The 72,089-nt window shown below is 38.5% G+C and overlaps 1 protein-coding gene and 1 pseudogene across 1 annotated transcript; one reads left to right on the top strand and one right to left on the bottom strand.

The window, feature by feature from the left end:
- The first annotated feature begins 5,643 nt into the window (after positions 1-5,643).
- LOC510362 (zinc finger X-linked protein ZXDB) lies at positions 5,644-42,831 on the top strand. Its single transcript, XM_059883799.1, has one exon. It carries the CDS (start codon positions 5,728-5,730, stop codon positions 8,143-8,145), a length of 2,418 nt encoding a protein of 805 aa, XP_059739782.1. The 5' UTR covers positions 5,644-5,727; the 3' UTR covers positions 8,146-42,831.
- Positions 42,832-61,479: 18,648 nt separating this feature from the next.
- LOC112445150 (cAMP-regulated phosphoprotein 19-like) lies at positions 61,480-71,859 on the bottom strand (annotated as a pseudogene).
- Between the last annotated feature and the right edge of the window lie 230 nt (positions 71,860-72,089).

Genomic DNA, 72,089 nt, shown 5'->3' on the forward strand with positions numbered 1-72,089 from the left:
TGTGCTATTCACACTCATGGTGTAAGAGGCAATCTCAGCATGCACCTAGTCTCTTCTTGCAGGTAGAATAGGCAAGCCCTGGGTAGGCCTAGAATGCAGAGGTCACAGTGTCTCTGCCCTAGCCCCATGACACCCACTTTGTGCCAGAGCCTGGGTTTTGCAGCAAAACTCATTTCAGGCCAAGCAGCCCTGGGTCCAACAAGAATTATAAGCTGTCTATTATAACTCTTTAAATGGCCAGTCCTGCTGCTTCAATCATTAATTCACCAGAGAAACAGTATGATGATAGAGTGGGTGCCTATTTTCAGTTCAGTTCAGTTGCTCGGTCGTGTCCAACTCTTTGCCTATTTTAGACAGCGTATTCAAAAGCAGAGACATCACTTTGCTGACAAAGGTCTGGACAGTTAAAGCTATGGTTTTTCAAGTAGTCATGTACGGATGTGAGAATTGGACCACCAAGAAGACTGAGTGCCAAAGATTCGATGCTTTCAAACTGTGGTGAAGGAGAAGCCTCTTGAGAGTCCCTTGGATAACAAGGAGACCAAACCAGTCAATCTTAAAGGAAATCAGCCCTGAATATTCATTGGAAGGACTGATGCTGAGGCTGAAGCTTTAATACTTTGGCCACCTGATGCAAAGAGCTGACTCACTGGAAAAGACTGATGCTGGGAAAGATTGAGGGCAGGAGGAGAAGGGGGCCACAGAGGATGAGATGGTTAGATAACATCACTGACTCAATAGACATGAATTTGTGCAAACTCCAGGAAATGGTGAAGGACAGGAAAGCCTGGTGCACTACAGTCCATGGGTTTGCAAAGTTGGACATCATTTAGTGACTGGAAAACAACAGGGTGCCTATGATTCGTGTAGCAAAGTAACAATAGAAGGGACACCCCTAAACTGATAAAGGATATGAAACCAATTATTAATGTATTGCCTCCCTGTTCTAATTTCACCCTTTAAGATAAGTTCTCTGATAATGGATGGATTACTTTAAGAATCTCTCTTTCAGAGTGATCATGATGTTCTGTTTTCTCAGGTAGAAGACACTGGATGGACACTGAAGGAGGAAGTAGCTCTCCTGTGACTTCTGTCAGAAGTGTGAGTGTAACGATAGCCTAGGTGTTCTGCTCCAAGCATGGGCCCAGAAAAACTGTCCTCATCAATTGTGCAGAACCAGTATGGCCTGGTTAGCTTTCTGTGGGCCTCTTTATAGGGATATCTTGTGCTCCAAGCCACCTACCCACTGATTCCCCCTACTTGATTGCACTCATTCCTCACCTTACCCCACCACTAGGTTTATCTCCTGCACTTATCCAAAGGCTGCGACCCTCACAACATCGAGGCCCTCCTGATCCTATGTATAGGACATTGCTAGTTCCAGGCCTCCAACTCCACCAGGTCCCTTGTTCCTACTACATGTCCACATGCTGGCCATGAGCTGTGACTTTCCCACACTGATGTTCTCCAGAGGATACCTTCCTGTTTACTCTGCCACTGTAGACCAGCTCTGGTTCCGCAGACTGGCTCTGGCACTGGTAAATTAGCAAACTTCTCTGCCATCCAGTAGGTTCTGCTACACCTTCTCCAATGAGCTGTTATCTCTAGCCTTGGGGAGGAACCCCCATTCCAAGTTTGTCTTTCTTTGGGCATGCTTCTTAAACCCAGGATACCATATAGAGTTTTCCTATATCCTATATATCCTACATGTGTCATATTTAATAATTCTTTATGTTTAAACATTATGTTTAATTTTCTCCTGTCCACTGTGTATTTTCCATCTCCTGATTGGATCCAGGTTGCTACAGAACACAACACCTACAACAAATACCATTCTTGGAATTACTAAAAGCTTTCTTTTGAGAGTTTCATCAAGTAAGAATGTCCACTATTACCCAGAAAGTATAGTAGGTGGGAAAAGAAGGAACAAAGTGCTTGGAAAGGAAGACGTGAAACTGGCACTATTTGCAGAGGATATAATTCTGTACACTAAATTCTACAGGTATTTACAGACAAATTGGTGGAATCAATAAAAGAGTTTAGGTGGCTGTTTATAGGATAAAATATTAACATTCAGAAGTCAATTTTATTCTATTTACCAGCAATACATTTACAAAATGAAAATTTCAAAGGCAGTATTTGTAAAATATGAAGTACCTAGGATAAAATGCTCTCTTATGGGAAAAATGAAATATTATTGGGACATATTAATGAAGTTTTTATTAAAAGGAAAGGCACACCATATCCATTCAATAACATTCTATATTATAGACAAGAAATTAAATCTAAAAGTGCAATGCAGTCCTAATTAGAACCCTAAATGGGGTTTTGGTTGAATTTTTTCTGATGAATTGATATTTGAAAAGGATTCAAGAGAGGCAAAAAAAAATAACCTAGACATTCTTGAAGAACAAGGTAGAATTGAGTGGCCTTATCCAAATATCAGAATTGGCTGTAGAACTGTAGGGATTAATTTGTGGTATTTTAAGTAGACAGATAAATAGAGCCATGGTACTTAATAGAGAATACACAAACTAGCCCATACATAGGTAGATGTTTGATTTATGACACATGCAGAACTGCAAATCAGTTGGAAAAGGGCAGACTTTTCAATAAGTGGTTCACTGAAACAATCAGATATCCACATTAAAAAATCCACATCACTTGTAGGTGGATTATGACCTAACTGTGAGAGGCAAAACCATAAATATTTCAGAAGACAATATAGAGAATAGTTTTATGGCCCAAGGGCAGGGACAGATTTCTTGAAACAGAAAAACACTAGCCATAAGGAAAAGAATGATAAATTTTGACTATGCTATCATTAAGTATGTTATATAATTAAGCATGTCTTAATTAAAGTCTGTTCACAAAGCACAGCACAGAAGAGAAAATACAAACAACAAAACGAAAGATTATTTTAGCCACACATATAACCACCAATGGATTGATATTTAAAACACATAAATAACTCACTGTATCAGTAAAAACAGGATGGGAAATAGAATAGAAAAATGGTGAAAGAGTTGAACACGAACAGGCTTTTCATAGGAGAGAATGTCCAAAATGTTCATAAACGTAAGAATGTGCAAAAATTTAATAGTAGAGGAAAACAAGTAAATTAAATTCTGGCAATATTTGGTGTAGATGAAGATATGCAGGCAGAGGAACTCTCTGTGTTGCTACTGGGACTGTAAGTTGGTACAACCACTACAGAAAACAATTTGGCACCATGTAGAAAAGCTGGAGATATGCATACTCTATGGGCCAGTGATTCTCTTCTTGCTTGTATACCCAAGAGACTTTTAAACATGAGTCCCATGAAAAATGCCCAAGAAGGTTCATTGCACCATTGTTCATGATTAAAAGCTAAAAACAGCCCCAGTGTTCATCCAGTGTAGAATGATACAATCATATCACAATTACTTTGCTAAAATCATGCATTGGAATGCTAGTCAATGATGGAGACAAAAGGTCTAAGTCTACTAGGCACAAGATGGACAAGTCTCTCAAATAAATATGATATAGAATGAAAGAAGCAGGCCATAAAAGGGAGCATGCAGTATTATTCCACTGACACAACTTCAAATAAACTGTATTGCTTAGGAATGCATACAAAAGTTGTAAAGTCATGTTTATAAAAAAATATTTTAGAAATGATCATCATAAAGTCAAGATAATGGCTATATCCATAGGGGAGAGTGTGGGTTGTGATTGGGAGGAATACCAGTGGCTGTATTCTGGAAGGCTGGCAATGTTCTATTTCTTGACCTTGGTCCTGATTACGTGTGTTTGTTTTTACAAGAGGCTTCCCTGGCATTATCTAAACCTGGCAGATACGTTATATGCACTTCTCTGTGCCTCAGATTTGAAAAAATAAGTGCTTTCTCCAAAAAACGTAATAGAAAAAAAAAAATGTGTGATGTAGAACTTTTGATGAGGTTTGAACTCTTATGGATGAATCTTTTAATCAAGAGAGCAGTAAGTGTCCATTATCATTAGAAGAGGCAAAAGAAGGGATTGTTTAAACTGTCATTTAGTCACTAAAAATGCCTGACTCTTTTGGGACCCCATGGATTATAGCTGGCCAGGCTCCTCTGTCCATGGGATTTCTCTGGCAAGAGTACTGGAGAGGGTTGCCATTTCCTTCTCCAGGGAATCTTCTTGACCCAGGGATGGACCCTTGTCTACTGCACTGGTAGGAGGGTTCTTTACCACTAAGCCACCAGGGAAGCCCATTTAAACTGTAGGTATCCCATAATCTAGTTAGCACTTGAAACCTTTCTCTTGCCAGATAATTCACCCTATATTTATATCAATTCCCAACTCACTGATGACTGACAAATTGGAGGATCATCATCAACATTAATAAGATCATTAGGCATCACAGGCCAAATACATTACAGTAAGACTAGGCCACCACACTTAAATGCAAGCAGGCACACCGAGGCTACTGGGCAGGCAAAAGGCATCTGTGCCTTTTTCTCAGGACAGTCCACTACAGTAACTTAGGGTTTAACCTTATCACATTTCACCAGTACTGCTGTCCAGAGACCTCCACGTACTGGAGAATCTAGAGTAAGCTGAGGAATGTCCTCATCATGCTGTGACATTGGACATGAAATTTGCCATGGTATACCCAAAGCTGGACGCAGAAGGCAATGGCACCCCACTCCAGTACTCTTGCCTGGAAAATCCTATGGACCGAGGAGCCTGGTAGGCTGTAGTCCAAGGGGTCGCTGAGGGTCAGACACGACTGAGCCACTTCACTTTCACTTTTCACTTTCATGCATTGGAGAAGGAAATGGCAACCCACTCCAGTGTTCTTGCCTGGAGAATCCCAGGGATGGGGCAGCCTGGTGGGCTGCCGTATATGGGGTCACACAGAGTCGGACATGACTGGGGTGACTTAGCAGCAGCACCCAAAGCTGGAAGATCGAAGAGTTGGTTTAGGTTGTGCACATTATAGGGAGAACCCAGGAGGAGGTTGGGTCTTCCAGATTTCAATATAAACTACTTCATCCTCCAGGCCTTGCATTTCTAGGCTCAACAGTGCTAATCTGCTTTGACCCCACCTCTTACTCATTATACTCTCTGCAATAGCAGGACGAAAAATTTAACTATGGGACAAATTTTCCTGAGGACATTGCTCAAGACAGTTCTGAATATGGAAGTCTCTAGGAAAATTTTTAAAAAGCCATCATTTTCCATAGTGTATTCTCTCAGGAATTTTCTGTCACCTATCAATCCATCCAGCCAGCCATCCAATACACAGTGTTTAACACATGATAAGTGCTAACTACCATGCTTAGCACTGGGAGGGACTGGGGTGTATGTGTTTATTTTGGTACATACTGTGAGGTTCCGGTTTATGTTGCCATTTAGTAGATAGATACCTAAGGTATTCATTTCAGCACTTTTTACTGAAGTGAACAGCCATTTCCCTTGTATCTCTGAAGACCTCCTTGATTTCCTACTAATATTAACAGGGGAACTTATTTATGTATATGAGGCTCTGCCCCTGGGCGTTTTATTCTGTTCTAGAGACCCTGTACAAGAATATTTAAATCACGGTGGCGTTAAACACGTTTTAATATCTGATAGGGCCAGTTTCTGCGCAGTGCACATTTTTTTTTCTCTTTCAGGAACGTGTTCGGGCCCGCGGCAGGGGGCGGGATCGCGCCTCCTCCGCGGCTCTGGTTCCAGTGGAGCTTCACGGACGCAGAGATGGAAATCCCGAGGCTGCTCCCGGCTCGCGGGATGCGACAAACCGGCGGGGCTGGCAGCCCCGAGGGCAGCGGCCGGATCCGCGGAGGTCCTGACCTGCGGGCCAGTCAGGCCCCGGCGCGCCGCCTCCTGCTGCTCCGGGGCCCCCAAGATGGCGGGCCCGGGAGGCGGCGTGAGGAGGCCAGCGCGGCTTCTTCTTGCCCAGGCCCAGGCCCAGGCCCGAGCCCGTTGGCGCTGAGGCCCGATCACGCTAGCAGCTGTGGCAGCGGCGGCGGGAGCGGCGGCGATGACTTCTTCCTGGTGCTGCTGGACCCGGTGGGTGGAGACGTAGATACCGCGGGCGCTGGCCAGGCCACAGGGCCCGTGTGGAGGGAGGAAGCCGGGCTGGGCCCAAGGCTCCTGGGGGGCGAAAGCGGCGCGAACCCCGAGGGCCGCCCTGCGCTGGGCCCCAGCTGCCTGTCGGCTATCCCCGCCCCAGTCCCGGCCCTGGCCCCGATCCCCGCTTCAGGCCTGGGCCCTGCCGCGGCCTTCGCAGGCACAGTCGCCATTCACAACCAAAACCTGCTGTTGCGCTTGGAGAACGGCGTCCTCACCCTAGCCACGCCCCCACCGCAGCCCGGGGGTCTGATCGTCCCGCAAGCTGGGATCCCGCACGCTGCGCAGCCTGGAGACTGTCCCGAGCTGCCGCCCGACCTCCTGCTGGCGGAGCGGGCAGAACCTGCGCCTGCTCCAGCGCCCAAGGAGGAGGCAGAGGGCCTGGCGGCTATTGAGAGCCCCCGCGGGCCGCCAGGCCCAGGCCAGGGCGTGTTGCTGTACCTGTGTCCTGAGGTGCAGTGCGGACAAACCTTTGCAAAGAAGCACCAGCTGAAGGTGCACCTGCTGACACACAGCAGCAGCCAGGGCCAGCGGCCCTTCAAGTGCCCCCTGGGTGGTTGTGGGTGGACCTTCACCACCTCCTACAAGCTCAAGAGGCATCTGCAGTCACACGACAAACTGAGGCCCTTCGGCTGCCCAGCAGAGGGCTGTGGCAAGAGCTTCACCACCGTGTATAACCTCAAAGCACACATGAAGGGCCACGAGCAGGAGAACTCATTCAAATGTGAGGTGTGTGAGGAGACCTTCCCCACACAGGCCAAACTCAGCGCCCACCAGCGCAGCCACTTCGAGCCTGAGAGGCCCTACCAGTGTGCGTTTTCCAGCTGCAAGAAGACATTTATCACAGTGAGTGCCCTGTTTTCCCATAACCGCGCCCACTTCAGGGAACAGGAACTCTTTTCCTGTTCCTTTCCTGGCTGCAGTAAACAGTATGACAAGGCTTGTAGGCTGAAAATTCACCTTCGGAGCCACACTGGTGAGAGACCGTTCCTTTGTGACTTTGAGGGCTGTGGCTGGAACTTCACTAGCATGTCCAAACTCCTAAGGCACAAACGGAAGCACGACGATGACCGGAGGTTCATGTGTCCGGTGGAAGGGTGTGGGAAATCTTTCACAAGGGCTGAACATCTGAAAGGCCACAGCATAACCCACCTGGGCACGAAGCCTTTTGTGTGCCCGGTGGAAGGTTGCTGTGCCAGGTTCTCTGCTCGCAGTAGTCTCTACATTCACTCCAAGAAACACTTGCAGGATGTGGACACTTGGAAAAGCCGATGCCCAGTCGCCACTTGTAATAAACTCTTCACATCCAAGCACAGCATGAAGACCCACATGGCCAAAAGGCACAACCTGCGCCAGGATCTCTTAGCTCAGCTGGAAGCTGCAAATTCTCTTACACCCAGCAGTGAACTTACCAGCCAGGGGCAGAGTGACCTCAGTGATGCTGAGCTTGTGTCTCTCTTCTCTGATGTGCCTGGTAATAATAGTTCTGCTGCAGTACTGGACACGGCATTGGTGAACTCTGGGATCTTGACTATTGATGTGGCTTCTGTGAACTCAACTCTGGCAGGAAACCTCCCTGCTAATAATAATAATTCCTTAGGGCAGGCAGTGGACCCTCAGGCCTTGATGGCCACCAGTGACCTTCCTCAAAGTTTGGATACCTCACTCTTCTTTGGAACGACAGCAGCAGGTTTTCAGCAGGGTCCCTTAGATATGGATGATGTCTCAAGTCTAAGTGCGGGGCCGTTGGCATCTCTGAGCTCTTTGGCTTTGAAAAACTCGAGTCAAGAGCCCCAAGCTTTGATCCCTAGCAGTAAGCTAACAGTAGACACAGATGCTCTGACTCCTTCAAGCACCCTTTGTGAAAACAGTGTCTCAGAACTACTGCCACCAACCAAAACGGAATGGAATGTACATCCTGACTCTGACTTCTTTGCACAGGAGGAAGAAACCCAGTTTGGATTCTCCAATCCAGCAGGAAACCATGGGTCTCAGAAAGAAACAGATCTTATCACAGTGACTGGCAGCTCATTTTTGGTATGAACTAAATTCTGTTCATTCCTGCCACATGGCTTACTTTTATTGATGACACTCAATTTTGAGAATATTCTGGCCTGAATGCTTAAATACAGTCATTTCTTATAGGTCTGAAGGAGAACAGAGCCCTGGGCTGCAAGTTTGGAGATTTAAATCCTGATCTTGGGTCTGGAACTTGCGGGTTGTGTGACCTTGAACAAGTCACTTATCCTATCTGAGCCTTAATTTCCTTATTTATGAGATGAGGTGGTTTGAATAGATTGTTTCTAAGGTCTTTTCAACTCTATGATTCCTTGATAATAAGCTTCTTTCCTTGAGAAAAATTAGAACATTTTTTCAGTGATGTTGCATGTGCTTTTTTCAAACATGCATAATATACACATAATATAATGAACATTCATATACATGACACCCAACTTCAGCTATTATCAATTCATGAATATTCTTTTTTTTATCTAATCTCCATTCATACCCTCTTCCAGTATTATTTTGAAATAAATACAAGGTATCACATAATTTCGACCATAAATATGCAATATATAGTTCTGAAAAGCATGGGCTCTTTTGAAAAAATCTTCAGTTCCATTGTCATACTTAAAGTTAGCAGTAATTCCTTAATACTGTCAACATTCCAGCTTATAATTGTCTCATAAATGCTATTTGTTGTTAACATTTAAACAGTTAGAATCTGAGTAAGCCTCTTAAGTGTCTTTTTAATCTGTATATTACCCTATTGTCTCTTTGCATTTAATTCATTGAAGAAAAGTTATTTCACATGTAGAGCTTACCAGTCTTAAGTCTTGGTGATTATATCCACGTGGTGTCACATTCCTCTACACTCTATTTCCTTAATTTGGTGTTTGGATCTAGAGACTTGGTCAGAATGGAGGGGCCATGAATGTTTCATGTGTTGTGTTCTTTTAGCATGTGGCACAGAATGTCTAGTTTTCTCTTGGATATTTGCAGCTTCCAGTGATAGTGCATTAATTCATAATTACCTTGCTTCTGATATCATGATTTGTTCTTGTAGAGTTACTATTAGTGGAGGAATAAATGCTGCTGAAGGCATATGTAAAAATTCATTAGAAATATATTCAATGACAAAATATTTTCTTGAAGATAGAACTAACAAGGAGAAAAGGTAACAAAAAATGTGTTGACTCTGCTCACCATTTATCTTCCTCGTCTCTTTTGATGATGAGGTTTGTTTTTATAGAAATTGCCAGCCAGGACTTTGACATGAAACAGCATGTGCATGCTTACTCATTCATGTCCGACTCTGAGATGTCATGGACTGTAGCCCACCAGTCTCCTCTGTCCATGGGATTTTCCATGGCAAGAATACTGGATTGGGTAACCATTGTCTTCTCCGGGTTATCTTCCTGACCCCGGTCTCGAACCTGGGTCTCCTATATTGCAGGCAGTTTCTTTACCATATGAACCACTAGGGAAGCCTGAGATGAAACAGACCCAGGGTCAAATTCATGTTGAATAAGTGGCCTTGAATAAATTAGTTTCACTAAGCTTCAGTTTCCTAGCTGTCAAATGATCATAGCAGTGCACATACATAGCTAACACACCTGAGACTTTTAATCCTTTCCAGTTTTTAATAGGTAAGGAAAAAATATTACATCTTTGGCTTATCTTGTTGAATTTATACAATCCTTTCACGCTCTCAATCCTCCTTACTATAAGGAAGAAATTGGGATAATTTGATCCTGTTCCTGTCTAGACAATAAGGTTTGTGAGAATTAGGGTGAAGCAGGATGGGGAAATCTCTTTATTTCCTCCACTGTATTGTTTCCTCCCTGCCAGGAATTTCTGTGGCTAATGCCAGAAGTGGAAACATTACTCACAGGTATATCTGCATCCCTATTCATTAGACCAATCTGTCACCATCTTTGATCTCTTTCAGAGTTAGACTTTGCTGTACCTCCAAAGTCACTTGTGCATGAAACTGATAATGGAGCAGAGAAAGATTCCTGCTCTCTGTGGTTTGGAGAGCTCATTGCATTTTCCCAGAGTTGAAAGGAAAGGTTGAAGCTGAATATTGTGTAAAATTTCTGTCTTACATGAGTATGGCATTTTTAATTTTGTGGAATATCTTCACAACCCTGTGTGGTGGTTTTGGCAAAGTCTGCTGTGACTCATGGCATTTTAGCAAATGCACATTCCAAATGGACTTTGGCTAGTGAATGACAGTTCTATATATAGCTTAAAACAAAGAAGATAAATTCTTTTCACCTCTCCCTTCCCACTCATCCAACTTTCATGATTTATTACTGTGTCATAACTAGCTGCCGTTTTCCACTTTAATTGGTTTCTGTTACTTTCTGTTTACTTTCTCGCCCATCCTTGTATGTGCATTCCAGCCCTTGCCATGCCTTACTTTTTATTTTTTAATGGATAGATCTCTTCTTGCCACTGTTCCTCAGATCTCCTCATAGACATTTTCTTCACTGGTAACATTTGCTGAGTATACACTGCAGTTGTGTGTATAGTAAGAAGTTATTTTCTGAGCTTAAATAATCCTGTGTGTATATATATGACTCAGATGATATAAGACATTATTTTCTATATTGTGCAGACAAGAAATGGATTTCTGTTTCATTATTTCCATTTTTAAGAAGTTTTTGCCAAGGAGTTCAGTTAAAACTCTATTTGCTGTAGTGTACTAGCCCAGTAGTGTTTGCATGTGAATGTCTATGGATGACATTTATTGTAGCGCTTTGGAAGTGCACCAAAAAATTGTCACTTTGAAATGTTTATGTACTGTGTGTAAGGGAGTATACACACACATCCACATAAATATATTTTTAAAGTGGTTTTATTCATTTAGTGATAAAAGTAGACATACTTTTGTAAATCAGAGAAGTGCTCAGAATTTCATTGTGTCTACTCAGTGTTTTCTCTTTTTGCTTTAGAAATATTTGTATTCATAAAGCACATTTAAAAATATTGTAATTCATTAAGGACTCTTAAATTGACCACTATATTGCATATTTGGCAGTTAACGTGCGTCGAGGATTGGAATGAACACACAAGTAGCAAACATCAAATAAATTACTTACACATGAAGATAATTTATACTGTGATTTCTTTTTTTGAATTCCTTAAATCAAGTTCCATCCAATAAAAAAATCATTATACTTTTTCCTACTCATTGAATTTTCAAAGGACAGATGTTAACTTTTCTCATGGGTTCACAGGATTTCATTGAACAAATTCATTCAAATAATTCCCTTTCAACTCCATTTTCTAAAAAAATGGTGGACCTTTTTATACTTTAAAGGTATGAAGTTAAATTTCTGTTGTTGATGGTTTAAAATTGCCATCACTTCTTTTAAATAATTGTACACATTTTAATTTAATCCTATTTCCTTTCTGCTTCTCCTCCATTTGGTTTATTAAAAAAATCTTGCCAATTGGAAGCATAATAATATAATGGCTTAAAACAGGTTTATTTCTGGGTACTCTGTTGATCACATTGATCCTGTTAAAAATATATTGGCATTGGCATTTTTATCAAGTAATGTAATGAATATAACAGTGCTGAATAGCAGGAGTTAATTATGAGTAAAGTATGAAATTTATTTGTCTCTTCATGTTCTTATCCAGGAGGCATATGAGAAGGCAATTTATTAACTGGAGGTACCACTGTATTTATTTCAAGTTAATAAATACTTATTAAGCATCATTGTGCAAAATACAACGTAACATATTAAAGGTTCTATAAGAAGAGTAATATTCAACTCTGCCATTTACAAAGATTACAGTTGATGGGAGACAGAAAAAGATTAAATGGAGAAGATAAACAGGAAAAGTTTAATTTGGTACCAAAATGACTGACGGGGGGGAAAAAAAAACGGTAAGAATAATGAGTTTATTCTGAACACAGATGAGAGCCAGTGAATGTGTTTAAATACTGGAGTCAGATCATGAAAATGATATCTAGAGTGTTAATATAATGGAAGTGTACAATATGGATTAGATGGTGCATGCGTGCACGCTAGGTTGCTCTAGTCGTGTCCAACTCTGTGTGACCCTATGATCTGGAGCCCACCAGGCTCCTCTGTCAATGGGATTTTCCAGGTGAGAATACTAGAGTGGGTTGCCATACCCTCCTCCAGGGGATCTTACCGACTCAGGGATCGAACCCGCATCTCTTATGCCTCCTGCATTGGCAGGTAGGTTCTTTATCACTAGTGACACCTGAGAAGCCTGAATTAGATGGTAGAGACTGGAATAGAAAACCAGTGAGAAAGCTTTTGCAGCAGCGCAGATGTTCTCTGATGAAACATGAACCCTGGACTAGATGCTGTCAGTGGGAAATGACAAGAAGGAACAGATATTAGGGAGATAGCTATCATCATAGCAAATTAGAAATAACTCAAGTTTCCTTGGGGACTGTAATAATCATTTTCACTTAACAGTGAAGTAAGTAAGAAAGTCTTTTTTGGAAATGAGTGTGTTAAGATGGTGTTTAGCTAAATGATAATTTTAAAATAATTGTTATTCCTGCATAAGCTATCCACATTGTGCTTTATCTGCTTTCTAAACAGCAACTGAGGGCCACTTCCTCTTTCTTAGTTCCCTCAGGCATTCTTAGAACTACCTATACAATTCTGATCCTTTTATTTCCCTTTCAATTATGAGAGGCCTCTTCGCCTTGTCTTGAGTGAGACACTGAACAACGTGGTTACTAGTTTACATGGCTATTGAGCACTTGAAATGGGCCTAGTGTGAATGTAAGACTGAATTTTTAATTAAATTTAATTTAAATTGAATCTGAAACAGTTGAAAATATTTTCTGTTAAACACAACTTTACTGTTTTAGTAGGATTAAATTTCACTTTAATTATTGAAACTTTAACATCCAAATTGAGATGTACTGTAAAATACAAACATAATTTTGAGGACTTAGTGCACAAAAATATTTCATAGTATTTTTTATTGATTACACATTGAATAATATTTGAATATTTTTCAGTTTTATTGAGGTATAACTGACAGTAAAATTGTAAAATATTTAAAATGTACATTGTGGTGGTTTGATATTTGTATACATTGTGAGATGTGTTAACTAACTAGATCCTATTCCTAGGGTCTAGTTAGTTAATACATCCATCAAGTTACATATTTATTCATTTTTGAGGGGTGAGAACATTATATTTTAAATATATTTGCTTAAAGTAATATAACAGTAAAATTAATCCTAATCGTTTTTTACTTTTAAAAATGTGGCTATGGAAAAATTTTAAGTTATGCATTATAACAATTAAAATGTTTTAAAAATTAAAAGCTACAGCTATTACTCTTATTAAGTTTCTATTGGAAAGCACCAATCTGGATGTAACATTACCTCTCCAGACTACTCTGCATCAAAATGAGTTATTCAGTCTCTGCTGTGCATTGAGTATGTTTTCTACTACTGTGCTTAAGGTTTAGTAGTTATTCTATATTTAGGGTAAAATGATTTAAGTATTGTCACAGACTCTGTCACAAGTTGGTGAATTGTTACTATGAATTTGAGCAATTCTTCATGAAAATTTTATTTACTGGAGTGAGTTTTACCTGCATTTGTCTCAGTTGGAGCAGGCCAGTAGTAGAATCGTCAAAATCCAACATCACTGGATCTTTGTGAGATTGGCTTGTAGCTCCTTAGCCAGAGTTACATCTGTCACTAGAGAAAATTGAGAGGCAAGTGGTGGCATAAGAACATAGTCATGAGAACCCCTATCATAGTCTTTCCATTTTATAATTGCTTTATACACTAAAAGACATAACCATAAAAAGAGTGGAAGAAAAACTGAAAAATTAAAGAAGGAGCATGAATTAGGAATTAGGCTGTATTTAATGGTAAATTTGATTTACCTACATTGTCCTAGATTGTGAACTAAATTTCATTCTTTTTAATTACTAACATTTAAAACCACATAAAACCCTTTTGTCAGTTTTTCTAAAGAAAGAAGCCTAACAGTATTTTAAAAGAAAGCATACAGTGATCTAAAAGCACCAACAGTCTCTGACCCTTAATACCATCCTTTATACATATTAAAAAGCAGAGACATTACTTTGCCAACAAAGGTCTGTCTAGTCAAGGCTTTGGTATTTCCAGTGGTCATGTATGGATGTGAGACTTGGACTGTGAAGAAGACTGAGTGCCAAAGAATTGATACTTTTGAACTGTGGTGTTGAAGACTCTTGAGAGTCCCTTGGGCTGCAAGGAGATTCAACCAGTCCATCCTAAAGGAGATCAGTCCTGGGTGTTCATTGGAAGGACTGATGCTGAAGCTGAAACTCCAATACTTTGGCCACCTCATGCAAAGAGTTGACTCATTGGAAAAGACCCTGATGCTGGGAGGGATTGGGGGCAGGAGGAGGAGGGGATGACAGAGGATGAGATGGCTGCATGGCATCACCAACTCAAGGGACATGAGTTTGAGTAGACTCCGGGAGTTGGTGATGGACAGGGAGTCTGGCGTGCTGTGATTCATGGCGTCACGAAGAGTCGGACACAACTGAACGACTGAACTGAACTGAACTGAACTGATACATATTTACCAAAGTGCATGCTAAGACACTTAAATTGTGTCTGACTCTTTGTGACCGTGTGAACTGTAGCCCGCTGGATTCCTCTATCCATGGGATTCTACAGGCAAGAATACTGGAGTGGGTTGCCATGCCCTCCTCCAGGGAATCTTCTCGACCCAGGGTCTGAACCCATGTCTCCTGCAGCTCCTGCATTGCAGGCAGATTCTTTACCACTGAGACACCAGGGAAATCCATTTACCAAGGTACCAATCAGCAGTTATGTATTGAGTATGTAATACGTGAAACACCCTGAGGTATTATACCTAAGTATGCTTCACTGCTGCTGCTGCTGCTAAGTCACTTCAGTTGTGTCTGACTCTGTGCGACCCCAGAGATGGCAGCCCACCAGGCTCCCCCATCCCTGAGATTCTCCAGGCAAGAACACTGGAGTGGGTTGCCATTTCCTTCTCCAATGCATGAAAGTGAAAAGTGAAAGTGAAGTCACTCAGTCATGTCTGACTCCTAGCGACCCCATGGACTGCAGCCTACCAGGCTCCTCCATCCATGGGATTTTCCACACAAGAGTACTGATGCTTCACTAAGCCATTAATAAATATTTTACCTCTTAAGTACCTCTTATGTGACAAGTATTGTCCTTATGTTCAAAGACATGATCTAGATGGGAAATTATTAAAATCAATAAATAACAGAATTCTAAAGAGGTACCTTATAGAGTTTACCAGAGTAAGATGTATCATTTTAAATGGATGTACTAGAAGTGATTCTAGAGAATTTATACATTTAAAAAATTTTATTTATTTTTAATTGACAGATAATTGCTTTATAATACTGTGTTGATTTCTGCCATACATCAATGTGAATCAGCCATAGATATCCATATGTCCCCTCCTTCTTGACTCTTTCCCACCTCCACCATCCCAACCCTCTAGGTTGTTACAGAGCCATGGTTTAAGTTCCCTAAGTGAAACAGAAAGTTCCCATTGGATATCTATTTTACATATGGTAGTGTATATGTTCAGAGAAGGCAATGGCACCCCACTCCAGTACTCTTGCCTGGAAAATCCTATGGATGGAGGAGCCTGGTAGGCTGCAGTCCATGGGGTCGCTGAAGGTCGGACACGACTGAGCGACTTCAGTTTCACTTTTCACTTTCATGCATTGGAGAGGGAAATGGCAACCCACTCTGGTCCCATCACTTCATGGGAAATAGATGGGGAAACAGTGGAAACAGTGCCAGACTTCATTTTTGGGAGTTCCAAAATCACTGCAGATGGTGATTGCAGCCATGAAATTAAAAGACGCTTACTCCTTGGAAGGAAAGTTATGACCAACCTAGATAGCATATTCAAAAGCAGAGACATTACTTTTCCAACAAAGGTCCGTCTAGTCAAGGCTATGGTTTTTCCTGTGGTCATGTGTGGATGTGAGAGTTGGACTGTGAAGAAAGCTTAGAGCTGAAGAATTGATGCTTTTGAACTGTGGTGTTGGAGAAGAGTCTTGAGAGTCCCTTGGACTGCAAGGAGATCCAACCAGTCCATCCTAAAGGAGATCAGTCCTGGGTGTTCATTGGAAGGAATGATGCTAAATCTGAAACTCCAGTATTTTGGCCACCTCATGTGAAGAGTTGACTCATTGGAAAAGACTCTGATGCTGGGAGGGATTGAGGGCAGGAGGAGAAGGGGACGACAGAGGATGAGATGACTGGATGGCATCACTGACTTGATGGACTTGAGTTTGACTGAACTCTGGGAGTTGGTGATGGACAGGGAGGCCTGGCATGCTGTGATTCATGGGGTTGCAAAGAGTCTGAGACAACTGAGCAACTGAACTGAACTGAATATTCCATTGTGTACATGTAATACAGCTTCTTTATCCATTCAGTTCATCTGTCAGTGGACATCTAGGTTGCTTCCATGTCCTAGTTCTTGTACATAGTACTGCAGTGAACACTGGGGTGCTGCTGCTGCTAAGTCACTTCAGTCGTGTCCGACTCTGTGTAACCCCATAGACGGCAGCCCACAAGGCTCCCCCATCCCTGGGATTCTCCAGGCAAGAACACTGGAGTGGGTTGCCATTTCCTTCTCCAGTGCATAAAAGTGAAAAGTGAAAGTGAAGTCACTCAGTCATGTCCGACTCTTCGTGACCCCATGGACTGCAGCCCACCAGGCTCCTCCATCCATGGGATTTTCTAGGCAAGAGTACTGGAGTGGGGTGCCATTGCCTTCTCCAGAACACTGGGGTATGTGTGTGTTTTTCAATTTTGGTTTCCTCAGGGTATATGCCTAGTAGTGGAATTACTGGGTCATATGGTAGTTTTATTCCTAATTATTTAAGGAATCTCCATACTGTCATCCATAGTGGCTGTATTAATTTAAATTCCCACCAACTGCATGAGGGTTCCCTTTTCTCCACATCTTCTTTTGCATTTATTTTTTGTGGATTTTTTGATGATGGTCATTCTGACCAGTATGTGGTGGTATCTAATTGTAGTTTTGATTTGCATTTCTCTAATAATAAGTGATGTTGAGCATCTTTTCATATGATTACTAGTGATCTGTATGTCTTCTTTGGAGAAATGTCTGTTTAGGTCTTTTGCCCACTTTGTGATTGGGTTGTTTTATCTGGTATTGAGTTGTATGAGCCACTTATATATTTTGGAGATTAATTCTTTGTCAGTTATTTAATTTGCTATTATTTTCTTCCATTCTGAGAGTTTTATTTTCACCTTTTTTATAGTTTCCTTTGCTTTGCAAAAACTTTTAGGTTAAATTATGTCCCACTTGTTTATTTCAGTTTTTATTTCCATTACTATAGGAGGTGGGTCATAGAGGATCTTGCTGTGATTTATGTCATACAGTGTTCTGCCTATGTTTTCCTCTAAGAGCTTTATAATTTCTGGTCTTACATTTGGATCTTTCATCCATTTGGAGTTTATCTTTGTGTATGGTATTAGGAAATATTCTAATTTCATTCTTTTACATGTAGTTGTCCAGTTATCACAGCACTACTTATTGAAGTGACTATCTTTCCCCATTGTATATTCTTGCCTCCTTTGTCAAAGATAAGGTGTCCATAGCTGTGTGTCTTTATCTCTGGGCTTTCTATCTTATTTCATTGTTCTATATTTCTGTTTTTGTGCCAATATAATACTGTCTTGATGACTGTAACTTTGTAGTATAATCTGAAGTCAGGAAGGTTGATTCCTCCAGCTCTGTTTTTCTTTCTCAATATTGCTTTGGCTATCCAGGGTCCTTTGCATTTCCATATGAATTGTAAAAGCTTTTGTTCTAGTTCTGTGAAAAATGCCATTGGCAATTTGATATGGACTTCATTAAATCTGTAGATTACATTTGGTAGTATAGTCATATTCACAGAATTGATTCTTACAATCCAGGAACATAGAATATGTCTCCATTTGTCATCTTTGATTTCTTTCATCAGTGTCTTATAGTTTTCTGTATACAGCTCTTTTGTTTTCTTAGGTAGGTTTATTCCTAGATATTTTATTCTTTTTGTTGCAATGGTAAATAAGATTGAATACTTAAGTTCTCTTTCTAATTTATCATTGTTATAGGAATGAAACTGATTTCTGTGTATTGATTTTATGTCCTGCAACTTTGCTAAATTCATTGATTAGCTCTAGTAATTTTGTGATAATATCTTCAGGGTTTTCTATGTATAGTATCATGTAGTCTCCAAACAGTGAGAGTTTTACTTCTTTTCCATTCTGGATTCCCTTTATTTCTTTTTCTTCTCTGATTGCCATAGCTATGACTTTCAAAACTATGTTGAACAATAGTGGTGAGAGTGGGCATCCTTCTTTTTTCCTGATTTTAGAAGGAATGTTTTCAGTTTTTCACCATTGAGAAAATGTTTGCTGTGGGATTATTGTATATGGCCTTTATTATGTTGAGGTAGGTTCCTTCTATGGCCATTTTCTGAAGTTTTTATTATTAATAATGAGTGCTGAATTGTATTGAAAGATTTTTCTGCATCTATTGAGATTGTTGTTGTTCAGTCACTAAGTCATGTCCGACTTTCTGTGACCCCATGAACTGCAGCACGCCAGGCTTCCTGTTCCTTCACTATCTCCCAGAGTTTGTTCTTACTCATGTCCATTTAGTCTTCATATTGTTTTTTCTCTTAATTAGTTAATGTGGTGTATCACACTGATTTATTTGTGTATATTAAAGAATCCTTGCATACCTAGAATAAATCCGACTTGATCATGGTGTATAATCTTTATAATGTGTGGTTGTATTCTTTTTACTAGAATTTTGTTGAGGATTTTCGCATTTATGTTCATCAGTGATATTGGCCTGTAATTTTCTTTTTTGTGGGATCTATGTTTGGTTTCAGTATCAGGATACTGGTCATTTCATATAATGAGTTTGGGAGTTTCCTTCCTCTGCAATTTTCTAGAAGCATTTGAGCAGGATAAGTGTTAGTTTTTCTCTAAATTTTTAGTAGAATTCGCCTGTGAAGTCATCTGGCCCTGGGCTTTTGTTTGTTGGAAGACTTTTTATTCCAGTTTCAATTTCCATACTTGTGATTCATCTGTTCATATTTTCTATTTCTTCCTGGTTCCATTTTAGAAGTTTATACTTTTCTAAAAATTTGTCCATTTCTTCCAAGTTGTCCATTTTATTGGCATATAGTTGCTCATAGTAATCTCTTATGATCCTTTGTATTTCTCCATTGTCTGCGGTAACTTCTTTTTCATTTCTAATTTTATTGATTTGTGTCTTCTCTCTTGTTTCCTTGATGAGTCTGGTTAACAGTTTGTCAATTTTGTTTATCTTCTCAAAGAACTAGCTTTTAATTTTATTGATCCTTGCTACAGTCTCCATTTCTTTCATTTATTTCTTCTCTGATCTTTATTATTTCTTTTTTTCTACTAACTGGGGGTTTTGTTGTTGTTGGTTTTTCTATTTCTAGTTTCTTTAGGTATAAGATTGGTTGTTTATTTGATATTTCTCTCTCTTTTTTTTTTTTTCAGGTAGGCTTGAATTGCTATAAACTTCCCTCTTGGCACTGCTTTTACTATATCCCATAGGTTTTGAGTTGTGTTTTCATTGTCACTTTTTTCCAGGCATATTTTGATTCCCTTTTTTATTTCTTCTGTGATCTGTTGTTATTCAGAAGTTTATTGGTTAGTCTCCATCTGTTATTCTTTTTCACTTTTTTTTTTCTTGTAATTGATATCTAGTCTTAGACTGTTGTGATCAGAAAAGATGCTTGAAATGATTTCAGTTTTTTAAACTTTACCAAGGCTTGATTTGTGGCCCAGGATGTGATCTGTCCTGGAGAATGTTCCATATGTACTTGAGAAAAAAGTGAAATCTATTATCTTAGAGTGAAGTGCAATATAGATATAAATTAGGTCCCACTGGTCCAATGTATCATTTAAAGCTTGTGTTTCCTTACTAATTTCCTTTCTGGATGATCTGTCCATTGGTGTGAGTGGGATATTAAAGTCTAACACTACTAATGTGTTACTGTCAATTTTCCCTTTGATATTCATTAAATTAAATTATCAGGGCTTCCCTGATAGCTCAGTTGGTAAAGAATCTGCCTGAAATGCAGGAGACCTTGGTTCGATTCCTAGGTCAGGAATATCCACTGGAGAAGGGAAAGGCTACCCAGTACAGTATTCTTGGGCTTCCCTTGTGGCTCAGATAGTAAAGAATCCGCCTACAATGCAGGACACCTGGGTTCGATCCCTGGGTTGGGACAATGCCCTGGAGAAAGGAAAGGCTACCCACTCGAGTATTCTGGCCTGGAGAATTCCACAGACTGTATAGTTTATAGGGTTGCAAAGAGTCAGACATGACTGAGCGACTTTCACACTTTCACATTGAGGTGCTCCTATGTTGGGTGCATATATATTTATAATTGTTTTGTCTTCTTCTAGGAATGACCCCTTGATCATTATGTAGTGTCTTTTGTCTCTCGTAATGGTCTTTAAATTCCCTTTTATCTGTTATGAGTATTGCTGTTCCCGCTTTCTTTTGATCTCCGTTTTCAGTGAGTACCTTTCTCCAACCCTTCACTTTCAGTCCATATGTGTCCCTAGGTTTGAGGTGGGTCTCTTGCAGACAACATATGTAGGTGTCTTTTTTTTTTTTTTTTTTGTATCCGTTCAGCTAATCTGTGTCTTTTGGTTAGAACATTTTTTATTGTTCTGGGTTTGTTTTATAGGTCTTTTCTGTGTTCCCTGTCTAGAGAAGTTCCTTTAGCATTTGTTGAAGAGCTGGTTTGGCCGTGCTGAATTCTCTTAGCTTTTGGTGGCCTGTAAAGCCTTTGATTTCTCCTTCAAATCCAAATGAGATCCTTGCTGGATAGAGTATTCTTCATTGTAGGTTTTTTCCTTTTATCACTTTAAGTATATCCTGCCACTGCCTTCTGGCCTGAAGTTTTATTGAAAGATAGCTGTTGGGGATCCCCTTGTATGCTTTTTTGGTGCTTTACCCTTGCTTCTTTTAATATTTGTTCTTTGTGTTGAATTTTTGTTAGTTTATTAATATATCTTTGCATGTCTCTGTATGGGACCCTCTGCTTCCTGACTTGTGTGGCTATTTCCTTCCCCATTTTAGGGAATTTTTTGTCTATAATCTCCTCAAATGTTTTCTCATGCCCCGTCCTTTTGTCTTCTGGGACTCCTATAATTCAAATGTTTGGGTGCTTAATGTTGTACCAGAAGTCTGTGAGACTGTCCTCATTTCTTTTTATTCTTTATTCCACTCTGCTTCAGTTATTTCCACCATTTTATCTTCTAGCTCATTTATCCTTTTTTTCTGCCTAATTTACTCTAATGTGGGTTCCCTCCAATGTATTTTTTATCTAAACAGTGGAAACAGTGACAAACTTTATTTTGGGAGTCTCCAAAATCACTGCAGATGGTGGCTGCAGCCATGAAATTAAAAGACATTTACTCCTTGGAAGAAAAGTTATGACCAAGCTAGACAGCATATTAAAAAGCAGAGGCATTACCTGGCCAACAACAGTCCATCTAGTCAAGGCTATGGTTTTTCCAGTAGTCATGTATGGGTGTGAGAGTTGGACTATAAAGAAAGCTGAGCGTCGAAGAATTGATGCTTTGGAACTGTGGTATTGGAGAAGACTCTTGAGAATTCCTTGGACTGCAAGGAGATCCAAGCAGTCCATCCTAAAGGAAATAAGTCTTGAATATTCATTGGAAGGACTGATGTTGAAGCTGAAACTCCAATACTTTGGCCACCTGATGTGAAGAGCTGACTCATTTGAAAAGATCCTGATGCTGGGAAAGATTGAAGGCAGGAGGAGAAGGGGACAACAGAGGATGAGATGGTTGGATGGCATCACCAGCTCAATGAGCATGAGTTTGAATAAACTCTGGGAGTTGGTGATGGACAGGGAGGCCTGGCGTGCTGCAGTCCATGGCATTGCAAACAGTCAGACATGACTGAGCAACTGAATGGAACTGACTGCATTGTTGATTGTTGATTGTTGAATTCTTTTAGGTCCTTTTTAAACATGTCTTACTATTTTCAATCCATACCTCCACTCTATTTCCCATGCCTCCATTTTGTTTTCAAGATTTTCGATCATCTTTCCTATTATTATTTTATTATTAATTCTCCTCAAGGTATACTTATTTCCTCCTCGTTTGTTGGGTTTGGGGGGGTTTTACCTTGCTCCTTCACCTGCTACATAGTTCTCTGTCTTTTCATTTCATTTAATTTACTATGTTTGGGGGTCTCCTTTCTTAGGTTTCATTCAGTTCAGTCACTCAGCCATGTCTGACTCTTTGCAACCCCATGAACTGCAGCACACCAGGCCTCCCTGTCCATCACCATCTCCTGGAGTTCACTCAGACTCACATCCATCGAGTCAGTGATGCCATCCAGCCATCTCATCCTCTGTCGTCCCCTTCTCCTGCCCCCAATCCCCCCTAGCATGAGTCTTTTCCAATGAGTCAACTCTTCGCATGAGGTGGCCAAAGTACCGGAGTTTCAGCTTTAGCATCATTCCTTCCAAAGAAATCCCAGGGCTGATCTCCTTTAGAATGGACTGGTTGGATCTCCTTGCAGTCCAAGGGACTCTCAACAGTCTTCTCCAACACCACAGTTTAAAAGAATCAATTCTTCGGCGCTCAGCTTTCTTGACAGTCCAACTCTCACATCCATACAATGACCACTGGAAAAACCATAGCCTTGACTAGATGGACCTTTGTTGGCAAAGTAATGTCTCTGCTTTTGAATATGCTATCTAGGTTGGTCATAACTTTCCTTCCGAGGAGTAAGTGTCTTTTAATTTCATGGCTGCAATCACCATCTTCAGTGATTTTGGAGCCCCAAAAAATAAAGTCTGACACTGTTTCCACTGTTTCCCCATCTATTTGCCATGAAGTGATGGGACCAGATGCCATGATCTTTGTTTTCTGAATGTTGAGCTTTAAGCCAACTTTTTCACTCTCCACTTTGACTTTTATCAAGAGGCTTTTGAGTTCCTCTTCACTTTGTGCCATAAGGGTGGTGTCATCTGCATATCTGAGGTTACTGATATTTCTCCTGGAAATCTTGATTCCAGCTTGTGCTTCCTCCAGCCCAGCGTTTCTCATGATGTACTCTGCATATAAGTGAAATAAGCAGGGTGACAATATACAGTCTTGACGTACTCCTCCTATTTGGAACCAGTCTGTTCCACGTCCAGTTCTAACTGTTGCTTCCTGACCTGCATAGAAATTTCTCAAGAGGCAGGTCAGGTGGTCTAGTATTCCCATTTCTTTCAGAATTTTCCACAGTTGATTGTGATCCACACAGTCAAAGGCTTTGGCATAGTCAATAAAGCAGAAATAGATGTTTTTCTGGAACTCTCTTGCTTTTTCCATGATCCAGCAGATGTTGGCTATTTGATCTCTGGTTCCTCTGCCTTTTCTAAAACCAGCTTGAACATCTGGAAATTCACGGTTCACGTATTGCTGAAGCCTGGCTTGGAGAATTTTGAGCATTACTTTACTAGCGTGTGAGATGAGTGCAATTGTGTGGTAGTTTGGGCATTCTTTGGCATTGCCTTTCTTTAGGATTCAGAGAAGGCAATGGCACCCCATTCCAGTACTCTTGCTTGGAAAATCCCATGGACGGAGAAGCCTGTTAGGCTGCAATCCATGGGGTCGCTAAGAGTTGGACACGACTGAGCGACTTCACTTTCACTTTTCACTTTCATGCATTGGAGAAGGAAATGGCAACCCACTCCAGCGTTCTTGCCTGGAGAATCCCAGGGACGGGGGAGCCTGGTGGGCTGCCATCTCTGGGGTCGCACAGAGTCGGACACGACTGAAGTGAGTTAGCATAACATTCTTTGGGATTGGAATGAAAACTGACCTTTTCCAGTCCTGTGGCCACTGCTGAGTTTTCCAAATTTGCTGGCATATTGAGTGCAGCACTTTCACAGCATCATCTTTCAGGATTTGAAATAGCTCAACTGGAATTCCATCACCTCCACTAGCTTTGTTTGTAGTGATGCTTTCTAAGGCCCACTTGATTTCCCATTGCAGGATGTCTGGCTCTAGGTGAGTGATCATACCATCATGATTATCTGGGTCATGAAGCTCTTTTTTGTACAGTTCTTCCGTGTATTCTTGCCACCTCTTCTTAATATCTTCTGCTTCTATTAGGTCCATACCATTTCTGTCCTTTATCGAACCCATCTTTACATGAAATGTTCCCTTGATATCTCTAATTTTCTTGAAGAGATCTCTAGTCTTTCACATTCTGTTGTTTTCCTCTGTTTCTTTGCATTGATCGCTGAAGAAGGCTTTCTTATCGCTTCTTGCTGTTCTTTGGAACTCTGCATTCAGATGCTTATATCTCTCCTTTTCTCCTTTGCTTTCGCTTCTCTTCCTTTCATAGCTATTTGTAAGGCCTCCCCAGACAGCCATTTAGCTTTTTTGAATTTCTTTTCCATGGGGATGGTCTTCCTCCCTGTCTCCTGTACAGTGTAATTCCTCTTAATTGTGGATTCTGCACCCTGTAGGTGGGGTTGGACCAGTGCATTGTGTAGTTTGCCTGACTGGGAATGTTTGCCTGTGTTCTGTTGGATGGAGCTGGATGTCATCTCTCTGAATGGCAGTGCTGTGTCCAGTAAGGTTTGGTATGGCTTTGGGCTGCCTATCTGCTTGGTTTCCTTTGTTTGCTGGCTCAAGCTATCATACTTTATTTTTGTTGGACTGTTTTGCTTTTGCCTATGTGTATATGTGTGTATTCAGTCACACTTCTTATTGTTGTCATAAGCCTCTGCCTCTACATTGGGCTTTTGCAGTTCTGTGGAGTTTTCTTTTTTCCCCTTTTTTTTCTTTCTTCTTCTGTTTTTACTTCTTTTCTCTGTTTTATGATTTTAATTTTCAATTGTTTTAAACCTATTTCTTCCTTCATCTGCCTCTCAAACTGTTCTTTTCTCCTTGCAATTAATCTTTAATGTATATAAATCTTCTTCATCCACCTCTATTTATCTTTGCATATCTATTCTTTCTTCCTTTTATTTCTTTCCTTTCCTCTCAATGTATTTGTTAGTTTTGTTTCCATTGGTTTATTCCCCACTTGGCACCTTGCTTTAGTTTTGCTTTCCAGTTTGTAATTAAATTAGTTTTTTTCTTAACTGGTAAATATAATTTTTTATTTCATTTGTTTGCCTGATCAATCTACTATACTTCACTTTTGTTGAACTGTTTTCACTTTGCTCATGGGTGTATATGTATATGTGTATATTCCATTATTTTAATTATTATTTGCCTGATTTTGTAACTGCCATTGGTTTGGGGGTCATCTCTGGTTTCTCATTTCTGGTTATTTGTTTTACTCTCCCTTAATGCCATAACAAACCACTTGTGGAATATTCATTCCTGACCGGAGATCAAACCCTGAGCATTTGGAGTGGGAGCACTGACTCCAAGACCCTACACTACCAGAGAATTAACCCTACGGAGTATCAAATAGTGAGAGCTCACACAAAGGAAACCGCTTGAATACAAGACCCAGCATCACCCAACAATCAGTAACACCCTGTGAAGGATGACTCATCTAAACAACAAGCAAAACAAAAATACAAACCCAATCACCAGCAGACAAGAGTACCACCTCACACAGAATTGCAAATAAGAGGCAAAACAAACAAACAAACAAAAACTCAGCACAAGTCTCACCCTATACTAAGCTCACACAAACCAATGAACCAAATTTAGAAGGTCAGACCAAAACGAAGAAAGAATTCAACCTTCTTCAAGGAAAGAATTCAACTTTCCTTGAAGTCTGTAAAAAGGAGACCACAAACACAATAACTTAAAAAAAAAATGAAAAGGCAGAGAAATACTGCACAAATTAAGGAGCAAACTAGAAACACAGAAGTCCATATAAATGAAGAGGAAATAGGAAAATTACCTGAAAAATAATTCAGAATAATGATAGTAAAGACGATCAAAACCTTGAAAACAAAATGGAGAAAACACAAGAATCAATTAACAAAGACCTAGAAGCATTAAAGAATAAGCACACAGAGACAAACAACACAATTACTGAAATTAAGCATACTCTAGAAGGAATCAATAGCAGAATATCTGAAGCAGAAGAACGAATCAGTGAGCGGGAAGATTAAATGGAGGAAATAACTTCTGAAGAGCAGAAAAAAGTAAAAAGAATGAGAGTTGAGGACAGTCTCAGAGACCTCTGGGACCATATCAAATGCACAAACAATCAAATTATAGGGGTCCCAGAAGAAGAAGAGTGAAAGAAGGGTATGAGGAAACTTTTGGAGAAATTATAGTTGAAAATTTCCCCAGTGTGGAAAAGGAAATAGTCAATCAATCCAAGAGGCACAAAGAGTCCCATATAGGATAAGCCCAAGGCGAAACATGCCAAGATACATATTAATCAAACTAACAAAGACTAACATTGGGGTACACTTGTCTCTTTCAATTCTGATTTACTCAGTATGTATGCCCAGCAGTGGGAATTCTGTGTCGTATGGCAGTTCTATTTCTGGCTTTTTAAGGAATCTCCACACTGTTCTCCATAGTGGCTGTACTACTTTGCATTCCCACCAACAGTGTAAGAGGGTTTCTTTTTCTCCGCACCCTATCCAGCATTTATTGTTTGTAGACATTTGGATAGCAGCCATTCTGATCGGTGTGAGATAGTACCTCATTGTGGTTTTGACTTTCAATTCTCTGATAATGAGTGATGTTGAGCATCTTTCATCTCCACAGTGAGGGACACCCAGAGAGGTTTACAGAGTTACATGAAGAGGAGAAGAGGGAGGAGGGAGATAGAGGTGACCAGGAGGAGAAGAGGGCGAATCTAAAGTGGAAAGAGCAGTCTAGCCAGTAATCAATTCCCTATTTGCTCTCCACAGTCTGGAATACTAACAGAGGTTCACGGAGTTCCATAGAGAAGAGAAGAGGGAGGAAGGAGATAGAAGTGACCAGGAGGAGAGGAATGGGAGTCAAAAGGAGAGAGACCAATCTAGCCTGTGATCAGTTCCCTAAGTTTTCTCCACAGCCCAGAACACCCAAAGAGATTCACAGAGTTAAGTGGAGAAGAGAAGGGGGAGGGAGCAGATAGAGGTGACCTGGGGGAGAAAAAGGAGAGTCAAAAGGGGAGAGAGAAATCAAGCCAGTAACCACACTCCTAAGTAAAAATGAGTACTGAAGGTTGGATTCTTAATGGTACAAAATTGGGTGATTATTTCCTTCCCCATTTTAGGGAAGTTTTCAACTATTACCTCCTCAAGTATTTTCTCATTGTCTTTCTTTTTGTCTTCTTCTTCTGGGGCTCCTATGATTCGAATGTTGGGGCGTTTATCATTGTCCCAGAGGTCTCTGAGGTTGTCCTCATTTCTTTCAATTTGTTTTTCTTTTTTTCTCTCTGATTCATTTATTTCTAGCATTCTATCTTCTACCTCACTAATCCTATCTTCTGCCTCCCTTATTCTACTATTTGTTCCCTCCAGAGTGTTTTTGATCTCATTTATTGCATTATTCATTATATATTGACTCTTTTTCATTTCTTCTAGGTCCTTGTTAAACCTTTCTTGCATCTTCTCAATCCTTGCCTCCAGGCTATTTATCTGATTCCATTTTGATTTCAAGATTTTGGATCATTTTCACTATCATTATTCAGAATTCTTTATCAGGTAGATTCCCTATCTCTTCCTCTTTTGTTTGGTTTGGTGGGCATTTATCCTGTTCCTTCACCTGCTGGGTATTCCTCTGTCTCTTCATCTTGTTTATATTGCTGAGTTTGGGGTAGCCTTTCTGTATCCTGGCAGTTTGTGGAGTTCTCTTTATTGTGGAGTTTCCTCACTGTGGGTGGGGTTATACGGGTGGCTTGTCAAGGCTTCCTGGTTAGGGAAGCTTGTGTCAGTGTTCTGGTGGGTGCAGCTGGATTTCTTCTCTCTGGAGTGCAATGAAGTGTCCAGTAATGAGTTATGAGATGTCAATGGGTTTGGAGTGACTTTGGGCAGCCTGTATATTGAAGCTCAGGCCTGTGTTCCTGCGTTGTCAGAGAATTTGCGTGGTATGTCTTGCTCTGGAACTTGTTGGCCCTTGGGTAGTGCTTGGTTTCAGTGTAGGTATAGAGGCGTTTAATGAGCTCCTGTCGATTAATGTTCCCTGGAGTCAGGAGATCTCTGGTGTTCTCAGGATTTGGACTTAAGCCTCCTGCTTCTGGTTTTCAGTCTTATTTTTACAGTAGTCTCAAGACTTCTCCATCTATACAGCACCATTGATAAAAACATCTAGGTTAAAGATGAAAAGTTTCTCCACAGTGAGGGATACCCAGAGAGGTTCACAGAGTTACATGGAGAAGAGAAGAGGGAGGAGGGAGATAGAGGTGACCAGGATGAGATGAGGTGGAATCAAAAGAGGAGAGAGCAAGCTAGTCAGTAATCACTTCCTTATGTGTGCTTCACAGTCTGGACCACTCAGAGATGTTCACAGAGTTATACAGAGAAGAGGAAGGAAGGAGACAGAGGTGGCCAGGAGGATAAAGCAGGAAATCAAAAGGAGAGAGACTGATCCAGCCAGTAATCAATTCCCTAAGTGTTCCCCACTGTCTTGAACACACAAAGAGATTCACAGAGTTGGGTAGAGAAGAGAAGGGGGAGGGAGGAGATAGAAGCGACCTGGTGGAGAAAAAGTGGGAGCGAGCAGTCCAGCCAGTGATCTCACTCCCAAGTAAAAATGGGTACTGAAGATTGGGTTCTTAAAGGTACAAAATTGATAACAAATACCAAAAAGCAAAGATTAGAAGTCTAGAGTAGAAGTTGGGTGTTCAAAAATACAATATTAATGGAAAAAAAAGGTCACAAAATTATTATATATATATATATATATATATGAAGTTTGCTTAAAAAATAGGATCTCTTTTTTTTTTTTTTGCAAAGTAATAGTAGATTGTAAAAATCAAAATTAAAGGAGTAACAGAGGTCTTAAAAATAAAAAAATTAAATTAAAGAATGATAGCAAAAATAATAAAAATATATCTAGGACTTTCTCTGGTGTTGTTGTGGGCAGTGTGGGGTCACTTCATTTTTGGATAATTCCTTGATCCAGCTTATATTTCTCAAGATCTATAGGCCCCTTCCTATGTAGTTGGTGCTAACTGCAGGGTTTTAATCTATTGCACCTGTCACTTCCAAGGAGGTTCCCTCTGTTTTAGTTTCTTCTGTTTGCTGGTCTCTTCAGTGTCTAATTTCTGCCCTGACACAAGGGGGCGGTGGTGGACACTTTAGTCTCACTTGTTCAGTTGTGCTGTGGGGAGGGAGGGACGCAGGAAACAAAAAACACTGGTATGTGCTCGCAGTGTCTCAACCACACTGGGTTTCCCCTGTTCACGGCATGTGTGCTTTCCCTGTCTACACTGCTTAGGCTCTAGGTTGCTCTGCCGGGAACTGTCTGAGGCCAGCCCTGGTTGTATGCACTTCCCAGGTCTAACCCACTCAGGTTCAGGTACTCGGGTAGTCCTCAGAGGCGCAGACTCGGTTGGGCCTGCGTTTTGTGCCCTTCCCAGATCTGAGGAGCTCAGGTGACCAGGTGTTTGGCGAGCTTGGTTGCTGTGACTTATCCCCTCCCCGGACCCCGCTGCTTGGTTTTCTGGGTGTACAACCGGTGCACCTTCTCAGGCAGATGTTGACCATCCAGAATCCCAAGAAGTCTTGGTTAGCAATGAAGCCTGCTTGCAGTTTGGTAGATAAAGCCTCTCTGGGGCCGTGATTGCCCCCTTCCAGCTAAGGCTGCCTTCGCATGCCTGTCACCATAGAGGGTGTATGGGCCGGTCTGTAGCTGGCTTGCTTTGCTCTTTCCTTTGTTCTGTGAGCGGGCCCGGTGGTGTCCTAGGTTAGGGTTTTTCACATGGTAGCTATCCCACAGTCTGGTTTGCTATCCCAAGTTAGTTCCCTCAGATTGCCCTCGGGGCCTTCAGGCCCAGTCCTTACTCTAAGCAATGCAGCCCATGCCTCCCTGCCCAGCCCCTGCTTGCTAGTGGCGGGTGCAGGTGTCTGTGCTGCTTCTCCGCTGGGGGAGTTACCGTTGGGCACATAATCTGTGGGTTTTAATTATTTATTTATTTTTCCTCCCTTTTATGTTGCCCTCTGTGGTTCCAAGGCTCGCCACAGACTCGGCAGTGAGAATATTTCCTGGTGTTTGGAAACTTCTCTCTTTTTTAAGACTCCTTTCCTGGGATGGAGCTCTGTCCCTACCTCTTTTTATATTTTTTCCTACCTCCTTTTGAAGACAGTGGGCTGCTTTTCTGGGTGCCTGATGTCCTCTACCAGCATTCAGAAGTTGTTTTGTGGCGTTTACTCAGCGTTCAAATGTTCTTTTGAAGAATTTGTGGGGGAGAAAGTGGTCTCCCCATCCTATTCCTCTGCCATCTTGATGGTACAAAATTGATAACAAATACAAAAATCTAGAGTAGAGGTTAGACTCTCAAAAATACAGTATTAAAAAACCACAAAATAGCAGACGTTATCTAAACAATATGAAATTTGCTTTAAAAATAGGGTCTTTTTTTTTTTTCAAGGTAATAGGTTTTAAAAAAAATTAAAGGGGTAATAAAGAACTGAAAATTTTTTAAAAATTTAAAAATGATAATAGTAAAACATATATAGGATTTCTCTGGAACTCTTGAAGGCAGTGTGTGGTCAGTTCAGTTTCAGATAGTTCCTTATTCCACCTTATACTTCCTCTCAAGGTCTATAGGTCCCTTCCAATGTAGCCAGTGCTAACTATAGGGTTTTAATCTGTTGCACGTATCACTTCCAAAGTTTCTCCCTCTTCTTTGTTTATTTTGGCTTCCTCTGTTTGCAAGTCTCATCAGTATCTAACGTCTGCCCTGACACGAGGGCGCAAAGGTGGTCATTTATTTAGGCTCACTTGTTCAATTGTGCTGCGAGGAGGGAGGAACACTGCAAACACATATCGCTGGCATGTGTGGGGAGTGCTCGCAATGTCTGAGCCACACTGGGTTTGCCCCTGCTCATGGCATGTGTGCTTTCTCAGTCTACACTGCTCGGGCTCCAGGTTACTCTGCCATGGAACTGTCTAAGGAAGGCCCTGGGTTGAGTGCACTTCCCAGATCTATGCTGCTCAGGTTCTCAGGTACTCCACAAAGGCACAGACTCGGTTGGGCCTGTGTTTTGTGCCCTTCTAAGTCCAAGCAGCTCAGGCGACCAGGTGCTTGGCAAGCACACTCTCCCCAGGTACAGTGCGTCTTATCACCTCCCCAGTCCCAGCCGCTCAGTTTCCTGGGTGTGAAGCAGGAGCGCCTTGTCAGGTGTGCCATGCATCTCCTCTGGAGAGCTGATCTCTGGCTGTGACCCTCCTGGCGGTTGTCAATCATGCAGGATGCCAGGAAGACTTGGTTAGCAACTGGAAGCCTGCTCACAGTTCGGTAGGATATGCCATTTCTGGGGCCAAGTTTGCCCCTTTCCTTCCAGCTCTGGCTGGTGCCCGCCTGCCTCCCTGCCTCCGGCGGGGGATGGGCTGGTCCGCAGCCGGCTAACTCTCCTCTGGTATTTGCTCAGTCCTTTGTTCTGTGAGCAGGTCCGGCAGTGCCTTAGGTTAGAGATTTTCATAGGAAAGTTCTCTCTCTCTCTTTCCTGTTTTTTATTTTTTTATTTTTTCCCCTCTCTGGCTATCCCAACGTTTGGGTTGCTATCTCATGTTAGCTCCCTCAGATTGCCCTCAGGGCATTCAGACCTGATCTTTACCCTAAGCAGTGCAGCCCATACCTCCCTGTTCAGCCCCTGCTTGCTGGTGGCAGACACGAGCCTCTGATATACTTCTCCACTGGGAGTTGCCATTAGACACATAATCTGTGGCTTTTGTTTATTTTTTCCTCTCAGTTATGTTGCCCTCTGACATTCCAAAACTCCCCACAAACCTGCCGGTGTTTGGAAATTTCTCTTTTAAGACTCCCTTTGCAGGATGGGTATCTGTGCCTAACTCTTTTGTCCCTCTTTTTATCTTTGATATTTAGTCCTACCTCCTTTTGAAGACAATGGGCTGCCTTTCTGGGTGCCTGGTGTCCTCTGCCAGCATTCAGAAGTTGTTTTGTGATATTTGTTCAGCGTGCAAATGATCTTTTGATGAATTTGTGGGAGAGAAAGTGGTCTCCCCATCTTATTCCTCTGCCATCTTAGTGACACCCCTTTGCAATTTTTTGAAAGAGTTTTAGAAGGATAGGCATGATCTCTTCTCTAAATGTTTAATAGAATACTCCTTTGAAGCCATTTGGTCCTGGGCTTTTGTGTTTTGGAAGATTTTTGATCACAGCTTCAATTTCATAGCTTATAACTGGGTTGTTCATAATTTCTATTTCTTCCTGATTCAGTCTTGGAAGATTAAACTTTTCTAAGAACTTGTCCATTTCTTCCAGGTTATCTACTTTATTGCCATATAGTTGTTCATAATAGTCTCTCACAATCCTTTGTATTTCTGCATTGTCTCTTGTAACTTCTACTTTTTCATTTCTAATTTTGTTGATTTGATTCTTCTTTTTTTTCTTGTTGAGTCTTGCTAAGTGTTTGTCTATTTTGTTTATCTTCTCAAAGAACCAGATTTTAGTTTTATTAGTCTTTACTATTGCTTCTTTCATTTCTTTTTCATGTATTTCTGCTCCCATGTTTATTTCTGTCCTTTTACTAATATTCTTTTTTTTCCTTCTTATTTTTGCAGTTGCTTTAAGTGTAAAGTTAGGTTCTCCACTTGATGTTTTTCTTGTTTCTTGAGGTAGGCTTGTATTGCTATAAGCTTCACTCTTAGAACTGCTTTTGCTGCATCCCATAGGTTTTGAGTTGTCATGTTTTCATTGCCATTTGTTTCTAGAAACTTTTTTATTTCCCTTTTGATTTCTTCAGTAATCTGTTGGTTATTTAGAAACCTGTTGTTTAGTCTCCATGTGTTTGTGTTTCTTACAGTTTTTTTCTTGTAATTAATATCTAGTCTCATAGCATAGTGGCCAGAGAAGATGCTTGATATGATTTCAATTTTCTTAAATTTACTGAGGTTTGATTTGTGACCCAACATATGGTGTATTCTGGACAATGTTCCTTGTACACTAGAAAAGGTGTATTCTTCTGCATTTGGCTGCAATGTCCTTAAGATGTCAATGAGATCCATCTCATCTAATGTATCATTTAAGACTTGTGTTTCCATATTAAGTTTTTGTTTTGATGATCTGTCCATTGGTGTGAGTGGGGTGTTAAAGTCCCCTACTATGATTGTGTTGCTGTCAATTTTTCCTTTTATGTCTGTTAGTGCTTGTCTTATGTATTGAGGTGCTCCTATGTTGGGTGCATAGATATTACAATTGTTATGTCTTCCTCTTGGATTGATCCCTTGATCATTATGTAGTGTCCTTCCTTATCTCTTGTAATCTTTATTTTAAGGTCTATTTTGTCTGATATGAGGATTGCTACTCCAGCTTTCCTTTGCTTCCCATTTTTATGGAATATATTTTTCCATCTCCTCACTTTCAGTCTATGTGTGTCTTGAGGTCTGAAGTGGGTTTCTTGCAGAGAGCATATATATGGGTCTTGTTTTTATTTCCATTTAGCCAGTCTGTGTCTTTTGGTTGGAGGATTTAATCCATTTACATTTAAAGTAATTATTGATATATATGTTCCTATTGCCATTTTCTAATTGTTTTGGGTTGATTTTGTAGATCTTTTTTCTTCTGTTGTATTTCATGACTATAGAAGTCAATTTGACATTCATTGTAAAGCTGGTTTGGTGGTACTGAATTCTCTTAACTTTTGCTTATCTGAAAAGCTTTTTATTTCTCCATCAATTTTGAATGAGATCCTTGCTGGGCAAAGTAATATTGGTTGTATATTTTTCCCTTTCAGTACTTAAATATATCCTCCCATTCCCTTCTGGCCTACAGAGTTTCTGCTGAAAGATCAGCTTTTAAGCGTATGAAGTTTCCCTTGTCTGTTACTTGTTGATTCTCCCTTGCTGCTTTTAATACTATTTCTTTGTGTTTAGTCTTTGTTAGTTTGATTAGTATGTGTCTTGGCATGTTTCTCCTTGGGATTATTCTATATGGGACTCTTTGTGCCCCTTGGACTTGATTGGTTATTTCCTTTTCCATGTTGGGGAAGTTTTCAACTATAATCTCTTCAAAAACTTTCTCATACCTTTATTTCTCTCTTCTTCTTCTAGGAGCCCTATAATTCGAATTTTGGTGCATTTTATGTGGTCCCAGAGGTCTCTGAGACTGTCCTCAGCTCTTTTCATTCTTTTTACTTTTTTTCTGCTCTTCAGAAATTATTTCCACCATTTTATCTTCCAGCTCACTGATTCATTCTTCTACTTGAGATATTATGCTATTGATTCCTTCTACAGTATTTTTAATTTCAGTAATTGTGTGGTTTGTCTCTGTATGCTTATTCTTTAATATTTCTAGGTCTTTGTTAATTGATTCTTGCATTTTATGCATTTTGTTTTCAAGGTTTTTGATCATCTTCACTATCATTATTGTGAATTCTTTTTTCACATAATTTTCCTTTTCCCTCTTCATTTATTTGGACTTCTGTGTTTCTAGTTTGCTCCTTCATTTGTGCAGTATTTCTCTGCCTTTTCATTTTTTCAAGTATTGTGTGTGAGGTCTCCTTTTCCCAGGTTTCAAGGAAAGATGAATTCTTTCCTTGAAGAAGGTTGAATTTTTTCTTACTTTTGGTTTCTGACCTCTAAAAGTTGGTCCAGTGATTTGTGTGAGCTTTGTATAGGATGAGATTTGTGCTGAGTTTTTGTTTGTTTGTTTGTTTTTTTCCTCTGATGGGCAAGGCTGAATGAGGTGGTACTCTTGTCTGCTGATGATTGGGTTTGTATCTTTGTTTTGTTTGTTGTTTAGATGAAACGTCCTGCACAGGGTGCTATGGGTAGTTGGGTAATGCTGGGTCTTATATTCAAGTGGTTTTCTTTGTGTGAGTTCTCAGTATTTGGTACTCCCTTGGGTTAGTTCTCTGGTAGTCTAGGTGCTTGGAGTCCCCTTCCCAAAGGCTCGAGGTTTGATCTCTGGTCAGGAACAAATATTCCACAAGTGGTTTTTTATGGCATTAAGGGAGAGTATAACAAATCTCCAGAAACGAGAAACCAAAGATGAACCCCAGACCAATGGCAGTTACAAAGTCAGGCACATAATAATTAAAATAATGGAATATACACATATACATATACACCCATGAGCAAAGTGAAAACAGTCTAACAAAAATAAAATATTGGCAACCCACTCCAGTGTTCTTGCCTGGAGAATCCCAGGGATGGGGGAGCCTGGTGAGCTGCCATCTATAGAGTCACACAGTTGGACATGACTGAAGTGATTTAGCAGCAGCAGATTGATCTGGTGAACAAAGGAAATCAAAAATTATATTTACCAATTAAGAACAAAACTAACTTAAGCACAAACTGGAAATCAAAACTAAAGCAAGTTGCCAACTGGGGGATAAAGCAATGAAAACAAAACTAACAAATATGTTGAGAGGAAAACAAAGAAAGAATAGATATGCAAAGTTAAATAGAGGTAGATGAATAATATTTATATGCTTTAAAGATTAACTGCAAGGGGAAAAGAACAGTAGGAAAGTCAAACAAAGGAATAAATGTAGAAAAATATAATAGGTTTTTAAAAATTAAAATTATAAAAAAAGAGAGAAGATGAAAAAATGGAAGAAGTAAAGAAAAAAGGGGAAAAAAAGAAAACTCCACAGAATTGCAAAAGCCCAATGTAGAGGCAGAGGTTTATAACAACAATAGAAGTGTGACTTAATATACACATATACATATACACACATAAGCAAAATCAAAACAGTCCAATAAAAATTAAGTACAATAGATTGACCCAGCAAACAAAGGAAACCAAAAATTATATCTACCAGAACAAAATTAATTAAAGCACAAAATGGAAAACAAAACTAAAGCAAGGTGCCAATTGGGGAATAAAGCAAGGAAAATAAAGCTAACAAATATGTTTTGAGGAAAGGAGAGAAAGAAAAGAAAGAAAGAATATATATGCAAAGTTAAATAGAGGTAGATAAAGAATATTTATACACATTAAAGATTAAATGCAAGGGGAAAAGAACATTAGGAAAAACAAACAAAGGAATAAATGTAGAAAAATAATAATAGATTTTAAAAATTATAATTAAAATAAGAGAAAAGTAAAAAAAGTGGAAAACTCCACAGAACTGCAAAATCCCAACAGAGAGGCAGAGGTTTATAACAACTATAAAAAAATGTGACAGAGGAAAAAGGAAAAAAAAAAAGCCCAAAGGCTTAATTGAATTTCTTAGTGCCAGTAAAATTGACAACTACAACAGATGTGTGAAAAAAGGGAAAAAAAGAAAGAAAGTACACAAAAGAATCTACAGAACAACTCAAAAAATAAGAATAATAAATGTTTTTCTTGGGTCTCTGCTGTCAGAGTCCTTTCCCTCCCTGGAAATCACAGTCCACTTTACCTCCCTGGGATGCCCTCCAACACTGTACTGCTCTCTGGACCTGCTTTGGGGGCTGCTCTTATTCTAATCTGGTCCTACTCCTGTGTGTTCTTGCCTCCAATGTCCACAGCTGTCAGAGCTAGTGCATTTTCTTTTGTGGGAGCTCTCAGTGGCCTTTTATATATTCCAGACACAGAGTCTGCTTAGTTGATCGTGTGGATTTAATCTGCCACTTACAGCTGGTGGGAATGTTTTGGGTCTTCTTCCTTAGCCACACTGCCCCTGGGTTTCAGTTGTGGTTTTATTTCCACCTCTGCATGTGGTTTGTCCACTGGGGTTTAGCTCCCGAGGCTGCCCTGGAGGGCTTGTGTTTGCCCCTGTGAGGGCCAGGTGTGGAAGTGGTGCATCTGCTTGGGTCACAGGGGTTCTGACAAAGCCATGTACTCTGAGGGGTTGGCGTCTAGGGCAGCAGGACATATAATGCTCTAGAAGGCTATGGCAACCTGTATTGGCCAATACACTCCAGTATTCTTGCCTGGAGAACCCCCTCTCTAACAGAGAAGTCTGACAGGTCGCAAAGAGCTGGACAGGACCGAAGTGACCCTGCCTACATAAACACAAGACTTTTTTTTTTTTGCCTGTGGCAGCTCTGCCCCAGTGAGAGTTGACCGTGAAGGTGATGCAACTGCTTGGCTTGCAGGGACACTGGCAGCACTGAGTGTTCAGGGACACAAACTGCCTCCATGGCAGGAGTTATGGCCCTATCAGAGTCTTTTTTTGAGCCTCTTGTAGCTGGTGATCAGAAGGCTTCTTTGGCCAGTCTTTCTCCATAGCTCTGCCCATTCAGGCACTTAAAGGGATCCCTTGACTGGGGTCCTTCTCTGTTTTTTGGCAAGTCAGACACATAGAGAGGCCCCCATGACTGGGGTCCTACTCTATAGATTGGCACATGAGGCACCACCCCTGGGTGGGGTCCTACTCTTTAGTGCAGTGTGCTTCTATGTTGGCATGTGGGGAGAGAGGGGCTATGGTAATGGGTCCACCCCTTATGTGTGACTCAGCAGTATTGCCTTGCTTTCATGACTGCCTGGCTTTCCCCCACAGGCACTTCCCACCACGATCTCCTCCTTCACATCCCTTTGATCCGTCTCTCTGCTGTCAACAGCAGCCCTCGCACTGGGATTGCTTCACAATCCCCTAAGTCCAGCTCCCAGCCACTGCCCCTTCCAGGAGACCCACGTTCCTGCCCAGCGTATGTATGGCTGTGGCAAGGACTGTCTGATTCTCATTCCAGTTAGGCTGCCGCAGATCAGCTGTTTCACTCTCAGCCTTAAATATTTCTCCTCTGACTCAGACAATTTCCCCACTGTGGGGATCGAAACCCTGCTTCAGTTCCCCCACCCACCAAGGGTAGGTCCAGTCCTATTAATACTCTTGTTTTTCCCCACTGTTCCTTCCTCTTACAGAGTTTTGTGTGGTTCTATATATTCTTTTCTACAAGTCAGGTCCTCCTTTATGCTCTCAGCTGGTGTTCTGCATGCACTTTTGTGTCTGTATGTGTATTCTTGATGTATCCATAGAGAGAGATGTACTCCACAGCCACCTACTCCTCCACCATCTTTTTCTCTATATATGTTTTGTTCTTTATATATGTGAGTCTGTTTCTGCTTCACTGCATAAATTCACAAGTTTTATATTTTAGACTTTACAAGTGATAATATAGAGTATTTATTTTACTATCTAGGTCCATCCACATTATTCCAAATGGCAGAATTTCATTCTTTTGTATGGTTGAGTAATATCCCATTGTATACATATGCCACATCTTTATTTATTCATCACTTGATGGACATTTAAGTTGCTTCCATATCTTGGTTGTTGTAAATATTACTGCTGTGAACATTGGGCTGCATGTATCTTTTCACCAATTAGTCCTTTTTTCAGATATATATACCTAGGAATTACTAGATGATATGGTAATTTTATTTTTACTTTTTTAAGAAATCTCATTACTCTTTCCATAATGTTATGCCAATTTACATTCCAACCAAAAATGTACAACTGTTCCCTTTTGTTTACATTCTTATTAACATTTGTTATATTTGTGGAGTATTTGATGCCAGCCATCTGGAGATTTGTGAAGTGATATATCATTGTGAATTTAAGAAGGACTTTGTATAATGTCAAATTTACCACAAAGACATACCAACTTTAAGCTCATATGCCTCAAACATCACAGATCCTAAATATGTGAAGCAAACATTGACAGAATTATAAGGAGGGAAGGCATGTCAGATAAAGAGTAAAATTCTATTTTCAATATTGAATAGACCAACCAGACAAGAAATAAGTAAAAAAGAAAGAAAGAAAGAAAAATAACAAACATGAAGAATACTATAAAACAATGGACCTGAGATGATGTATAGAGAAAATTCTATCCAATAATGGCAAAATTCATATTTATCTCAAATTCACACAGAACAATCTCCAGGATAGATCACCTGTTAGTCAAAAAAAATAAGTCTTGTAAATTTAAGACTATCAAAATCATATTGTGTTTCCAACAATGTAATAAAACTAGAAATTAGTGGTGGAGGGAAAAGAGAAAATCTAGAAATTAAAAATACAGATACAATGCTAATTAAACAATCAATGGTCAAAGAAGAAATCATAATGATCAAAGATAGATTAGAAAGTATCCTGAGACTACTGATTATAACAACATATCAAAACCTATGAGATGCTAAGAGAAATTTTTAACTGTAAATACTTACATTACAAAAATAATGACTCCCTCAAAAAAAAAAAAAAATCCATGACTGCACACATTAAGAAAAATAGAAAAGAAAAAATAAACAAACCCACAGCTAAATGCAGGAAGGAAATAATAAATATTAGAGTAGAGATAAACAAAATAAAGAAGTCTTTAAAAGAAAAGAGAACATCAATGAAATCAAGCATTGGATTATTGAAAAGATCAATGACCTTGACAAACCTTTAATAGATTCAGATAAAAGAAAGAAGACACAAAAAACCTAAAAATATAAATAAGAGATATAACAAAATATCTTAAAGAAATAAAGGTATTATAATAAAATACTATTAACAGTTGGATCTTCTAGATAAAATGGACAGATTTTTAGAAACTCACAGCCTTTCAAGCTGAATCATGAAGAAACAGATCATCTGAAAATACCTAAAACTACTAAGGGAATTAAATCAGTAATCAAAAACCTCCCAGAAAGAAAAGTCCAGGACCAGATGTCTTCACTGGTGAATTCTAACAAACATGTAAGGAAGAATTAACATCAATTATCCTCAAAATCTTTCAAAATATTTAAAATGGAACATGTCCAAATGTATTACCCTAGTACCAAAGTGAAACAAAACCACGACAAGTTATCTATGGAACAATATCCCTGATGAATATTGATATAATACTACCAAACAGAATTCAAAAGCAGGATATAAGACCATGTAAGATTTATTCATGGAAAGCAAGAATAGTTCAATATGTAAACACCAATCAATATAATATGGCTCATTAGAAAAATGAAAGGAAAAAAACAAAATCATCCCAATTGATGCATAAAAAGAATTGGAATTTTACAAAATCCAACACACATTTTGTAACAAAAAATTAAAAAAAAAACTAAGAATAGGACAAAATCTTAATATAATAAAGGTCATGTAGTAAAATCTCACATCTATTATACTAAATATTGAAAGGCTTAAAACTTTACCTCTGAGATTAGGTACAAAACAAAGATGCTTGATTTTGCCACTTTTATTCAACATAGTGTAGGAAATTCTAAACAGAGCAGTCATGCAATAAAAAGAAACAAAAGATAAACAAATGGGAAAGAAAGAAGTAAAACTTTCTGTTCACAGATAACATAATTTTATATGTACAATATTCTGAATATAAAAAAAACTATTGAAACTAATAAATGAATATAACAAAGTAGCAGGACACTAAATCAACATGAAAAAATCAGTTGTGCTTCTATACAATAAAATAAACAGTCTAAAAAGGAAATTTAGAAATTACTTCCTCTTCCAATAATATATTTGGGAACAATCTTAAAAGGAAGTAATAGGCTTGTACAATAAAAATTACAATACATTGCTGAAATAAAGAATACCTAAATAAAGACACTTTCTGTTCTTATAGTGGAAGAAAATATTATTAATATAATATATATATTAATACCACCCAAGGAAATCTATTGCTTTGATGCAATCCTTATCAAAATTCCAGTGGTGATGAAATGAAATGAAACACAAATGAAAAGTACATTATAATATCTATATGGAATCTTAAGGAATAGAAAATAGGCAAAATATTCTTGCAAAAGAAAAAAGTTGAAACTTTTATACTTAATGATTTCAAGATCTATTGGCAAACTTCTGTCATCAAAGCAATGTGGTACTGGCATAAACATAGATATATAGAACATAGAATGAAATACAGAGCCCAGGGGGAAAAAAAATCTTTATGTATATAGGCAAAATATTTTGACAATGACATAAAGATAATACAGTGGGTAAAAACAGTCTTGTCAGTAAATACTGTTGGAAGAACAAGATATCCACATACAAAAGAATGGAGAATGATTCTTAATTTACACCATGCAAAAAATTAACTCAAAAGGGATCAAAACCTAAGGCAATGGCTACAGCTATAAAAACCTTAGTCAAAAACATAAGGAAAAAATTCGACAGAAGATTTCAAAATGTTTTCTTTAGTATAATATGCTACACACAGGCAACAAAAGAGAAAACAAATAGTGTGGGCAAGCTGGGGACATGATGGTGGAGTAGAAGGACATGAGTTAATCTATTCTGATGAAAACACAAAATCACAACTAACTGTTGATCAACCATTGACAAAAAATTAAAAAAAAAAAAACTGGAGCCTATCAAAAAAGATATCCTACATACAAAGACAAAGAAGAAATCACAAGGAGATGGTGAAAGTGAAAGTCACTCAGGGGTGTCTGATTCTTTGTGACTTCATGGACTATACAGTCTGTGGAATTCTCCAGTCCAGAATACTGGAGTGGGTAGCCATTCCCTTCTCCAGGGGATCTTCCCAACCCAGGGATCAAACCCAGTTCTCCCACATTGCAGGCATATTCTTTACCAGCAGAGCCACCAGGGAAGCCCAAGGAGATGGTAGAAGGGGTGAAATCACAATAAAATCAAATCCCATATCCACTGGGTGAGTAAATCCCAAACTGGAAAATAATGATGTCACAGAAGTTCTCCCATAGTAGTGAAGATTGTGAGCTCAGTGCTAGGCTCTCCAAGCTGGGAATCTGGAAACAGGTGGAGGATCACCCAGAGAATATGGCTTTGAAGGCCAGTGGGATTTGGTCACAGAAATTCCACAGGACTAGGGGAAACAGAAACTCCGCTCTTGGAGGGTTACACACAAGATCGTATGTGCCCCAGGACTCAGGGGAAAAATCAGATAGAACCTGGGCCAGACCTACCTGCTAGTATTGGAGGGTCTCCTTCAGAGGCCAGGGGCAGATGTGGCTCACATCTTTGTCTTTGAAGACAAAGACAATGGCCGTGGTAGTTCTGGGGAATACTTATTGGCATGAGCTCTCCCAAAGGCTGTCATTTTCTCACCGAGACAAGGCCCCACTCAACAGCCTGTAGGCTACAGTGCTGGGATGCCTCAGTACAAACAATCAACAGGTGAGGTATCATAGCCCCATCCATTAGCAGAAAGACTGCTTAAAGTCTTCTTGAGCACACAGCTTCCCAGGGAAAGCAACTGTTCACACAGCTCTGCCACCCGAGGAACAAAACTCAGCTTCATCCACCAGGGTGCAGACAGCAGAAGCAAGAAGAATTACAAGCCTGCAGCCTTCTGAAAGGAAACTGCAATCACAGAAAGTCAGACAAAATGAATTGGCAGAGGAATATGTCCCAGATGAAAGATCAAGATAAAACCCCAAAAGTATAACTAAGTGAAGAAGAGATAGGCAATCTGGATGAAAATAATTCAAAGTAATGAAAGTAAAGATGATTCAAGAACTCAGAAAAAGAATGGAGGCACAGATTGAGAAGATACAAGAAATAATTAACAAAGACCTAGCAAACTAAAGAAAAAAAAAAGATAAACCATGCAATAACTAAAATGAAAAATGCACTAGAAAATCTCAAAAGAAGAATAACTGAGGCAGAAAAATTAATAAACTGAAAGACAGAATGGTGGGAATCACAGATACAGATCTGAATAAAGAAAAATGAAGTGAGAACAGTCTCAGAGACTGCTAGGACAAAAATAAATGCAACAACATCATATTGTAGAGCTCCCAGAGGGAGCAGAGAGAGAGAAAGGGAAGGAGAATATATTTGAAGAGATAATACCTGAAAACTTCCCTAACGTGAGAAAGGAAATAGTCACCCAGTTTGAGGAAGTACAGAATCCTATACAAGATAAACCCAAGGAGGAACACGGCAAGACACATATTAAACAAATTATCAAAAATTAAATACAAAGAAAAGATATTAAAAGCAAAAGGGAAAATCAAGAAATAACTTACAAGGGAACTCTCATAAGGTTATCATCTTATTTCTCATCAGAAACTCTGCAGGCCAGAAATGATAGCCATGATATATTTAATCATATAATTAAATATATGATTTATTTATTTTGTAGGAAAGGCAAGAACCTACACCCAAGGATAATCTACCTAACAAGGCTCTCATTAAGATTGGACAGAGAAATCAAAAGCTTTACAGACAAGCAAAAGCTAAGAAAATTCCTCACAACCGGAACAGCTTTATAATAAATACCTAATGAAAATTTCTAGGTGGAAAAGAAAATTACAAATGGAAAAGCTCTCCAGTAATGGCAAATATACAGTAAGTGTAGCAAATTATTCACACACAAATATGATATGAAAACCATAAAAAATGAGAAAAGGAGAATACAAATGAAGAATATTGAAATGGATTTGAATTTAAGAGACCAGTAACTTGAGAAAAACTTATTTGTATACAGATTGCTATATCAAAACTTTATGGTAACCACAAACCAAAAATCTACAATGTATACGCACAAAAAAGTAAAAGGAATCCAAGCACAACAGTAAAGGTAATCATCAAATCACAAGAGAAGGTAACAAAAGAGAAAGGGCTAAAAAGAACCTATGAAAATGAATCCAAAACAACAAAATAGCATTAAGAACATACATGTTGATAATTACCTTAAACATTAATGGATTAAATACTCTACTGAAGACATAGACTGTCTGAATGTATACAAAAATAAGACTCATATATATACTGTCTAAAAGAGAGCCACTTCAGATATATGGACACACACAGATGCAAAGTGAGTGGATGGAAAAAGTATTCCATGCAAATGGAAATACAAAGAAAGCTGGAATAACAATACTCATATCAGTGGAAATAAACTTTGAAACAAAGACTGTTGCATGAGACAAAGGACTCTATATAGTGATCCAGGCATCAATCCAAGAAGAAGATATAAAAATTATAAATATATATGCAGCCTATATAGGAGCACCTCAATATATAAGGAAAATACTAAAAGTCATAAAGGGAGAAATTGACAGTAATACAATAACAGTGTATTGATACTCTAATTTCATCAATGGACACATCATCCAGACAGAATATTAATAATGAAACACAGGTCTTAAATGACACATTGGACTATGTGGATTTAACTGATATGTATGGATTATCCATCCAACATCAGAAGAATGCACATTCTTTTCAAGTGCACATGGAACATTCTGAAGGATTGATCATATGCTGGACCAAAAAGAGAGCCTTGATAAATTTAATAAAACTGAAATATTATCAAGTATCTTATGACAACAAAGCTATGATATTAAAATCAACGGCATGAATAGAACTAAAAAACACAAACATGTGGAGGCTAAATAATATGCTACTGAACAACCAATGGATAATAGGAGAAATCAAAGAGTAAACCCCAAAATACCTAGAGACAAATGAAAATGAAAGCACAAGAATTCAAAATCTATGAGACAGAGCAAAAATATTTCTTAAGAGGAAGGTTTGTAGAAATACAATCTTATCTCAGGAAAGAAACATTTTAAAAAATCACAAATAAACAGTCTAACCTTACACCCAAAACAGCTACAGAAAAGGGAAAAAAAGCAAAACCCAAAGTCAGCAGAAGGAAAGAAATTATAAAGATAAGAGCAAAAATAAATGCCATAGAGACCAAGAAAAATCAATGAAACTAAAAGCTAATTATGAAAGGATAAACAAAATTGATAATTTTTTAGTGAGACTCATCAAGAAGAAAACTGATAAACTTTTAGTGAGACTCATCAATTAATAAAATTAGGAAAGAAAAAGAATGTTACAATGGACACCACAGAAATAAAATGGATCATAAGAGACTACTACAAGCAACTATATGCAATAAAATGAATGACTAAGTAATAAATGGACTAAGGTAAAATATCCCAAGACAAAGGAGGATGAAATAGAAATAGACCAATCACAATTATTAAAATTGAAACTGATGTTGAAACACCAAACAAACAAAAGTCCAGAACTATTTGGCTTCACAAGAGAATTCTATCAAACATTTAGAGAAGATTTAATAGCTATCCATCTGAAACTATTTTTGAATATTGCAGAGGAAGAAGTACTCATAAACTCATTCTATTGGGTCTCCATCACTCTGATACCAAGACCAAAAATAGATGCCTCCAAAAAAGGAAACTATAGACCAGTATCACTGATGACATAGACACAGCAATCCACTACAAGCAATGTGAATCCAACAATACACTAAAAGGATCATACACCATGATCAAGTGGGATTTATCCCAAGGATACAGGTATTTTTCAAAAACCACAAATCAATCAGTGTGACACACTACATCAGTAAATTGAAGGAAAAAATATATAGTCATCTTAATAGATGAAGGAAAAACTTTTGACAAAATTCAACACCCATTTATCATAAAAACACTCCAGAAAGTGGGCATAGAAGGAACATACCTCAACATAATAAAGGCCATATATGACAAACTAACAGCTAACAGAATACTTAGTGTTGAAAAGCATTTCCTCTAAGATCAGGAACAAGATTAAGATATCCATTCTTGCCAATTTTATCCAACATAGTTTTGGAAGTCCTAGCAAAAGGCAATCAGAGAAGAAAAGAAATAAAAGGAATCCACATTGGAAAAAAATTAAAACTGTCACTGTTTGTAGATGATATGTTCCCACACATAGAAAAGCCTAAAGATGGTATCATCAATAAATTTCCTGAGATTGAAGGATACAAAATTAATACACAGAAATATGTTGCATTTCTACACACTAAAAATGAAATATCTGAAAGAGAAATTTAAAAAACATTCCCATTTACCATCAAATCAAGAAGAATAAAATACCTATGAATAAACCTGAGGAGACAAAAGACCTGTACTCTAAAAAAGGCACTGATGAGCTAAACCAAAAGGCACTGATGAAATAAATCAAAGATTAAACAAATAGATGGAAAGATACACCATGTTCTTGGATATAAGAAATTAATATCATCAAAGTAACTATAGTCCTCATGGAATCTACAGATTCAGTGCAATTCCTATCAAATTACCAGTGGCATTTTTCAAAGAACCAGAACAAAAAACTTAAAATTTGCAAGAAAACACAAAAGGCCCAGAATAGCTAAAACAATCCTGAGAAAGAAGAAAGAAGCTGGAGGTATCAGCCACCCTATCTTCAGACTATATTACAAAGCTACAGCCATCAAAACCATATGATACTGACACAAAAACAGAAACACAGGTCAATGAAACAGGATGGAAAGCCCAGAAATAAACTCATGCACCTATGGTCAATTAATCTATGACAAAGGAGGCAAGCATATACATTTCTTGAAAGAACAGTCTCTTCAATAAATGGTACTGGAAAAACTGGACAGCTACACATAAAAATAAAACTATGACATTCTTTAACATGACACACAAAAATAAATTTAAAATGGAATAAAGACTTATATGTAAAACTAAACACTATAAAACTCTTAAAGGACAACGTTGGCAGATCATACTTTAGCATACATTGTAGAAATATTTTTGACCCATGTCTCAGAATAATGATAATAGAAATAAATAAATGGAATTTAATTAAACTTAAAAGCATTTGCCCAGCAAAGGAAACCATAAAAAATGAAAAGACAACCCACAGAGTGATAGAAAATTATTTCAAAGGATGCAACCTAAGGGATTAGTCTCCAAAGTTTTCAAACAGCTCATGCATTTCAATATCTAAAAAACAAACACCCCAATCAAAAAATGAGCTAAAGACATATATATTTCTCCAAAGAACAGATACACATGGCCAAGAGGCATATGAAATGATGCTCAACATCACTAATTACTGGAGAAATCCAAATCAAAACTGCAGTGAATTATAACCTCATACTTGTCAGAATGGCCATCATCAAAAAATCTACAAACAATGAATTATGGAGATGATGTGTAGAAAAGGGAATCTTTCTACACTATTTGTTGACATATAAATTGGTATAGCCACTATGGAGAATACAGAGGTTCCTCAAAAAACTAAAAATTGAGAGCTACTATATGATCCAGCAATCCCATTTCTTGGCATATAGCTGGAGAAAATTATAATTTAACTATATATATACACCCCAATCTTCACCTTAGCACTATTTACAGTAGCCAGACATGGAGGGAATCTAAATGTCAATCAACAGAGAAATGTATAAAGAAGATGTAGTGCATATATACAATGGGATGTTAACTGGGTCATAAAAAATAAAGTACTCTCATTGCAGCAACATGGATGGACATAAAGATTGTCATACTGAGTGAAGTAAGTCAGATAGAGAAAGACAAATGCCATGTTATCACTTATATGTGGAATCTTAAAAAGGCTACAAATGAACTTATTTACAAAACAGAAATAGAGCATCAGATGCAGGAAATCTACTTATGGGTACCAGGGTGTAAGAGGGGAGGGAAAAATTTGGAGATTAGCATTGAGATATACACACTACTATATATAAAATAGATTACTAATAACAACCTACTGTATAGCACAGGGAACTCTATTTAATAGTCAGTAATAAGCTGTATTTGACTACACAAAAGTATTTGTGTGGATCACAGCAAACTGTGGATAATTCTTAAAGAGATGGGAATACCAGACCACCTTACCTGTCTCTGGAGAAACCTGTATTCGGATCAAAAAGCAACAGCTAGAAATGATCATGGGAACAACTTAGCAACTGAACAATAACAATGAACAATAAATGAGGAAAGAATCTAAAAAAAAAAAGTTGACAAATGTATATGTGTAACATGATTCCCTTTGCTGTACAACAGAAACTAATACAACAATGTCAAAATTTTTTAAATTGAAGTTGTCACTAGAAATAAGACCTTTCATAATTATAAAGGTAGGTAGGTTTAGTCACTAAGAAGTGTCAAACTCTTGCGACCCTATGGAATGTAGCCCTCCAGGCTCCTCAGTCCATGGGATTTTCCAGGAAGAATACTGGAGTGGGTTGCCATTTCCTTCTCCAGGGGAATTTTCCCGACCCAGGTATTGAGCACAGGTCTTCTGCATTGCAAGCAGACTCTTTACTGACTAAGCCACCAGAAAATAATTATAAAACATAAATGTAAATTAAAAGAGATTTTTAGAGTAGGTCAAACCACTACACAACTGTAGTTGTCTACAAGAAACCTACCTACTTCAAATACAAAGGCACTTATAGATAAAAAGTAAATGGATTAAGAAAGCTTGCCATAACAACACTAGTCAAAATAATGTGGGATTTTGTAGTACAAATAAAGTCCTCTCCTTTATCGCCCTCTACTGGTAGAACTCACACTCTGCCCTGATTTCTGTCCTTGACACTTAGCTATGTGACATTTGTCAATCTACATATGGACTGTAGCCCTCCAGGCTCCTCTGTCCATGGGGATTCTGCAGGCAAGAATACTGGAGTGGGTTGCCATGCCCTCCTCCAAGGGATCTTCCTGACCCAGGGATCAAACCAGGGTCTCCCACATTACAGGTGGATTCTTTATCATCTGAGCCACCAGGGAAGCCCAATCCACATTGTAAATGATAGTAAAGCTTACATTCATTCCTAACTGTAGATAAATGTACAAATAAAACACCAGTACCTCCAGCAAAAAGAAAATATAGGAGTAGCTAGATTAATTTTAGAGCAGACTTCAAAGGAAGGACAGTTATAGCAGATTTAAAAGGGACATTTCATATAGAAAAAGATTCAATTCTCAAAGAGAACATAATTTTTAATATGTGTATACCTAAAAACACATCATCAAACTACATGAAGCAAAAACTGATAGCAGAAATACACAAATCCACTATTATAGTTGATGACTTTAACACCTTTCCTCAGAAATGTAAAGGCCCAGGAGGCAGAAAATCAATAAAGACATGGTTAAACTCAACACCATTTATCAACTGGTAATAATGGACATCTTTTGAATACTTCATCAAAAAACAAAATACACACATTGTTCTCAAGCTCACACAGAAAAGTCATCAATATAGAACACATTCTCATCTATAAAAATCTTAATAAATGTAAAAAATAGAAATCATACAGTGTCTGCTCTCAGTCTACCAGAGAGCAGACATAACAAGGGAGCTAAACTAGAAACAAATAACATAAAGATAGGTGGAAAATTCCAGAGTATGTGGAGATTAAGAAACACACTTCAGAAAAATGAATTAAAGAGGAAATTTCAAAGAAATCTAATCATATTGTGAACCACATGAAAACAAAAACACAACTTATCAAAATGTGTGGTATGCAGTGAAAGCAGTGCCTACAGGGAAATTTATAGCATTGAAGACATGTATGAGACAGGAAGGCAGATATAAACCAATAATTTAAGTTTCTACCTTGTATGACTAGGTAAAGAAGGATTAATTAAATCAAAGTAAACATAAGAAAAAAAATAATAGAGTAGAAATTGTTGAAATTAAAAGCAAGAAATCAATAGATATAATAATAAAAGCTTGGCCTTTGAAGGTCAATAAAGTCGATAAGTATCTGGTCAGGTCAACTAACAAAAGAAGCTAGAACACAAATTATTAGTGTTAGAAATGAAAGAAGACATAAATACAAAAGGTATAAGAATTAAAAGGATAACAAATACTATGAAAACTTTATGCCCACAAATACAATAACTTAGATGAAAGCAGATCAATACTTTAAACTATATAATTTACCAAAATTCACAAAAGAATAAGCAATCTGAATAGGCTTATATCTATATAAAATGAAATAAATAACCAATAAATTTTGAATATAGAAGGCACCTGTACCAGACAGATTCACTGGTAAATTCTACCAAACATGCAAGAAAAACATTATGCTGAGTCTCTTAAATTTCTTTCAGAGAACAGAAGTTGAGGGAATACATTTTTTTACTCATTCTATAAGGATGGCATTATCCTAACTCCAAAATCAGACAAAGATATTACAAAAAAGAAAACTAAAGCCCAATATTTTTAATGAACATGAAATCCTCAACAAAATATTATTCAGCCATATCCAAAAGAGTCTAAAAAGAATTACACACTGAGACTGAATGAGATTTGTCCCTGGTGTGCAAAGCTGGTTCAACATTCTATATAAAATCAATTAATGCTATCTAAGGACTTCACTGGTGGCTCAGTCTCTGGGTTGGGAAGATCCCCTGGAGAAGGAAATGGCAATCCATTCCAGGACTATTGCCTGGAAAATCCCATGGACAGAGGAGCCTGGTTGGCTACAGTCCATGGGGTCACAAAGAGTCGGACATGACTGAGCGACTTTACTTTCACTTTCATCACATCAACAGACTGAAGAACAATCATATGATCATATCGATGTTGTTATTCAGTCACTAAGTCCTATCTGACTGTATGCAACCCCATCGACTGCAGCATGCCAGGTTAATTTGGTGACACCACTCAACTAGCTCATTCTCTGTTGCCCTCAATCTTTCCCAGCATCAGGGTCTTTTCCAATGAGGCAGCTCTTTGCATCATGTGCCCAAAGTGTTGGAGCTTCAATATCAGTCCTTCTAATGAATATTCAGGGTTGATTTCCTTTAGAGTTCACTGGTTTGATCTCCTGCAGTCCAAGGGATTCTCAAGCATCTCCAGCACCACAGCTCAAAAGCACCAATTCTTCAGCACTCAGCCTTCTTTTATGGTACAACACTCACATCCATACATGACTACTGGAAACACCATAGCTTTGACTATATGGACTTTTGTCAGCAAAGTGATGTCTCCATTTTTTAATATGCTTTCTAGGTTTGTCATAGCTTTTCTTCCAGGCAGCAAGCCTCTTTTAATTTTATAACTGCAGTAATTATCCACAGTGATTTTGTAGCCCAAGAAAACAAAATCCGCCACAATTTCCATTTTTTCCCATCTTTTTGCCATGAAGTGTTGGGGCCAGATGCCATGATCTTAGTTTTTTGAATGCTGAGTTTTAAGAAAGCTTTTTCATTCTCCTCTTTCACCTTCATCAAGAGGCTCTTTAGTCCCTCTTCACTTTCTGCCATTAGGGTGGTATCATCTGTATCAATAGAGGAAGAAAAAACATTTTAGCAAATTCCATACCCATTTATGATAAAACTCTCAGATCTTTCACAACTAGTATTATACTTAATTGTGAGAACTGGGAGCTTTCCCACTAAAATCACATACAGAGCAAGGATGTCCCCTTACTATTTTTTAATACTATAAAGTATAACCTTAGTAATGAAATAAGGGAAGAAAAGGAAATAAACATTATACAGATTGGAAAGCAAGACAAAAATTGTCTGTGTTCACTGATGATAAGTTCATCTATAAGAATATACAAAAGATTGCCTTGGCTATTTGAGGTTTTTTGTATTTCCATACAAATTGTGAAATTATTTGTTGTAGCTCTGTGAAAAATACTGTTGGTAGCTTGATAGGGATTGCATTGAATCTATAGATTGCTTTGGGTAGTATACTCATTTTCACTATATTGATTCTTCTGATCCATGAACATGGTATATTTTTCCATCTATTAGTGTCCTCTTTGATTTCTTTCATCAGTGTTTTATAGTTTTCTATATGTAGGTCTTTAGTTTCTTTAGGTAGATATATTCCTAAGTATTTTATTCTTTTCATTGCAATGGTGAATGGAATTGTTTCCTTAATTTCTCTTCCTGTTTTCTCTTTATTAGTGTATAGGAATGCAAGGGATTTCTGTGTGTTGATTTTATATCCTGCAACTTTACTATATTCATTGATTAGCTCTAGTAATTTTCTGGTGGAGTCTTTAGGGTTTTCTATGTAGAGGATCATGTCATCTGCAAACAGTGAGAGTTGTACTTCTTCTTTTCCAATTTGGATTCCTTTTATTTCTTTTTCTGCTCTGATTGCTGTGGCCAAAACTTCCAAAACTATGTTGAATAGTAGTGGTGAGAGTAGGCACCCTTATCTTGTTCCTGACTTTAGGGGAAGAATGGAACTGGAGGAATCAACCTGCCTGACTTCAGGCTCTACTACAAAGCCACAGTCATCAAGACAGTATGGTACTGGCACAAAGACAGAAATATAGATAAATGGAACAAAATAGAAAGCCCAGAGATAAACCCATGCACCTATGGACAGCTTATCTTTGACAAAGGAGGCGAGAATATACAGTGGAGAAAAAATCTTTTTAACAAGTGGTGCTGGGAAAACTGGTCAACTACTTGTAAAAGAATGAAACTAGAACACTTTCTAACACCATACACAAAAGTAAACTCAAAATGGATTAAAGATCTAAACATAAGACCAGAAACTATAAAACTCTTAGAGGAGAACATAGGCAAAACACTCTCTGACATACATCACAGCAGGATCCTCTATGACCCACCGCACTGAATATTGGAAATAAAAGCAAAAATAAATGGGATCTAATTAAAATTAAAAGCTTCTGCACAACAAAATAAACTATAAGCAAGGTGAAAAGACAGCCTTAAGAGTGGGAGAAAATAATAGCAAATGAAGCAACTGACAAACAACTAACCTCAAAAATATACAAGCAACTCTTGCAGCTCAATTCCAGAAAAATAAACGACCCAATCAAAAAATGGGCCAAAGAACTAAATAGACATTTCTCCAAAGAAGACATACAGATGGCTAACAAACACATGAAAAGATGCTCAACATCACTCATTATCAGGGAAATGCAAATCAAAACCACAATGAGGTACCATTTCACATCAGTCAGAATGGCTGTGATCCAAAAGTCTACAAGCAATAAATGCTGGAGAGGGTGTGGGGAAAAGGGAAGCCTCTTACACTGTTGGTGGGAATGCAAAGTAGTATAGCCACTATGGAGAACAGTTTGGAGATTCCTTAAAAAACTGGAAATAAAACTACCATACGACCCAGCAATCCCACTGCTGGGCATACACACCGAGGAAACCAGAATTGAAAGAGACATGTGTACTCCAGTGTTCATTGCAGCACCGTTTATAATATCCAGGACATGGAAGCAACCTAGATGTCCATCAGCAGATGAATGGATAAGAAAGTTGTGGTACATATATACAATGGAGTATTACTCAGCCATTAAAAAGAATACATTTGAATCAGTTCTAATGAGGTGGATGAAACTGGAGCCTATTATACAGAGTGAAGTAAGCCAGAAAGAAAAACATCAATACAGTATACTAATGCATATATATGGAATTTAGAAAGATGGTAATGCCAACCTTGTATGCTAGACAGCAAAAGAGACACAGATGTATAGAAAAGTCTTTGGGACTCTGTGGGAGAGGGAACGGGGGGGATGATTTGGGAGAATGGTATTAACACATGTATAATATCATATAAGAAATGAATCGCCAGTCCAGGTTCGATGCAGGATACAGGAAGCCTGGGGCTGGTGCACTGGGATGACCCAGAGGGATGGTATGGGGAGGGAGGTGGGAGGGGGGTTCAGCATGGGGAACACATGTACACCCTTGGCAGATGCATGTTGATGTATGGCAAAACCAATACAATATTGTAAAGTAAAAAAAAAAAAAATACAATTGAGAAAAAAAAAAGAATTAAAAAAATTTAAAAAAAAGAATATACAAAAGAGACAGGAAATAATAAGTGGTTACAGAAAGCTTGAAGGATATAAGATTATTGTACAAAATTGAAGTGCTTTCCTATATACCAATAAGAAACAAGCAGAATTTGAAATTAACATAAAATAACATTTATATTAATACATATGAAAATGAGATACTGATGTATAAATCTAACAAAATATGTACAAGATCTATATGAGAAAAACTACAAAAGTCTGACAAAGAAAAATTTAAAAGAACCAAACAAATGAAGAGATATTCCATGTTCATGAATAGGAAGACAATATTATTAATATTTCAACTTGCCTTACATATGCAGTCTATCCCTAATCCAAATCTCAGAAAATTACTTTATGAATTTTGATAAGCTGAATCTAAAGTTACACAGAAAGGTAAAAGACACTTAATAGTCAACACCACATTAAAGGAAAAGTTAGAGGGCTGACATTCATGACTTCAAGGAAGTCATGACTTAAAGCAAAATACATATGACAATATGGTATTGGGGAAAAATAGACAAAGAAACCTGGGGAACAAAATAGAAAGCCCAGAAGTAGACACCATACTTATGGTCAATTTATCTTTGACAAAGGAGCAGAGGTGATATAAAGGAGAAAAAAGAATTATAACAGTACTGGAACAACTAGATATACACATGCAAAAAGAAAGAAAGAAAGAAAGAAAATAATCTAGAAACAGACATTATTTATTTCACAAAATTAAATTGTAGACAAATGTGAAATACAAAATTATAAAATTCTTAGAAGATAGTATGAGAAAACCTAAGTGATCATGTATGTTGATGCCCTTTTGGATAATATATTAAACACATGATTGATAAAATAATTGACAAGCTGGACTTTGTTAAAATTAAAAACCTCTCTCTACAAATGACACTATCCAGGATACTAGAGGATAAGACACAGATTAAGTAAGAACATTAGCAAAAGACACATTTTATAAAGGACTATTATCTGAAATACACAAAGAATTCTTAAAACCAAGCAATAAGAAAACAAAAACCTTGATTAAAAATAGACCAATAATGTTAACAGCTGACTAAGGATGATATACAGAGAGCATATAAGCATACAAAAAGATGCTACACATTGTATGTCACCAGGAAATTGGAAATTAAAAAAACATATGATGTCACTACACACCTTTTCAGTTCAGTTCAGTTCAGTCACTCAGTCATGTCCGACTCTTTGCGACCCATGAATTGCAGCACATCAGGCCTCCCTGTCCATCACCAACTCCCGGAGTTCACTCAAACTCACGTCCATAGAGTAGGTGATGCCATCCAGCCATCTCATCCTCTGTAGTCCCCTTCTCCTCCTGCCCCCAATCCCTGCCAGCATCAGAGTCTTTTCCAATGAGTCAACTCTTTGCATGAGGTGGCCAAAGTATTGGAGTTTCAGCTTTAGCATCATTCCTTCCAATGAACACCCAGGACTGATCTCCTTCAGAATGGACTGGTTGGATCTCCTTGCAGTCCAAGGGACTCTCAAGAGTCTGCTCCAACACCACAGTTCAAAAGCATCAATTCTTTGGTGCTCAGCTTTCTTCACAGTCCAAATTTCACATCCATACATGACCACAGGAAAAACCATAGCCTTGACTAGACGGACCTTTGTTGGCAAAGTAATGTCTCTGCTTTTTAATATGCTATCGAGTTTGGTCATAACTTTCCTTCCAAGGAGTAAGCGTCTTTTAATTTCATGGCTGCAGTTACCATCTGCAGTGATTTTGGAGCCCCAAAAAATAAAGTCTGACACTGTTTCCACTGTTTCCCCATCTATTTCCCATGAAGTGATGGGACCAGATGCCATGATCTTCATTTTATGAATGTTGAGCTTTAGGCCAACTTTTTCACTTTCCTCTTTCACTTTCATCAAGAGGCTTTTTAGTTCCTCTTCACTTTCTGCCATAAGGGTGGTGTCATCTGCATATCTGAGGTTATTGATATTTCTCCCAGCAATCTTGATTCCAGCTTGTGCTTCTTCCAGCCCAGGTTTCTCATGATGTACTCTGCATATAAGTTAAATATGCAGGGTGACAATATACAGCCTTGACGAACTCCTTTTCCTATTTGGAACCAGTCTGTTGTTCCATGTCCAGTTTTTTCTGTTGCTTCCTGACCTGCATATAGGTTTCTCAAGAGGCAGGACAGGTGGTCTGGTATTCCCATCTCTTTCAGGATTTTCCACAGTTTATTGTGATCCACACAGTCAGAGGGTTTGGCATAGTCAATAAAGCAGAAATAGATGATTTCTGGAACTCTCTTGCTTTTTTGATGATCCAGCAGATGTTGGCAATTTGGTGTCTGGTTCCTCTGTCTTTTCTAAAACCAGCTTGAACATCTAGAAGTTCACAGTTCACATATTGCTGAAGCCTGGCTTGGAGAATTTTGAGCATTACTTTACTAGCGTGTGAGATGAGTGCAATTGTGTGGTAGTAGGGGCTTCCCTGGTGGCTCAGTGGTTAAAGCATCTGCCTGGAATGTGGGAGACCTGGGTTCGATCCCTGTGTCAGGAAGATCCCCTGGAGAAGGAAATGGCAACCCACTCCAGTACTCTTGCCTGGAGAATCCCATGGAGGGAGGAGCCTGGTAGGCTACAGTCCATGAGGTCGCAGAGTTAGACACAACTGAGCGACTTCACTTTCACTTTCACTTTGAGCATTCTTTGGCATTGCCTTTCTTTGGGATTGGAATGAAAACTGACCTTTTCCAGTCCTTTGGCCACTGCTGAGTTATCCAAATTTGCTGGCATATTGAGTGCAGCACTTTCACAGCATCTCCCATATAATAACATAAATCAGTCATGAATACACACACACACACACACACACATATATATATACATATATATATATCCTTTCATTCTTGAGCATCCTTCCCTTCCCACCATCCCTCCCCTCTAGGTCATCAAAGAGCACCAGGCTGGGCCCAGTGTGTTATATGGCAACTTCCCACTAACTATTTTACACATGATAGTGTATATAGGTCAATGCTACTTTCTCAATTAGTCCCATCTTCACCTCCCCCCACTGTATCCAAAGTCTGTTCTCTACTAGGTTCATCAGTACCTTTTTTCTAGATTCCATACATATATGCATTAATATGTGATATTTGTTTTCCTCTTTCTGACTTACTTCACTCTGTATAAGAGGCTCCAGGTTCATCTACCTCGCTACAACTGACTCAGATTCATTCATTTTTATGGCTGACATTCCATTGTATATATATACCACAACTTCTTTATCAATTATCTGTCAATGGACATATAGACTGCTTCCATGTCCTGGATATTGTAAATATTGCTGCAATAAACATTGGTATACATGTGTCTTTTAGAACTCTGTTTTTGTTTGTTTTTTCATATATGTGTCTTACAATTGTGGTTTTTCTTTTAGCATTGTGATTTTCTCAGGGCATATGTCCTGTCGTGGGATTGCTGGTAGATTTATTGCAAGGCTTTTTTTTTTAAGGAATCAGCATACTGTTTTCCATAATGGCTGTATCAGTTTACATTCCCACCAATACTGCAGAAGGGTTCCCTTTTCTCCATATCCTCTCCAAAATTTATTTTGTATAGAATTTTTGATGATGGCCATTCTGGTGTGAGGTGATACCTCATTGTAGTTTTGATGTGTGTTTCTCTAATAGTGAGTGATACTAAGCATATTTTCATATGTTTATTGGCCATCTGTACACCTTCTTTGCAGAAACATCTGCTTAGGGCATCTGCCCTTTTTTAATTGGGTTGTTTTTTTTTTTTTCTGATATTGAACTGTATGATCTGCTTATATATTTTGGAGATTAATGCTTTGTCAGTTTCTTTGTTTGCAATTATTTCTCATTACATTTTGTTTATAGTTTCCTTTGCTGTGCAAAAACTTTTAAGATTTATTAGATTCCATTTGTTTATTTCTGGTTTTATTTCCTTTAATCTAGGAAGTGGGTCAGAGAGAATCTTGCAGTGATCTGTGTCAGTAAGTGTACTACCTATGCTTTCCTCCATAATTTTTGGCTTTACATTTAAGTGTTTGGGCTTCCCTCATGGCTCAGATGGTAAAGAATCTGCCTGCAATGCGGGATATCTGGGTTCAACCCCTGGGTTGAGAAGATCCCATGGAGAAGGGAATGGCAACCCACTCCAGTATTCTTGCCTGGAGAATTCCATGGACAGAGGAGTCTGGTGGACTACAGTCCATGGTGTCTCAAAGAGTTGGAAGCTGAGCAACTAACAGTTTGTCTTTAATCCATTTTGAGTTTATTTTTGTGTGTGGTGTTAGTAAGTGTTCTAGTTTCATTCTTTTACATATAGATGTCCAGTTTTCTCAACACCACTTATTGAAGAGGCTGTCTTTTCTCCATTGTATATTCTTGTCTCTTTTGTCAAAGATAAGGTGCCCATATGTGCATGAGTTTATCTTTGCACTTTCTACTTTGTTCCATTGGTCCATATTTCTGTTTTTGTGCCAGTACCATACTATCTTAATGACAGTACCTTTGTAGAATATTTTGAAGAAAGTGAGTTTGATTCCTCCAGCTCCATTTTTGTTTCTCAAGATTGCTTTGGTTCTTTGGGGTCTTTTGTATTCATACAAATTTTGAAAAATTTTTTTCTAGTTTGGTGAAAAATGCCATTGGTAATTTGATAAGGATTTCACTGAATTAGTAGATTGCTTTGGATAGTATAGTCATCTTGAAAGTATTGATTCTTCCAATCCAAGAAAAAGTATATCTCCTCATCTGCTTGTATTGTTTGCATACAGATTCTTTTGTCTCTTTGAAAGTGAAAGTGTTAGTCGCTCAGTCGTGTCTGACTCTTTGCGACCCCATGGACAATGGAGCCTGCCAGGCTCCTCTGTCCATGGATTTCTCTAGGCAAGAATACTGGAGTGGGTTGGGTTGCCATTTCTTTCTCCAGGGGATCTTGCTGACCCAGGCATCAAACCTGGGTCTGTTGAATTGCAGACAGATTCTTTACCATCTGAACCACCAGGGAAGGTTTACTCCTAGATATTTTATTCTTTATGTTGCAATGGTGAGTGGAATTGTTTCCTTAGTTTCTTTCTGATTTTTCATTATTAGTGTATAGGAATGCAAGTAATTTCTGTATATTCATTTTACATCCTGCAACTTTACTAAATTCATTGATTACCTCTAGCAGTTTTTTGGTGGCATTTTAGGGTTGTCTATGTACAGAATCCTGTCATCTGCAAAGAGTGACTTTACTTCTTTTCCAATATGGATTCTTTTATTTCTTTTTCTTCTCTGATTATTGTGGCTAGGACTTTCAAAACTATATTGAGTAAAAGTGGCAAAAGTGGGCATCCTTGTCTTGTTCCTACTTTTAGAGGAAATGTTTTCAGTTTTTCACCATTGAGAATAATGTTTGCCATGTGTCATATATAGCCTTTATTATGTTGAGGTAGGTTCTTTCTATACTGATTTTCCAAAGAGTTTTTTAATTGTAAATTGGTGTTGAATTTTGTTGAAAGCTTTCTCTTCATCTATTGAAATTATCATATGAATTTTATCTTTCAATTTGTTAATATGATGTATCACATTGATTGATTTGCATATATTGATTCCTTGCACCCCTGGGATAAACCCATTTTATCACGGTGTGTGATTCCCTTAATATGTTATTGGATTCTGTTTGCTAGAACTTTGTTGAGATTTTAAAAATTTATGTTCATCAGTGATATTGGCCTGTAATTTTCTTTTTGTGATATCTTTGTCTGCTTTTGGTATCAGGGTGAGGGTGGCTTTGTAGAATGAATTTGGGAGTTTTCCTCCCTCTGAAACTTTTTTGGAACAGTTTGAGCAGGACAGTTGTTAGCTCCTGTCTAAATGTTTGATAGAATTCACCATTGCAGCCATCTGGTCCTGGGCTCTTTGTTGGAAGATATTTTATCAGAGTTTCAATTTCAATGTGCTTGTGATTGGTCTGTTCATAGTTTCTACTTCTTCTTAGTTCAGTCTTGTGAGTTTGTTCCTTTCCATTATTGGCATATAGTTGCTCATAGTAGTCTCTTATGATCCTTTGCATTTCTATTGTGTCTATTGAAACTTCTCCTTTTTCATTTCTAACTTTATTGATATGAGTCTTCTCCCTTTTTTTCTTGATGACTGGCTATGGCTTGTTAACTGTCTTTATCTTCTCAAAGAACCACCTTTTATTTTTATTGATATTTGCTATTGTTTCTTTTATTTCTATTTATTTCTGCTCTGATAGGTATTATTTCTTTCCTCCTGCTAACTTTGGGGTTTCTTTGTTCTTCTTTTTCTGGTTGCTTTAGATATAAGGTTAAATTGTTTATTTGATGTTTTTCTCATTTTTTGAGGTAAATTTATATTGCTATAAACTTCCCTCTTACTACTGTTTTTACTGCATCCCATAGTTTTTGAGTTATCATGTTTTTATTTTCATTTGTTTCTAGATTTTTTTTAATTTCCTCTTTTATTTCTGCAGTGACCTCTTGGCTATAAAGTACTGTATTGTTTAGCTTTCATGTGTTTGTGTTTTAGTCCTTTTCCTGTAATTGATATCTAATCTTATAGCATTGTGGTCTCAAAAAAGGCTTGATACAATTTCAATTTTCTAAAAGTTAACCAATGTTTGTTTTCTGACCCAAAATGTGATCTATCCTGAAGAATGGTCTACATGCTCTTGAGAAAAAAACTGTATTCTGCTGTTTGGATATGGAATGTCCTATAGATACCAATTAATTCTATCTTGTCCAATGTGTCATTTAAGGATTGTGATTTCTTATTAATTTTCTGTCCAGATGATCTGTCCATTGGTGTGACTGGGGTGTTAAAATCCCCCATTATTATTGTATTACCCCTTAGTAGTGGTTAGCGTTTGCATTATGTATTGAGGTGCTCCTATGATGGGTGCATAAATATTTATAATCATTATATCTTCTTCTTGATACCTTGATTATTATGTAGTGTCCTTCCTTGTTTCTTATAACAGTCTTTATTTGAAAGTTTATTTTATCTGATATAAATGTTGGTGTTCCTGCTATCCTTTGATTTCTATTTGTGTGGAATATCTTTTTCCAGCCCCGCACTTTAAGTCTGCATGTGTCTGTTGAAATGAAATTGGTCTCTAGTAGACAGCATATATAGGGGCCTTGTTTTGTATCCATTTGGCCAGTTTGTATCTTGGTTGGAGAATTTAATACATTTACATTTAAGGTAATTGGTATGTGTGATCCTATAATCACTTACTTCATTGATTTGGATTTGTTTTTGTAGGTCTTTTCTTTTTGTTGTTTTCTGTCTAGAACTTTATAGAGAAGTTCCTCTTGCATTTGTTATAGAGCTGGTTTGGTGCTGAATTATCTTAGTTTTTTCTTATTTATAACGCTTTTGATTTCTCTGTCAAACCTGAATGAGATCTTTTCTGGGTAGGGTAGTCTTCGTTGTAGGATTTTTTTTTTCCTTTCATCATTTTAAGTATATCCTGCCATTCCCTTCTTGCCTGCACTGGTTCTGCTGAAAAATCAGCTGTTAACCTTATGGGGATTCCCTTGTGTGTTATTTGTTGGTCTTCCCTTGCTTCTTTTAGTAATTGTTCTTTGTGTTTAATTTTTGTTAATTTGATCAATGTGTCTTGGCCTGTTTATTTCTGGGTTTATTTTGTATGAGACTCTCTGGGCTTCCTGGACATGGCTGGGCAATTCCTTCCCTACGTTAGAGAAGTTTTTGACTATAATCTCCTCAAATATTTTTTCATGCCTTTTCTTTTCCTCTTATTTTTCTGCAACCCCTATAATTCAAATGTTGGTGCACTTAATGTCCCAGATACCTCTGAGACTGTTCTCATTTCTTTACAGTGTCGTTTCTTTATTCTGCTCTCCTTCAGTTATTTCCACAATTCCATTTACCAGTTCAATTATCCATTCTCTTGTGTTGGCTAATCCTCTATTGTTTTCCTCTACTGCATTTTTATTTCAGTTTTTATGTTGTTGATTGTTCTTTATTTCTTCTAGGTTCTTGTTAAATATCTCTTCCATCTTCTCAATCCATGCCTCCAGTCTGTTTATCAGTGCCTGTACTTTATTTCTGATGTTTTGGATCTTTCCCATCATTACTCTGAATTCTTTTTCATGTTCAGTTCAGATGCTCAACTGTGTCCAACTCTTTGTGACCCCATGGACTGCAGCACACCAGGCCTCCCTGTCCATTACCAACTCCCGGAGTTTACTCAAACTCATGTCCATTGAGTCGGTGATGCCATCCAACCATCTCATCCTCTGTCGTCCCCTTCTCCTCCCGCCTTCAATCTTTCCCAGCATCAGGGTATTTTCGAATGAGTCAGTTCTTCACATCAGGTATGCAAACTGGAGTTTCAGCTTCAACATCAGCCCTTCCAATGAATATTCAGGACTGATTTCCTTTAGATTGGACTGGTTGGATCCCCTTGCAGCCCAGGGGACTCTCAAGAGTCTTCTCCAACACCACAGTTCAAAAGCATCAGTCCACCTCTCACATCCATACATGACTACTGGAAAAACCATAGCGTTGACTAGATGGACCTTTGTTGGCAAAGTAATGTCTCTGCTTTTTAATATGCTGTCTAGGTTGGTCATAACTTTTCTTCCAAGGAGTAAGCGTCTTTTAATTTCATGGCTGCAGTCACCATCTGCAGTGATTTTGGAATCCTCCAAAAATAAAGTCTGTCACTGTTTCCCCATCTATTTGCCATGAAGTGATGGGAACAGATGCCATGATCTTAGTTTTCTGAATGTTGAGTTTTAAGCCAACTTTTTCACTCTCCTCCTTCACTTTCATCAAGAGGCTCTTTAGTTCTTCTTTGCTTTCTCCCATAGGGTGGTGTCATCTGCATATCTGAGGTTATTGATATTTCTCCCAGCAATCTGGAATTCAGCTTGTGCTTCATCCAGCCCAGCGTTTCTCAGGATGTACTCTGCATATAAGTTAAATAAGCAGGGTGACAATATGCAGCCTTAACATACTCCTTTCCCTATTTGGAACCAGTCTGTTGTTTCATGCCCAGTTCTAACTGTTGCTTCCTGACCATGTAGACTGTCTATTTTGTCTTCATTTATTTGGACCAGTGTGTTTTTACCATGCTCCTTCATTTGCTGCATGTTTCTCTGTCTTTTCATTTGTTTAATTTACTGTTTTGGGGGGCTCCCTTCCACAGGCTGCAAATCTTAGTTCCTCTTAGTTATGTAGTCTTCCCCCAGCAGGTAGGGTTGGGCCAGTGCTTGGTGAAGTTTTCCTGTTTAGGGGGACTTGTGCATATATTCTGGTGGGTGAAGTTGGATCTTGTCTCTCTAAAAGACAGTTTTGTACCCAGTGGTGTGCAGCCTATTTCCTAATGGGAAGGGCTGTGGAAAGTGTTTTGCTATCTATTTGGCACAAAGCATTAAATAGTGAAGCTGGCTGGCCTTTGGTTGGTCCAGTTCTCAGTGTTGAGATGCAGGCCTTTGGGAGATTTCTCACTAATTAGTATTTCATGGGGTCAGGAGTTCTCTGGTGGTCCAACATCTTGGATTTAGTCTGTCCAAAAGTCTGTTCTGTATATGTGTGTCTCTTTTGCTGTCTTCCATACAGGGTCGTTGTTGCCATCTTTCAAAATTCCGTATATATGCGTTAATATACAGTATTTGTCTTTATCTTTCTGACTTACTTCACTCTGTATAATAGGCTCCATTTTCATCCACTTCCTTAGGACTGACTCAAATGTGTTCCTTTTTATAGCTGAGTAATATTCCATTGTGTATATATAACACAACTTCCTTATCCACTCATCTGCTGATGGACATCTAGGCTGTTTCAATGTCCTAGCTATTGTAAATAGTGCTTCAGTGAACATTGGGGTATGTGTGTCTCTTTCTATTCTTGTTTCCTTGGGGTGTACGGCCAGCAGTGGGATCGTTGGGTCATTTGGCAGTTCTTTTCCCAGTTTTTAAGGAATCTCCACACTGTTCTCCATAGTGGCTGTACTAGTTTGAATTCCTACCAACAGTGTAAAAGGGTTCCCTTTTCTCCACACCCTCTCCAGCATTATTGTTTGTAGACTTTTTGATTATGGTCATTCTGACCAGCATGAGATGGTGCTTCATTGTGGGTTTGATTTGCATTTCTCTAACAATGAGTGATGTTGAACATCTTTTCACCCCTCCCTCTCCACAGCACAACTGAGCAAGTGAGCCTGAATAAGTGGCTACTTTTGACCCCTCAAGTCAGGGTGGAAATAAGATGTTGAAGAGACTTGCAAACAAGAAGAAGCCAAAATAAGCAAAGAAGGGGGGACCACCCTGAAAGTGGCAGGTGCAACAGATTAAAACCCCACAGTTAAGCTGAGACTGTGCATCTGAGGATGTATTTTTCTAAGAATTTGTCAATTTATTCCAGGTTTCAAATTTTATTGGCATATAGTTGCTTGTACTACTCTCTTATGATACTTTGTATTTCTGTTGTGTCAGTTGCAATGTCTCTGTTTACATTTCTTTTTTCCAATAGGAATTAAGTAGATATTTATTTTTTGTATATTTCACAAATATAATTTTGGAAGAGTTATTTGACAATTTTCAGCTTTAATTGCAAACTCTATAGGCATGTTCAGCAAAAATTCTTTTATTCTTGGCCCTTTTAATACAGGCAAGTGTCCCGTTGGATCTGTATACTTTGTTATATTTAAGATGGATAACCAAAGAAACCTACTGTATGGCACATTTAACTGTGGTTAATGTTATGTAGCAGCCTGTATGGGAGGGGAATTTGGGTGAAAATGGATACACATATATGTATTGCTGAATCCCTTTTTTGTTCACCTGAAACTATCACAACATTGTTAAGACTAAACCCCAATACAAAATAAAAAGTTTAAAATAACAAATAAGAGATGCAGTCACAGATTCGACGGCTTATTTAAAAAATTAGATATTTCTCCCAAATGCTGTTTAGTTGATCAATAACATATTACAAATAGAGTTAATGGTTTTCATGACCATCAGTGATTTCCATAATAAAATCCAGTAGTCTACCTATTAAGAGGCAGAAATTAGTAAAATAGTATTAAAATCGGGGTTTTTATCCTTTGAATAACAATCCCAGAATAAGACTTCTTTGATTCCAATTTTATAAGGTGTGATGTGGTGTCAGAGGTAGAAAGGATATGGGGGAAGATTGGCAGTGCACACTGAATTGCAGAATTAGGACAGTGGTTCAAACTTGTCCTTGTTCAGATAAAGATACTGTTTTAAAAAATTTTTTTTAATGGTTCCTTGCATGTGTGCAAGCCAAGTCACTTCAGTCATGTCTGACTCTGAGACCCTATGGACTGTAGCCTGATAGGCTCCTCTATCCATGGGATTCTCCAAGCAAGAATGCTGGAGTGGGTTTCCCTGACCTCCTCCAGGTGATCTTCCCAACCCAGGTATTGAACACACATCTCTTATGTCTCCTGCATTGGCAGTTGGATTCTTTACCATTAGTGCCAACTGGGAAGCCCAAAATACATCCTTAGTTATGGTATACTGGAAAGGACATTAAAGGATTAATAATTCATCAGCCCTACCCTTATGGCAGAAAGTGAAGAGGAACTCAAAAGCCTCTTGATGAAAGTGAAAGTGGAGAGTGAAAAAGTTGGCTTACACCTCAACATTCAGAAAATGAAGATCATGGCATCCAGTCCCACCACTTCATGGGAAATAGATGGGGAAACAGTGGAAACAGTGTCAGACTTTATTTTTCTGGGCTCCAAAATCACTACAGATGGTGACTGCAGCCATGAAATTAAAAGACGCTTACTCCTTGGAAGGAAAGTTATGACCAACCTAGAAAGCATATTCAAAAGCAGAGACATTACTTTGCCAACAAAGGTTCGTCTAGTCAAGGCTATGGTTTTTCCTGTGGTCATGTATGGATATGAGAGTTGGACTGTGAAGAAGGCTGAGCACCGAAGAACTGATGCTTTTGAACTGTGGTGTTGGAGAAGACTCTTGAGAGTCCCTTGGACTGCAAGGAGATCCAACCAGTCCATTCTGAAGGAGATCAGCCCTGGGATTTCTTTGGAAGGAATGATGCTGGGGCTGAAACTCCAGTACTTTGGCCACCTCATGCAAAGAGTTGATTCATTGGAAAAGACTCTGATGCTGGGAGGGATTGGGGGCAGGAGGAGAAGGGGACGACAGAGGATGAGATGGCAGGATGGCATCACTGACTCGATGAACGTGAGTCTGAGTGAACTCCGGGAGTTGGTGATGGACAGGGAGGCCTGGCATCCTGCGATTCATGGGGTTGCAAAGAGTCGGACACGACTGAGTGACTGATCTGATCTGATCTGATCTGAAATACCATTTAATAAATGCCATCAGGGGCCTTAAGAAACAAGCAGGAATGACAACAGGATGGGGGAAGTGAAGTAAAATGAGGTAAAAAAGGAAAATGAAAAATGGAAGTAATATGTCTGCATGTTGGGGAATGTGAAAAGGCCACAACAGAAACTGTTTTAGTTGCCACTCGGACATGCACTTCCTTCCTATAGGATATCTGTCCCTGGATCACTAAACACTAAGTTTAGAGCACAGTCCAAGTAGAGTTCACATTTAAGTGTTTGATAAAATTTGAGTACTTTGGATTGAGAAAGCCTACATATCTGGTTTAGTAAAATGTATCAATAAATATTCAGAGGTATAGTTTTATTGCATCAAGTAAAAAGAGCAACAAATTTCCAGTGAAGTAACAACAAGTAGAGGCTTTGGTGAACATTTAGGACTTATTTTTAGGTGTGCAGCACAATAATTTTGAATAACTTGTAAATAGATTGTAAGCATGCTCCTTCTAGTTCAGTAGAACAGCAATTCCTTACTATTTCAACAAGCCAATAAATATAATTATTTTAGTCAGATGTAGCCTTTAAAAATGAAATGTTTCTCAGAACTGTACTATCAAACAGGAGCTACTGGATATGAAACAGGTAATTTATTTTTATCTGGTTTTAATGAAGTATTTATCTCCAACTTATTTACTCCAACATTCATTTATAATAAAGACAATGATTCAAATCAGCCCTTTCTCAAACCACAAATATGAAACCATAGAAAGTTTAATTAAATTCAGCTTAGTCAAAAGTATCAAGCAATGGTGAAACAATCTGCAAATATGTCTTCAATGAACTGAGCTTCTAAATAACAAAAACAGAAAAGTGCAAAACCCCTATCTTAATCACTAATAATGAAGCCTAAGCAATTAATCATACCTATGAGTCCTACATGGCAGGTCTTTCCTGATGGAAAGTCCTGAGATTTCAATCACTGTGACTTTAGAGAAGGTAGGTTGGTTTAATGAGAAAATTTACCTTTAATAAAAAAACAATATTTTATTAATGAGGAAATTTGCTTTTAATAAAAGACAGCATTTTATTTTGGGTACTTAGTATTTCACAGATCTGCAACAAATTTTGAAGTAGATAAATATAAGCATTTATTATACAATCTAATACGTCCATGATCAGGACATCCCTGATAGCTCAGTTGGTAAAGAAACCACCTGCAATGCAGGAGACCCTGGTTTGATTCCTGGGTTGGGAAGATCCTCTGGAGAAGGGATAGGCTACCCATTCCAGTATTCTTGGGCTTCCCTCATGGCTCAGCTGGTAAGGAATCCACCTTGAATGTGGGAGACCTGGGTTCGATCCCTGGTTTAAGAAGATCCCCTGGAGAAGGGAAAGGCTACCCACTCCAGTATTCTGGCCTGGAGAATTCCATGGACTGTATAAGTCCATGGGGCCATAAAGAGTTGGACACAACTGAGTGACTTTCACTTGATACAAGCTAAAATTCAGACAGCAATTACATCTCTTGTCGCAAACTATAGCAGGAATCCTATCATAATCAAGAATAACATGATCTGATCTTTCAGGTTAATCTCTGACATATGTGTGAATTTAATGATGATTGCTTGCAAATAGTTATTAAAAAACCTACTAGATATTACCAAAATTCTACTTTGGGGTATTTTGCAATTCTTAAATCAATCCCACAATGATTATACATACTTTGGTATAACCTACTCACTCCCATTACAAATCTGTTTATATATATAATTAATCTTTATAACAAATTAGCACATTATTGATTTTGTTGTTTTCTGCTTTTGGAGTGGAAGGATGAGGAAGACAATCAGCAAGCTTTTCTCAGAGCGCTAGGCAGCCTTTAAGTGCAGGTGCTATGCTTAATGCACCATTTATGGTAATTTGGGGTCAGAGGAAAGCAGGTGTACAAATGAAGCCAAGATCTAGAAAAGATCCCTGGATCCAAAAGAGATGGCAGTCTTGCACAAGTCAAAGATGAAGAAAATAATACTATCATCTCAGGCTACAGATCTTCAGCATCATGCTACAGTATCACAGCTTATGGGCAGAGCTCTGAAAAGAGCAGTAAATTTGTCCCAATAAAGTCTGTCAAAGTTCTAACTAGATAAATGACAAGTAAAATTATATTTACATTTTATTGAAGTGACATCTATAGAAGCAAAATATCTAAATATGAATTATCTGTTCCACATATCATGTAAATTGCTCTAATTGTCACAAGCCTAGTTCACTTAGTTCACTATAATTACTTAAAATTCATCTTATCATAACTAGGTTTCTGGGCCAGTCTTCTCAAATATTTGTTTCATTATAAATTTCCTTTTATTTAAAAAACTGTCAATTAGTAATAATACAGGATTAAGAGTAGTTAACAACTGAGAAATCATTGTGTGAGAAAATACAGCATTCAAGAGTAAAATTATAGATACATATGTTTCTGAATAGACTGAACAGCACAGCCCAACACAATTTGAGTCAAAGAAGCAAGAAAAAAAAAGGAAAGGCCACAGGAAGCAAATTATTTTATTCTATATATATATGCTTAGTCACTCAGTGGTGTCCAACTCTTTTCGACCACATGGACTGCAGCCTTCAAGGCTCCTCTGTCCATGGGGATTCTCCAGGCAAGAATACTGGAATGGGTTGCGATGCCCTTCCTCCAGGGGATCTTTCCAACCCAGGGATTGAACTCAGGTCTGCATTGTAAGTGGATTCTTTACCAACTGAGCCACCAGAGAAGACATTTTATTCTAATGTCCCTCAAATTGACTATGGAAGTAAAAAGTTTCTACATTAAAAGACATTTATATATATGGTGGGATGATTTGGGAGAATTGCATTGAAACATGTATAATATCATATATGAAACGAATCGCCAGTCCAAGTTCGATGCATGATACTGGTTGCTTGGGGCTGGTGCACTGGGATGACCCAGAGGGATGGTACGGGGAGGAAGGAGGGAAGGGGGTTTGGGATGGGAAACACATGTATACCTGTGGTGGATTCATGTTGATGTATGGCAAAACCAATACAATATTGTAAAGTAATTAACCTCCAATTAAAATAAACAAATTTATATTAAAAAAACATTTATATAAATTACATGAATTTAATTTTCATAAAAGTCAAATATGTTCTGCATAGGACAAAAGACATGCATAAGAAACATAACATAGTTGTACGAGGCCACTGAATGTCATGAATATTAGTAACAAATGAAAAATTAAGTATATGACAGACTGAGCAATTACCGACTCAATGGACACAAATTTGAGCAAATTCCAGGAGATAGTTAAGGACAGGGAAACCTGGCATGCTGCAGTCCATGGGGTCACAAAGAGTTGAAAACCACTTAGTGACTGAACAACAACAACAAGACTGAGCACACATTTCAGTTTAGTATTCTATAACTCCAAGACCATAAACTGCTCTTGAGAGGGTTAGCAAGTAGGAAAGCCAGAGGTCCCCAAGTCACAGGAGGAAACAAACTGCAAGTGGCAGGCAGACTTTTTTCCCCCTTCTCTGTTGAGGAAGACAGTTCTACCTAACACTAACCTTTTTTTTTTCCTTTTCTTTTCTTTTCTTAAATCTTGGGCTGCTGGCTTTGAAGTGAAGTCGCTCAGTCATGTCTGACTCTTTGTGACCCCATGGACTGTAGCCTACTGGGCTCCTCCGTCCATGGGATTTTCCAGGCAAGAGTACTGGAGTGGGTTGCCATTTCCTTCTCCAGAGGATCTTCCCGACCCAGGGATCAAACCTGGGTCTCCCACATTGTAGGCAGATGCTTTACCGTCTGAACTACAAGGGAAGCCCTTGACTCAACAAATCAATATTCATCTCAATTGTTTTATGGCCGAGTATGACGCACCTTTTACCATTCTAGCTCAACAATTCATATTGTGGGAGAGGGGCCTGATGAAACTCCCTCAGTCTTGAGGTGTCTCTCTTATCTGATTAGGAGCTCACTGCAGTCTTCAGTCCATGTGGTTGCAAAGATCTGGACATGACTGAGCAACTTTCACTCACTCACTAACAGACATAAAACACCTTGCTAAAGACTAGCAAGTGGGCACTCTTTCTGTCCCCTTCTAATGTCTATGTGGAAGCTTTCCCTATCTCTATTGTAATGTAATAAAACTTTGCTACATAAAAAGCTCTGAGTAGTCAAGCCTTGTCTCTGGCCCCAGATCAAAACTGTCTCCTCTGGGGGTCATGAATCCCGACATAGCACACAGCTCACAAACCACAACCTTTCAATCTTAGTATATATAAATGATAAATGACATATAGAGTTTTGTATAGGAATTCTTGTGCTTCTGGTTGGCACATCATCTACTCTTTAATATGTGAAATTAATACAGACAGTTGTGAGAAGCTGTGGGAAAAAATGTACTTACAAAAGTGGTACAAAAGTGGCACAAAAGTGAATTCAACAGTTAATGCACATGTTCAACAACATCTTCAACAACAAAAGGTATTTTAACACTATAGAACTTAGTAAGAATATTAGCTTCAACAGTAGCTGTTAAGCACCAGAGTCACATAAGTTACAACAGAATGGGCAAATATTGCCTGAATAACATTCTACTATTAAAGCTGAAACAGAGTTAAGGCCATTATAGTTCAAACACAGGATACAAATCTTTTGGAGTCATGTCTGTATTTGAAATATGTGACTTTTCTTCAAACTTGTGGTCTTAAATTTCTGTTTTACAAAATCCAAAAGGAAAATGTAGAAGAATTCAATACAGTAGAGGTTATATTAAATAAGAGTAGCATACGAAGCTATAATTGAATGAATTAAAGAAAGCCAAAACATTAAAATTGTAAAACTTACTTGTTACTTGTTGGAACCATTGCTACACTAGGAGTTAGGTAATACATACAATTATTTTCAAGTAGATTACTTTACTTTGCTCTAACATGTTCTTTTCACCAGTGCACCGTTAAACTAGTAAAAACTATACATAAGTATTAGTATATTCCCTTACCAGGGCTTCCCTGGTAGCTCAGTCAGTAAAAAATTTGCCTGGAGTGCAGGAGACCTGGGTTTGATCCCTGGATTGGGAAGATCCCCTGGAAAAGGAAATGGCAACCCACTCCAGTATTCTTGCCTGGAAAATCCTATAGACTGAGGAGCCTGGTGGGCTACAGTCAATGGGGTCGCAAAAGTCAGACACAACTTAGCAACTAAACCACATCCCCTTACAAGAGTAGCACACACTACTGCTACCTGCGAAGTCATCACTCTTGAATGACTTAGTGAGTGAAAGTAAATAAAAAGCATAGAAGTAATATATTAAGGGGAAATATTGGGAATTACAAGACACATGCAGTCCAAATTTTTTAATCAACCAGCCAGTTTGCTAACAAGAGATGATTACCATTGAGGAAGGTTGTATGGAGTGGGAATGTGGTCACCAGTGACCTCTGTCTTATCTGTGGCTGTGATATAGCCATACTGTAATTCCAAGAATCAAAATATTTTTTGCCCTTTCAGCAATCATTTCCTTAAAAAATCTGAACCTCTAGGCTTTTGTCTCAGATGAGGATACTTTGCTTTTAATTTTGTTTCTTCCGCTTTCTCTGGACTAGTCACTTTATCTTCCATTTCTTTCTGCTCCTCCATGGAGGCTGTCTCAGGGACTTCCATGAACATACTTCTCACTATGTGGAGGAGACACCAGAAAGAGAAGCAGTTACCAGGTAATTGAGGCTGCCCAGCTCCCTTGTTGCCTCAGGTCTGCTGGACTCCTGCCCAACTCCCCAAGCATTTGACTGGGCCACCTCTACCCACCTCCATTTTCATTTCTAATTTTAATGATTTGAGTCCTTTCCCTTCTTTTCTTGAAGAGTCTGACTATCAATTTTGTTTAGTTTGATGAGTGGGTAG

Source organism: Bos taurus, chromosome X, assembly GCF_002263795.3.
Source record: "Bos taurus isolate L1 Dominette 01449 registration number 42190680 breed Hereford chromosome X, ARS-UCD2.0, whole genome shotgun sequence".
Lineage (NCBI taxonomy): Eukaryota > Metazoa > Chordata > Mammalia > Artiodactyla > Bovidae > Bos > Bos taurus.

Coding starts and splice junctions, on each gene's coding strand:
- LOC510362 (XM_059883799.1), top strand. CDS start 5,728: ATGGAAATCCCGAGGCTGCTCCCGGCTCGCGGGATGCGACAAACCGGC.